Source organism: Zonotrichia leucophrys, chromosome 2 (genome assembly GCF_028769735.1).
Source record: "Zonotrichia leucophrys gambelii isolate GWCS_2022_RI chromosome 2, RI_Zleu_2.0, whole genome shotgun sequence".
NCBI classification, from domain to species: domain Eukaryota; kingdom Metazoa; phylum Chordata; class Aves; order Passeriformes; family Passerellidae; genus Zonotrichia; species Zonotrichia leucophrys.
Window position 1 is genome coordinate 5954590 of NC_088171.1, and position 60948 is coordinate 6015537.

At 39.0% G+C, this 60948-nt stretch overlaps 1 protein-coding gene across 1 annotated transcript; it reads left to right on the top strand.

Moving 5' to 3' along the window:
• The first annotated feature begins 8504 nt into the window (after nucleotides 1-8504).
• LOC135443557 (sodium channel protein type 5 subunit alpha-like) lies at nucleotides 8505-51370 on the top strand. Its single transcript, XM_064703848.1, has 28 exons — nucleotides 8505-8684; nucleotides 17012-17295; nucleotides 18310-18427; nucleotides 20871-20976; nucleotides 22542-22670; nucleotides 23439-23530; nucleotides 24242-24445; nucleotides 27022-27079; nucleotides 27739-27880; nucleotides 28958-29155; nucleotides 30386-30568; nucleotides 31356-31736; nucleotides 32485-32611; nucleotides 34402-34640; nucleotides 34984-35184; nucleotides 35941-36294; nucleotides 37990-38427; nucleotides 39304-39450; nucleotides 40575-40695; nucleotides 42170-42324; nucleotides 42979-43152; nucleotides 43380-43487; nucleotides 44921-45199; nucleotides 45746-45799; nucleotides 46699-46840; nucleotides 47410-47510; nucleotides 47927-48197; nucleotides 49567-51370. The coding sequence occupies exons 2-28, from the start codon at nucleotides 17041-17043 to the stop codon at nucleotides 50763-50765; spliced, it is 5976 nt and encodes a 1991-aa protein (XP_064559918.1). The 5' UTR covers nucleotides 8505-8684; nucleotides 17012-17040; the 3' UTR covers nucleotides 50766-51370.
• The last annotated feature ends 9578 nt before the right edge of the window (nucleotides 51371-60948 follow it).

The window sequence follows — 60948 nt, forward strand, 5'->3', positions numbered from 1 at the left end:
GACTGGATGGTTTCACTGTATATTTGTATTAGTCATTTCTTGCTGTTCCTTAAAGAAAGTTCTTGATCACTGATGTTTAAAAGGTCTTAATTTCCACGTAAGCATAACTTAAAAAAAAAAAAAAAAGACAGGAAACATTCCATATATTTTAAAAGGTAATTAATTATTTTTAATACCATTAATTAAACTTTGTGGCTCAAAGGACATAACAATTTGCAGATACCCAGAGAATTATCCTTTGATTAGGGTGGCTTCTTGTACACAAAACTCTTCTCCTTTCCCAAACCATTTGTGCTGCTGTTCCCAGATTTAATGGTAGATTATGCACAGCAGGAATTTGGGCTCTCATTCAGAGGATTTACACATCCCACCTGGAATGGACCTGCTGAATCCAAACCAGCAGCACTGGCTGGGGCTCTTCAGCTGTTTTGAGACACTAAATTGGAAAGATTTGTGGTAATGAACTGATGCCTTGGCCATGAATTTGGCCTCTTTTCACACTCTCGTTACACAAGAAGTTTAAAGACAGACTGAAAATGTACAAAAATTGGGAAAAAATTCTTTAAAAAATACATACACTCACTTCTGTTGTACCATAGACTACAAGAGCCAGCAAGGTCACAACTGGATGGGAAACCACAAAACCAGAGGTGGAGATGCTGAAACAAAAAGACCTCACAGACACATGCTATAGGTGCAGAATTACAATATCAAGATTACGAAGGAAAAAGTGAAAATTCCTGCAGAAAACTGTTGAAAAGAGCAGGCAGGAAGAAACTCCTCTGTCCCAGGTAAGGTGGAAAGAATAAAGGGTGTGGTTCCCAGTGCATCACCTGGCACACTGATCTGTTGGGGTTTGTGCAGTTTTGATCTTCCTTTACAATTGTTTTGCGTTGTAAAAGAGGACACCTCATTTTCTAGACAGTGCCTGACAGGGTTTTTTTTTTCAGCTCTTCCTGTCTGATAAATAATACAGACTCTAAAAAACCACACTCTGCCAAACAGATGCTTTAGTCAATCATCTTATTATGTATTAAATAGCTCATCCACTGTACTCCGTGTTGAGGTCCTTAAAATCTGCCTCTCCTGAAGGCTGTGGTTTATTCTGACCCATCTGGACCTGGGTGTGATATCTTCAAGTACCTAAAGCTGCCTCTGGTTTACCTCAGATAATGAAATTTTTGTGTTTTGCTTCTTCATTAATTAAAAAAAAAAGGATATATTGGATATAAAATAAAGAAGGATTTTCAACATGTAAATATCCATAAATATACTGTCTGGGACAGTGAGGGAAATTTCCAGATACACCTAATGCTCCTTGATGAAGCAGTATTAGGAATATTAATATTACAGCTTTATTACCTTCACTACTCTAATTCTCTTAGAATTATTCTGATAGGCCACTGAGGAGAGAGAGAGAAGAGCAATCCATATTTTTCCATCTGAGTAGGTGATAAGCAAATTTTTCTGATGGAAACGTGCATCGGACCATTTAGCAAGCTGGAGATTACTGTGTGTAACAGAATGATTTTAATACGTACTTACAGGGAAAGCAATTTCCTGTTACTCTGTAATAACAATTATCCATACAAAAGAGTCTGAATTTTACATCATCATAGTTTTTTTTTTAAATATAATTTCACCCTCTGACAAAAGGAAATGAGATTCCTTTATCCTAGGTCTTTTATTTTGACAAAAATGTCAATTAGCTACTTTATACCATTTAAGACTTCACTATTATGTGGGTCAGAAAATGGGTTCAGCTATTCTTTTAAAGCAAAGTAGCAGTGTAATGTATGATAAAAGCTATTCTAATCTCTGTGCAGTAAACAGCCTCCATAAATCACTGGGAGCTCTCTGCAGCAGCATTCCCTCGGTCTCACACTGGGCCACAAATCCCACATATGTTAATACTCATCCCATAAACGGCAATTTATGGGGAATTCCCCTCTTGGCCAGGAGGTCTCAGTTTCTCTTGTGTTATAAAAAAATCTCAAAACATTGAAAAGTTTCAACATGCAAAGGTGAACATAACTCGTGAGCTGACAGGCAGCATGTGGGAAGTGAGTTTTCGTACCATGATTTCATTAACCAAATAAAATAAACAGTTGATCTCAAAAAAAAAAAAAAAAAAGGAAATTTATTATATAAACCTCATCCTAGTGAGGGAAAAAAGCACAAGGTTCTTTATCTTACCTGTGTAAAACTGTGTCAGTTAAGCAATTCTAAATCTACCATAATTTTTATACTGAAATATTGCTTGCATTAAAGTTGCAAAATAATTCATTCCAGTCTGTGCTGGTTGGCATTGGATATTATAATGCTTTCAATTCAAAAGCTATAATTTATTATTTTAGTTAGAGGGATACTGAATGTGAAAGCTTCCTTTTGATTAAAGACTCTGTAATTCTACTTTGCATATCCCAAATAGACAACAGTGAAGGAAAGACATCAGAACACTTTGTATTTTTCCTCTTCCAGATGAAGAATTCAGATCTGTTTTTACAAACTAGACATTAACACTTCTTATTTGTTTTTCATCTCCTTTCTCCCACATCATGCAGTTGAAATGGTTCTGACTGATGAATCCTTATGCCATGAAAAATGAGGACCAGTTCCCAAACAAAACCCCACACTGTATCTTTAAAAGAAGGGGACTGTGAAATGTAAAAGTATTTTACAGCTGAGATTTCCAAATCATATCTAACTTCTCAGGAAAAGCCAGAAATTAATCTTTACCAAATCTGGTGATGTTGTGAGAGTTCAGAAATATATTTAATATATTTCACTCATGAAACCTATCCTCTTTCTCTCAATTAAAGCTTCCATTGTATTCACCATTGTGTTTCTGTTACTATAGTGATGAAATCTATGTAGGAACCTGGAAAGATACTGATTGCTGCATTTCATATATAATTTTTCACAATCTACCTTCCATTCCTTACTTCCTAAATGACCATGAAATGGCACCATTTATCATAACAGATGAGTGTGTACACACATATCAATTACAGCATCATCAGGAATCACACAGAAATAAGTTGGTAGTTTTTTTACAAGAGACAAGAAATGAAATTACTTTGTATTGGTTTTAAGTAACCATTCCCTACCTCAAAGTTATTGCTAAGATGTGGAGGGTAAAACTGAAGGGTAATTTGACTCTCACTTGAAGCTGAGCAGAGATTATTTATTTTAGATTAAACTGCTTTATACTTAATGAATATTCTTCTTTTCTAATAGCAAACACACATCACATGAATGTTTCACTTGTCTTTAAGTATTAATTTTTCTTAAGTTCAAATATCCATTACTATCAGATATTTGCCCTCTTCCATTAAGCCATTTCTGTATCATTTGTGAATGCAGATATCTCTCAGCTCTTTAAATACCTCTCCATATTTCCCCTCTAAACACCTTAATTTTTAATAATATTTCCATATTTATTCCTCACAAATGGGGAATGCATTTTGATTTTCTTCTTCATTTAGCAAGGTTTAGATTTTCTGATGGCAGCATTCACATTTCTACTTTTTAAAGTTTCTTTCAGCTTGAGATTTATTTCCCTCCAGCTGCTCTCTGGATTTGAATTTGCTAGAGGTGGGGATTCTTCACTTTTCCTATTAATGGGGTAGAGGGGACTCAAACAGATTTGCCCTGAGTCCAGTGGAGAAAAATAAGGATTTAATTTTGGAGAGGGAAGGAAAAGTCAATGCCAAAGGTTCCTCACCCTTCTCTGTCCAGCAGGGATTGTCTTTTTTCTCCCCACACACTTAAGAGGAGATGGGACACATCTAAATCCCAGTTTATTCCCAAGGGAGATTTCATCAGCACAGCCAGGAGAGCTCAGGATGCTGCTTCTCTCACCTTCCACTAAATTTTTTTCAGCTCCTGCAATTCAACAACTCTGCATTTTTCATGCATTTGCTGCCTTTTGCAGGGAGCTGTGACCCAAAGCTACTTTGCCTCATAGAGAACCCGAAACACCTGATTTTCCAAGCAGCCACTGGGATGAACCAGGCTGGCTGCCAGGGAGGATTTAGTGACCTCCTCACCACGAGATTGGATAGCTCAGTGCACACAAGGATGTGCCTGGAAAGAAACCTGTAAAAGAAAGTTCAGTTCAGAAACACCCTGGGATGGTTTTAATTTCTGAGAGCTGATCCTATCTCTGATTCAGTCTGGGCCATCTCCAGATGAGCACAAGGACCTGGGGAGCCAGAGATAAACACAAGATGCCTTCCTGCTTTCTTCACCCATGGGTGACAATAATTATTTATTGTCTCTTGAAAGTGCAGGTTCTATTTCCTCTCAAGTACAGGAGATTGACTCATAGGGAGGAGTATGGTATTTTCAGGGTCCTCAGAAGGAGGAGGAATTGAGAATCTGACTCCATGTTCTTAGAAGGATATATTATATTATATTATATTATATTATATTATATTATATTATATTATATTATATTATATTATATTATATTATATTATATTATATTATATTATATTATATTATATTATATTATATTATATTATAATTATGCTATACTAAACTACACCAAAGAATAAAGGATACTTACTGAAGGTTTAACAAGATACTAATGAATAACCTGTGACTCTCTCCAGAGTCCTGACACAGCTGGACTGTGATTGGTCATTAAGTAAAAACAATTCACATGTTGGATAAACAATCTCCAACCACATTCCAAAGCATCAAAACACAGGAGAAGCAAATGAGGGAATATTGCTTTTCTTTTTCTCTGAGGCTTCTCAGCTTCCCAGGAGAAGAAATCCTGGCAAAGGGATTTTTCCAGAAAATATGACAGTGACAGAGGAGGCCAAGTCCAGCTGCTGCTTCAGGTCTGCTATTAATCTCTAACTTTGGGTGAAATGTAAGGAACTTCAGGTGAAATCTCTGAATTTATTTATCCATACTGGAGATGGATAGGAAAGCTGTCTGTGTAACTGGTGCTAGAGACCCTTCATGGTGTCATTCTTAAGAGTGTTTAGGAGCTTAAGTCACATTGATTGCAATGCCATTCTCACTGAAAATCCAATTTGGCATCTATGTATTTCTTTAGAGGGCATAAATATATTTTAAAATCTACCCTTATTATTTGTCTGTTCTTTTCTTATGAATGGAAAGTGCAGATATTTGTACAATGGAGGTGAACTTTACCCACCTTCATTGATACCTAAGCTTCAAACAGCTCACACTTCAGAAAATTAATGTCAGATGGTTTAAAAGCTATATTGGAGCTATGACAGACAGGTGGCTTGGAGGGAACAAGAGATTACATGACTTTAATTTGTTCTGTACCTGATATCCCACTTTGAAGTGGGATAGTGGTGACAATTCAGAAGTCAGGAGGATTAATAAGTGTTTTATCTCTTTAACCTAACACGAAATTTCCTAATTTCATTTTTGGATGGTCTTCCTCACCATCTCACATGTGCATCTTCCAATGAACTCAAACTTCCTGTGCCCAAAGCCTCCGAGACAGAGTTGAACTTCCTACAGCAACACCAATTACATTTAGAGCCTAATAAAGCAAAGCTTGGGACAAAAGACAGCAATTTTCCACCAGCACATCAGAGGTGGAGATCTGGTGTTCCACCACGAATTCTTTTCCCCCTTCGTCACATCACTGCCTGTTTTGAAAGAAGGTAACTTTAAAGATTTGGCAACAAACCGAAATTCAAGAGAAAAAAAATAGAATTTTTCTCAGGATGTTGCAGGACTACTTCTTCCCTTGAAAGTTTCTCTTCTACCTCAACTTCTACTTAAAAGCTGCCAAGGATTAAACAAGAAAGAATTAACAAATTGTTTTATTGATCCTGAGAGTATTTGTTATAGGGAAGGATCCAGCAGCATGATCTTTTCAGAACTGTGCTCACATTTTTAATGCATTCTCTTGCTGGAGAGGCACCACCTCAAATTCCACCCAGAGGTCAGTTTGCTTTCCTTGGATTCGCCTCATTTTAACCAGTGCTGACATCCTGAAAGTGAAGTATCTGTAGTGATTGTATCATTCTTAGCTTCTCTCTTTAGTGTCTAATAATTAATCTATTGTATTTGCAAGGATCCCTGTGGCAGGGAGGAATGATGAACCTGACTCCATGTTCTCAGATTGCTAATTTATTATGATACTATATTATATAAAAGAATGCTATTCTAAACTACACTAAAGAATACAGAAAGGATATTTACAGAGGCTAAAAAGATAATAATGAAAACCCCTGACTCTTTCCAGAGTCCTGACACAGCCTGGCACTGATTGGCCAAAGAGTGAAAACAACTCACAGCAGAATCCAATGGAACAATCACCTGTGGGTAAACAATCTCCAAACACATTCCATGTGTGAGCACAACACAGGAGAAACAAATGAGATAAGAATTGTTTTCCTTTTTTTCAGAGGCTTTTCAGCTTGCCAGGAGAAAAATCCTGGGCTAAGGGATTTTTTCAGAGAATGTGAATGCCACATTAATCCTTTTCTTGTGCACCCAATGCTTAATGCAGGGACAACATCTTCTTTCTGTCTTAAAAGTTCATCAGCCAGAGTAATTCAGAAATATTGATCCTTTGGACCAGACTAATCATGATATCACACTCTGTGTTCCTAAGAAAACCACATGGAGAAACAAGGGAAGCTCTGGTTCCTCTGCAGGATAGGGAGGACCCTCTAAAATTGCTGGAGTTCCTCCTTAGAGAGGTGGGCTCTTGCTTTCTCTCCCTGTTTTTGAAGGATAAGAAAACTTAGTTTTATGGACAGAAATTTAATACGCTATTAACTTCAAGGTCAGGGAATGAGCCCTATCCCATTTTTCTAGGAGAGCAAGCACAGCCATAAAGACAAAGTTCTCTCCCATCCTACCCAACAGGGGCTTCAGCCAGGGAGGAGTTGCAGGTCTCAGGAGTGAGTGAATTTCCCAGGCTTCTGACTTATTTCTTGTTAAAATCATCATATGTATAAAATTATTATGAATCTCAGAATCCTAGACTGGTTTGGGTTGGAAGGGACCTTAGAGATCACTCGATTCTGTGCCCCTGCCATGGGCAGGGACACATTCTCCTATCCCAGGTTGCTCTGAGCCCCATCCAGCTGGCCTGGAACACTTCCAGGGATGGGGCAGCCACAGCTCCTCTGGATAATCTGTTCCAGTTCCTTATCACCCTCACAATAAAGAATTTCATCCTAATATCTCACCTAAACCTGCCTTTTCTCAGTGTGAAGACATTTCCTCTTGTCCCATCTCTCCATGCCCTTGTCCCAAGTTCCTCTCCTGCTCTCTTTAGGAACTGAGAGAGGCTCTACATCTCCCTGGAGTCTTCTCCAGGCTGAGCAACCCCAGAACAATCATATACACCCTAAATGATATATATATATATATGAATCTTATGCATTCACTGACATTTTGCTGATATATATGTAAATGTTCATGCACACACACATAAATTTACACACACACACACACACACACACACAGAGAAAGATAACAACCACCATGCCTCCAGTCTTACACTCAGCTTCAGTTTTAGTTTTTTAGTTCACTTTATGTGGAAACCCAGGGCACTAGGAATATTTCTGTGTCTGCTCTGGGGTGCCCTGACCCCCAGGGCAGCACTGACTCTGACCCTCACTCATGGAGAAAGTTTCCCAGACTTCAAGATAGACCGGAACCCACAAAAGTGTGAAATAGATTATAGAGAGCAGTGTAGGTGTGTCACTTGGTGAGAAATTGAGGTTTGGGGATTTTTAGTATGTTGTGGATGGAAGCAAGATGGAGGGCACAGGGTGTCGTCCTGGGTTTCTTCTTCATGCTTCTTCTTCCTCCTTCTCCATGGGTTTGGGTGGCATTTTGTAATTGGGCAGAAAAGTCCCCATTGGGACTCTTTGGGATCAGTTATTGGGTTAAAGGGGAAATAATCCAGGTGTCAGTTCTTAATTGGATAGTTTAGTCTTAAAAGCCCTTGGAACAAGAGATTGTTGGCCATTTTGTGCCTTCTAATGAAAAGCTGCTGAACTCATGGTTGTGAGACTGTTTTACTGATAAGAAATAATAAACACCTGAGTCTGAACATGAAACACCATCTCAAGTGCCTTAAATTCAAACCCAGAAAAACTGACAAATGGTACCCCCTCAACATTATAGAGCCACCCTTGTATTTTTTGCACTGTACCAAAGAAGAAAATTGAAACTGAGATAATCAAAGAAAACATAAAGGCCAACACCTTCTTCAGACAATCTGTTGGAGCACAGACATCCCCACTGTGAGGTTGACAAACACATTTTCCTCCCTGTTTCCCACCCCCTTTTTCCACCCTCCCTCCCTGATTTTCTGCGAAAGCCTCTCAGAAACCCAGGGATGAAACAGGATCAGGGAGAAACGCTCAGCTTGGAGCCTCCCCAGCTGAGCCTCTCCCAGGAGATCCTGTGCAATCACTTCAGCTCCTTCCATGGCTCTCACAGACACCTCCCTCAACACCCCCATGTACAAATAGCTCAGTTCCTGGAGGAACAGCATCTCCAGAGTGCTGAGGGATCGCTGCAAGGGGACACAGGGATGCTAAAGGCAGTGGGGAGGTTTTTCCAACTATTTCTGGGGATTCAACTGGGCTGAGATCATGCTCCTCTCGCACAGAAAGAAGTGACTCCTTGAACCTTCACTTAGAGGGATGGAAAATAATGTAAGTCCTGTGGTTTACTGCACTTTCTCTTCTTAGGAAAAAAAAAGGTGGTTTGTGGTAGACTCTTCTATAGGTTTCAGTCACCTTTTATTTGCCTAAAAATCATTAAAAAACCTGAGTAGCAATTTTTTTTCCTGAGTGGCATGAAAAAAAGTGGAACTGGGGAGGAGTGGATATTTATTTATTTCTTTGCACAGGAGTTTCCCCAGTGTTTTTGACTTGTTATTTGGCTGAATTAAGTTAACTAGATCAAAAATAGAATCCTAGAAAGGTGAATAGGCATATGAGGAAGTTTTTTTTCTGAGCATGAAAATTGCAGATATAGATATATATATATACATATACATATATATATATATATATAAAATCTACAAACTTCAGATTTTGTAGTTATAATATTTATTTCAAAGCAAAGACAGAAAAATTTCAATAACCTTAAGCTTTATAACATTGCTCTCTCTTACATAGGTTTATGCTTAGTAATATTGTTCTCATACAGACTCACATTTGGTTTTTGAGACTTTAGAATGGATGTTATTTTAAATAGATTTTTTTGTGTGTGTGTGAATAAGGCAGAATTGCATCTGTTTTATTTGTGGAATATGCTGTACTGTGCCTGGTGAATGCTTTTATCATTATAAACTGAGGGGCAAATAAATCAATAAGTGAAACCTGGGAAAACTAGATGCTCTGGAGGTTCCTCCTGTGGTACAGGAGCTGCTCCTTTTCCATGTCTCAAAGGTTTTAAATTTTTTTGTTGTATTACATTTTGGGTTTCTTTGTAACTATTTGGCTTGATCTGAGATTGTTTTTCATATCTACAAAAAAAAAAGTTTTTTGAAATTTGAGATCTCAAAATTTGAAAAGGGAAAATAGTGAATTTAATAAAGAAAAGTGAGGAACCTAATGACATTATGCATGCCCTTATTAAGTGACACTATTAAGTTACATACCTAATTCAAATGGTTTGTTCAGAAGTAACTTCTGATTAGATACATTTTAATATATTTAGAAAACTGTCAGACAAAAGACCATGTAATTTGAATATTTAATTAAATATTAAACAAATTAATTAAAATATTAAAAATATTTTTAAAATAATTTAAAAAAAACCTACTAAACCTTTGGCAATCCAAGTTAAATTGAGATTGTGGATTCAAAATATTTTTTTTTTAAACTTAAAAGCATTTTTCACTGTGTTTTAGTGACAGATGAGGGGTGTTCTTTCATGGACCAGCTCAACTTTGTAATGGTATTGGGAGAAATATTTCTCTTGCATTTTGTCTTAAGATTTTTTCTCCATATATTTAGCTGCTGAGAGACCTTTTTGTACACAATGTACACAATTTAAGGAATCTTCAAAATGACAAAATGGCAAGTCTGTGATACTTTTGGTGCATTTATTCCTTTCTGTTAATGACAACAGTCCAAAATCCAAACCATGACTATCTACAGCTTTTGTCTGTTGTAATAAAGTCATGTTAATGTGAGTTATAAATTTATAGAACCATTAATCACATTAACCACTTTTGAAACACTGCTTACATGTGGAAAGACAAAAAAATCTGACTTAGCGTGACCTGTAAAAACCTAAATCTCAAACGCAGAAAAACTTCAGTTAACAACTGCAATTCTTACATGGATATCCTTAAGCTCTTGGATGTTAGAGGCAGTGAGAGCATAGCTCTGATTCCTTAGTGGTGAAGACAACTCAGATTCTCCACTTGTTTCAAAGACTGAATATCCATAAAATCTGCAGCTGGTTCAGTACAGCACTGTAGAAAATATATGGTTAAAAATCACAGCTTGCCCTGCTCCTGGCAGCCCAATGTAACCTGCAGCACATTCACCTTCCCTCCACTGTGCTCCTTGGGCAGGACCCTTTCTGGGTGAAATGAATGCATTTCCCTTTCTCCTTTTCCTTCTCCTTTTCCTCCTCCTCCTCCCCACTTCAGAGTGATGAAAGTGAGTGATTCACACTGTCTGGTCACACTTCTTAAATCCCCCTCCCCAGGCCTGCTGATGTTTCTTGGTATGGCACTTGTAAATCAATATATATTCCATTTCTTATTCAAATTAGGAGAGGGCTGGGTCCTGTCCTGTTTCTTCTCTTTGTTCTGTAAAACCTCACACCTGTAGTTTATTTCCCTGCCATCTGACCAGCACCTGATCAGTTTCCGTAATAACAGAGGAAAGAGAGTATCTCAATTAATCCCAATAAGAGATTATATCAATTCTTTGTGCAGTTGCCACCATATAAAGCCATAGTGTGGAGGATCAGTGGATTCAGATATTATCACACTTCAAATACATGCAATTTTATGAGTTAACTTTCCTGTAAAACTGTTCCAACCACAGTCCTGAGCTGTGGAGGTTCCTTGGGGTCTTCTCCACTCCCTGGGCTCCTCAGAGGTTGGAGACATAATTCCAAATCCTGTTCTTGGCTTGTGGAGTTTCCAACCAATCTTTCCTTGTCTTCTGGTTACACCACTCTCCTTAGGGACAGGGATGGCCAGGGAATGCCTGGATGATGATGACTCAGTGCAAACCACACTGCCACATTTGCTGTTGGCTTTTACAATCTTGTTCTGGCCACTTTTGGAGGCTTTTGCTCCTCTTGATGACCAACAGGTTGTCTCCATGCTTTGGCTATTTCCTTGGGGACACCAAAGCTGCCAGTTAAAGTTCATGGACTGATGTTAATGGCCAGGTGGTTACACCAAACTCATCCTAACTCCAGCAGCAATGGGCTCATCCATGGTCATGAGCAGCTTTTGAGCTCTTTTCTCCCAGGTTCACTCCTGTGCTGTCACAGAGTTCCTGTGCTTCCTCAGTGCTTGCAACTGGCCATTTGACAACTTGTCAATTGACTGCTCAAGCACTTACAGAAAGTGATCTCTGCATAGATTTAAATTATTTATGATGGCAAAGTAGCTGAAAATTAGTTCCCCCTTACCAGGCAAAAGAAAATGTGACTTAACGCTTCACTAATTGCTAAGAAGGCTCGTGCTGGAAGTAGCCATTAACGAGACAATTCAGTATTAGGCAATCATGGAATTTTTATGTGTTCACAGTCTGCTGGTGACTAATGATGTTTGCCCAGTCCCCCCACTGACTGTAGAATCACCAATCTTTGGAAGTTTAGCAGGTGTCCATTAGTAGGGGCAGTGAGAAGAGTGGGTGTAATGGGTGCAAAGAGTTGAATTTATCTCGTCTTACTTGAGACATCTCAGGTCATTAATTGTAGTCAACTGGTGTCAGGATCTCTGCTGATCAGAGTGACCCTGAGAAACATTAGAAAGTCTCTTTTCCCAGCCCTGCGCTTGAAGAAGGAGTAAGAGCTCTTAATTTCTCAGTCTCAAGTTTGTTTATTGTTTCTTATCTTTAAAATTTTTTCTCCTGGCTTGCAGAGGTCAGCTCAGCAAGACAGTCCAGGCACTCTGCCTGCCCCCGGGGCAGTTTTATATCTTTACACTATACAATATTTATGTCAATATACTATACAATATAAATATTTGTACAATATTTACAATTACTTTCCAATACCTATCACCTATATTAGACAGTGAGCTTCTACTCTAAACCAATCTAAAAGTGCCAACATCACAGCAGAACTTGGAGGCCAAGAAGAAGAAGGAGAAAGGCAGGACATGCCCAGATTCCTCCATCTTGCCTCCTGAACCCCCATAGCAAAAACCCCAAAATCTACCTTTTTCACTCCATGACAACTTCGCTATTATTCTAGCTAAATTGTCGAGGCTTGCAGATCTTCATCTAACGTTGGTAATTTGCTCCATGGGTCATAATCAAACCCACAGGTGTTTTGGGCTCTGTGCCAGGGTCTCTGAGCCCCCGGGCAGGGGTCTTGGCCGTTCTGGACAGACAAAAGGGATGTCCTGGCACTTCTTTCCTGCAGTAAAAGTGGAAAGGGGTCTCAGCAGGCAATGTGAGAGCTCATGGAGGTGTAACTGTGTAACTCCGAGGCGTCTGCACTGAGGTAAAAGGAATCCCACCTAGAGGGGCATTCTGGATGAATGCTAACTGGTTTTATCAGGTGAATTATTTTGTGAAGCTCCAGACTGTTTGCTACCTTCATTCCCCAGCCCAGAACAGTAAATCCCAGTATAAAGAGTGGGGATTTGTCTCACACTAGTGAGAAAAATTTGTTGCATTTTTTTGGCGCTCTCCATGTGTTTGTGTTAATCTCTGTGTTTACTCATCATTAGCGGCTCTGAATTCACAATTTTGCTGATTTCAAGGAGGATGTAGGGTCTGCCTCCCTTTACAATCTCAGTGGAGCTGCACAGGATGGTGGAAACCAGACCTGGGAGAAGTTCCTTGCAGGCTGCAATGGAGGAGCAACTAAATGGGCTGAAGAAGGGGTAACGTGTGCTCTCCTTATAGAGAGGCATTTTGGGGGCTGCCTTTTACCTTTCAAATAAAAAACAGACTGAGAGAGATGTTCAGCCTGGAGAAGAGAAGGCTCCAGGGAGACCTCAGAGCTCCTTCCAGTGCCTAAAGGGGCTCCAGGAGAGCTGGAGAGGGAATGAAGACAAGAGAATGGAGTGGCAGGACAATGGATTTAAACTGACAGAGATTTGAACTGGATACTAGGGAGAAATTCTTTCCTGTGAGGGTGGTGAGGCCCTGGCACAAGGTGCCCAGAGAAGCTGTGGCTGCCCCATCCCTGGAAGTGTTCAAGGTCAGCTTGGACAGAGCTTGGAGCAATCTGGGATAGTGGAACATGTCCCAGCCCATAGCAGGGGACTGGAACTGGATAATCTTAAGGATCCCTTCCAACCCAAACCGTTCAATTATTCTATGAATGCAATATTTTCTTTCTTTTTTGTTGTGACAGTTTTGTATAGTGGGAAGACAAGAGGCATAAATTAAAAAAAAGGGGGGTCCAAATGGGTTGAGACAGTCAAGTATTGGAACAGGTCACTCAAAGAGGTTGTGCCAACTCAGTTCCTGAAGATTTGTCTGGGTAAAGCCCTGACCTTGTGATTTATCCATTTTGAGGAACCTCCTAAGTTCCCTTTCAACCCAAATTATTCTCTGATTAAAAAGTTACACGTGTTAAGATGCAAGTGTTATTTTAACATGTTAAATATCTTAGAAGACATTAAGAAAATGTCAGTTTGGTTTGATTAAATCATCTGCCTCAAAACACAGAAACATTTTTGTGGAAAGAGTAGAACAGTTCTACAGAAACTTTGACCTACTATTACTTACATTTTTTATTTATTTCTAGAAAAGTTTGACTTCTTATCTGGAAATTCAGGCGTAGAAAGATGTAACACAGCCCAAGTGAAGCACAGTAACAATCTGCCAAGTTAAAAACCCAACCAAACAAAAAGAAATAGGGTAATCCTGGCCACTCTGATCATACTAATTATTTCAGTCATGCTGAACAGAGAAATAATCAACATTTTCCACCTCTTTTTATAACAGGTGACAAAGCCGTAAAAGCAAATAATTGAGAACAAGTTTATTTATTAACTGGGTTTGAATTGGAGTGATCGTTATCACACTTAAAGGAGAGAAAATATCTTTGACAATAACCTTGTTTCCCAGTTTATTTACAAAGAGTATTCTTAAAGAGGAAAATAAATTTGGAAGAAGGCATCCTTACTTACTTTGAAAATATATCCAGCTACACATTTTGGTATTTGAGCAATAATTCATAGAAAGTATGTTTGACAGCTGATAGAAAACATCATAAAAGATTTTTTGTTTGCTTCCTTGTGGTTTTTAATTTAAATAATTATTATTTGGTCATGGTGATTTCATTATTGGTGTTTGGTCTTCAGGAATTCCAAGGATAAGAAAAATATTAATTTTCAAGAGATATTAAATATCTCTTGAAAATTATCACATTTTGTAAGGTATTTCAAGTCTTGAGAAAAGGCCAAAATTGTACTTTGTTTCTTCTGTGACATGAAGGGTAAAAATGGTTTTGCATTAACATTTTTTCTACTTTAGGTCAAATTGCTCCATTGATACCTGCTCACATAAAACCTAAATACATCTCAACTGTCTTTTGTGTGCCACCCTCCCTGAGACTATGAGTAACAGAAGTTATTTTCAAGATATTTTAAAGATGCTTGAAAGAATCAGGGACATTTTGTCCCCAGTTACTCAATTTCTAACAATTGTTAGATTTTATTCAGCATTAGGCTGATTTGTTCAGACTTGCCCATGGATGACAAGTGCAGTTTTAGCCTTTTCCTCCATGGCTTGCAGCTGTTCTCATGGAAATTTTGCTGCTGACACGTGGACAACAAGCTCAAGGCTTGATTTCCTTCCCCTAATGTTTGAAAAATTAATTTTTCCATAACTGTTTGAAGCAATTTATAAAACCACCAGGAAAGATCTCCCTGCCTGCTCTCCAGCTCTGGCAAAGGAATCCAGGCTCTGTGTGCCCTCCTGCTTCCTTCCAATTCCCCATCCTTGGCTTTAGCCAGCAACCTCTTGTTTTCCTAGAATCTCCTCTGCCCTGGAGTAGTCTTGAGGGAAAATAATCAAAGTTTATTTTCTAGAAGGTTACAAGATGGTTTCTTGGAAGGGAAGACATAAAACCGCAATGAAATCTGCAACAAACACAGAATTTTAATGGCGAACTTTTGAGATCAGGTAAACTTTTATGGAAGTGGAGGGATGAGTATGTTTGGAAAATTTGGCACAAAGCCTAATAAAGTAATTACTGTATTCCCTCTGTGCATTGCACAGAAATTGCATCTTTTCATGCATCATTCACAGCTCCCATTACTGATACCACAACATCTGAATTACTCTGAGCATCAACAAAGCAAACACCACTTTGTCCAGATAAAGCTTGAAATCTTGTGAGTGGATGTTGTAGTTTTTGTTTTTGCTTTAACATTGCACACAGCTTCCAGACTATTAACCTTATATTGAAAAGTATGGAATAATGAGTACTCTTGCCTGACTGTCCTATTTCTCTTCCAGAAATGATGTTAATTTGTGCTGGGAGCAAGGGTTACTTCTCGTATTCATAATTTCGTGTGCTGCCTTAATGGGAGAGGCAGGCAGACTGCAAAAATGGAGCAATTTCACTGCAGTTAGTTTGGCACTGGCCTCCAGCTGTTGTTCTCACAGCAATGGTTTCCTACAGCTCAGCAATGTGAGGTCAGCTGAAATCATGCTGTATCTGGGGAGAAATGAAATGGCATTGCATGACAGGGGAAGGTACAGGCAGTCAGCACATACAGAAAAATTGTTTACAAAGTAAAACAAAGCCTCTTGGTTCAGGCTGTGCTTTCCTGGGGTGTTCCATGTAGTGTCTGGAAAAGAAAGGTGGAAGAATAAGTTGTCAGGCAGGAGACTTTAAATTTCAAGATTAAGTTCTCACTGCTGTTGTGGAGTTAAAATTTGAAGCACACTTGAAAGGGTGGTGGCAATTTCTGAATGAAAAATCCTGGCTGAGTGCCTCTAGGTGATCTTCTGTGCCTGCTCAGCACTGATCCACTCCAGGGAGAGCCCTCAGCCAGGTGGGATCATTGCACAGTGGGGCTGCACAGGCTCAGGAGTTCCCTGACCCTTCACTGAATTAACAACGTCCACCCAGAGGTCAGAATCAAAGAAAATATTTTGGAGAAATTTCCTTCAGAGCATGCACTCAGGTTGTGTTTAGTGGATGGATTCTATCCAAAACCTGGCCAGATTTCTTAATAAAAAATGCAAAGTGTTTTTCTAGCCTATTCTCAATATTTTTGTTCTGAGAGGAAGGCATAAAATATAAACTTTGTCAGATCAAGCATTTCTGTGCTCCATCCTCTGTGTGTCACAAATTAAATCCTCTTGGACGCTGCTCATTCCTGTGCTGGCTCCACCAGGATGGACTTTCCATCTGAGTATTCCCATCTGCATTAGTTAATTTAATACTTGATTCTTCTGTTGTTGACAGCTTCCACGCATTTGATGTTGCAGTTGGATGAGTTTTACTGTCCCATTTAGAAATATTGGGCTGAACCAGAGTAGGGTTTTGTTTTTTTGTTCTGAGCAGCTGAAGAGCGTTTAGGATTATGTGTATCTTATATGAGGTCCTCCAAATACACTCTTAAGTTTATAGAGCTTTGCTCACATCCTATCTGTGCAAATAATTCAAAAAAATACTGAGCAGACATCTCACTGAAAAAGGTATTCATCATATATTTTCTTCTTTTCTTTTCCTTTGTAGAACCTGATGGCTTAGAAAGTTGATTTTCTTTACTATGCATGGGCTAACAGTTGTTTCATTTCCATAACTTGCCTGTTTTGGAGTTCCTTGACTTCCTTTTTGCCTGTTTCTATTGTTTGGACAGAATTAGTGACAGGAAGAGGAGCATGAAAAATGGCTGAATTCTTGGGGCCTGGTACCAACAACTTCCGCAGGTTCACTCAGGAATCCTTGGCAGCCATCAAAAAGAGAATTGCTGCCAAAAAGAAATGTCCGAAAAATACCACAGAGCAGAAACCTGAGGAGAAGGATCGTCCTCAGCTTGACCTCAAAGCTTTCCAGAAGTTGCCAGCTCTCTATGGAAATCCTCCTCCAGAGCTCATTGGGGAACCACTGGAGGATGTCGACCCTTACTACAAAGATCATAAGGTTAGAGCCAACCAAGATCCTCGGATTTTATTTTTAATTAATTAAATTTAATTTATTGCATTGCCAAAAGTTTCTGTGGAAAATCTGTCAAAGAGCTCTGCCTACATCCCTTTATACAAATTTGCATCCCATTCTAGGTTAAACAATGCATGCAGTTGGCACAGCTGAGTGATGTGCAGTAATCTTTTTTAAAAAAAGCTGAACTTTAAATTTTTAGAATGAAGTAATATGAAATCAATTAAGTTTTGAATCAGAATAGAAGCAGAAAAAATAAGCTGGATGAAGAAAGAAAAGGGGGTTGGGAAAGAAATTATAATAATTAGGAGTTCTAGTAATTTTGTACATAATTTTGTATATGATTTTGTACATTTTCGTAAATTCCATAGTTTTGAACAATGCATTTCACTCCATCTCAATACTTTTGTTCCACTTACACATACAATAAATGATACTTAAGCATAAAGATTATTTTAAATAATTGCTGATGAATCCTTACAATCTCCTGACTCAAGCTCCATATTCCAGTTGAGACATACTGAAAAATATGATTTTCAATAACAAACTGAGAAATGGAAACTAATCTGTTGGGAATTATGCTTTTTGCTTGAGAGGATGTTAAACACTGAGCTAATTTCTACAGTCCAGGAGCTAGAGGATCACTGTCAACAATAGAAAATAATGAAAAAGGCTGCAGTTCTTCATTGCACCTCTTGTATATCTTGACTCAATGAGTGTTTTGTTCTATTTTAAGAGAATAATCATTAGCAAGATTAGTTTTGTGCACAGCTCTTTGCAAATCACAAGGTTGAAAAAAGAAATTTATGCTAAGGAAAAATTTGCAGCCTGAGAGCTGAAGTTTCTAATGAAAGGTTAGCAAATGTATTCAGCTCTTCCAGTTAACCAGGATAAAGTGAAATTCAAGCTCTTGCTCATGACTGACACAACAGGATATAGCACAAATATAAGTTTTGTGTTCAACTTCCTGACAAATTCTTGTTTATTTATTTTTAAAAGGTTTTCATAGTGCTAAACAAGCAGAAAATAATCTACAGATTTACTGCTACACGTGCCCTGTGGATCTTCAGTCCTTTCCACCCAATACGAAGAAGAGCAATTAAAATTTTAGTACATTCATATCCTTTTATTGGCTTTATTCACTCTTTTTGATTATAAAACCCTACATAATCCTGTGCTTTTGTATTTTACAGCATTGAGTTAATCTGGTCTTTTCCTCACTATAGATAGATTCTAATTATGAATCACCTTAGATAATATTAGGTGATTATTATTAGCTATTATTAGCTATTATTAGGTGATTTTGGTACTTTTGTGATGCACAGAAATAAGCTTTGTGAGTATATGGCTTATTAGGCAAGATTTTCTAGAGATTTGTGTTTTCAGCTCTGATATTGATTTCTTGATGTGTCATAAACAAATATCTCATTCTGAAGCCTTTCCCAGTGAGAAGATTGATAAGATCTCTATCCTCTTTTTCATCTTCTCCTTACCCAAATGTGGGAATTAAATTAAACTCATGTGCCAAAGCTGATCAACCATTGGCCAGTTTTGAGAGAAAAGGTTGAGTTAGGCAAGCACACACAGGAAACAAAACCCATATAAACTTAGTTTCTCTGGGAAATAAGATTGAAAGAGTGTACATGTGGTATATGAAAGTAAAAATTTCCCGAATTCTGTTGCAGGGAAGGCTATGGGAATATAAAGGTAATATAGATCCCACCTCATATATCAAATTTAGGGGGGGAGAATCACAAGTGTATTGCTCCAGTTTGGCATGGGGAAGGACACCTGAGCTGTGGCTTCAGACTGAACCAGACCCAGAGTGGAGTCTGTGATGTCCCTGTGTGGATTTCAGATTTCCAGCCATCTGTGGTGTGAGGTAACCTCAATGGCACGAGGTTGTCATCACAACAGTGTGCACACATCCCTGGAACAGCAGTGCCTCTCATCTGGGGCTTTCTCTGGGTGGAATTTGGCTGATATTTGCATTTCCTTGACTGGCTCAGCTCCTTTTAACTGCTGGACCATGCCTAGAGCTAAAGCCAGGATTTGTTTTTTGGTGAGGATGGAGGGGATGGATAATGGCCAAGATGGATGTCTTTCCATATGGATTGCCCACATGTGTGGTACAACAAGGCATGAGATCCAGCCCCAGATCATGTGTAGCCATGATATTTTCCGAAAAATGCTTTCCTTAGGATTTTTCCTCCTGAGAAGCTGAGAGGCCTCAGGAACAAAATGTAAACAATGATTATCTTCTGCTGTGGAATGCAACAGGTAGATCTGTGATTAATCTCATGTGGTTGTTTCTAATTAATGGCCAATCACAGTCAGCTGGCTCGGACTCTCTGTCCAAAACACAAGCTTTTGTTATTCATTCCTTCTTTTCTATTCTTAGCTAGCCTTCTGATGAAATCCTTTCTTCTACTCTTTTAGTATAGTTTTAATATAATATATATCATAACAGAATAAATCAAACCTTCTGAAACATGGAGTCAGATCCTCATCTCTTCCCTCATCCTAAGACCCCTGTGAACACTGTCACAATCATGTCCTTGAGCTTTGGTGTCCACATATGAGGTCGCTGCCCAAGCTCCTGTTCTCTGGGCCAGCAGGTCCCAGGCAGCACCTGGGGAGACCCTGGAGTTGGCTAAACATGGGCATCACAATATAAAAACCCCATTAATCTATTAGAGAGCATCCAAAGGAGGGCAGGGAAGATGGTGAATGGTCTGGAGGGGAAGCCATGTGAGGAGTGGCTAAGGGCACTTGGTCTGTTCAGCCTGGAGAAGAGGAGATTGAGGGGAGACTCATTCTGGCCTTCAGCTTCCTTGTAAGGGGCAGCGGAGGAGCAGACCCTGATGTTATTGCTTTGGTGAACAGTGACAGGACTTGAGGAAACAGCTGGAGCCAAGTCAGAGGAGGTTTAGGTTGGATATCAGGAACAGGTTCTTCACCCAGGGGTGGCTGGGCACTGAACAGGCTCCCCAAGAGAGTGGTCACAGCACCAGCCTGAAGCAATGCTCTCAAGCACATGATGTGACTCTTGGGATGTCCTGAAAAGGGCCAGGACTTGGCCTTGATGATCCTGATGGGTCCCCTCAAACTCAGCATGTCCTGTGATGCTATGATCTAGAGCTGTTTGAGACTCCTGCAATCACACTGTCAGATTTCATGCTGTCCTTTGGAAGAGAAGAGCTCTGCCAGATCAGAGGTAGGTTTGGGCTCCACCTGTGTGATTTGGGCAAGTGTTTAACTTGTATGCCAACAAATGAAACTAAAATTGCATCCTTCCACCCAGTCCTAAAGTAGTTGAGGGTCCTTTTTCCAGGCTGGAAACGCTTAGAGCAGCAGATCTGTAATCAATACAGAAATCCCTGAATAACAGCAATAGTGTGTTGCCATCTAGCATGGCTCAAAATCACTGAATACCTGTGCATGCTGTTCTTACAAGTGCTTTAAACAAAAAGCCAGATAATATCAGCCAGTGGCTGATGCAATGTTTAGTCACATTTCTGAATCCATGTCATATTCTTTGCCTTCACTCCCATGACTTACATGGTTCACCTGGTTTATCATGTGCACCATCATAACTAATTGTGTATTCATGGCTCGCTCTGAGTCACATAAGTCTTCATCACCTTCATGGAGCACATATGTTGAGTAAGTATCTGTGGGTATGTATGCTTTTTATTTATGTAGCTGTACTGAGTTATTGAGACTTGACACTTTCATTTGAGATAATTTGTGGGAGATTTAAAGGGAAAGTTGCTTGTCTTAAGGGGGTTTTTAAATTTAGACTTTATTTGAGGAAGTAGCTTTCTCTTTAAGCCTACTATATACAATAATTTTGGTGTAATAGGACAGAATAAGTGCTGATTAGGTCCAACTGTTGAACTGGCTTCATGTCTGTTCTTGCTGCTCCAGTTTTCCCACTTTTTGAAGTTACTCAGTAATTATTTTCTCTCTATCAAGATGTATTTCTTGTTGCTACTGATGCTGATTGAGCACAGACAGTTGCTGTCTTTCAAAATTCTGGCTAATTATATTGAAATCCTGAATTTTGCTCTAATAAAATGTTCTGTCAGAAGCACTTGGCCTGCAGAGTGCTGGTAGAATGGAAAGCTTTTATCTTCGGTGCTGCCAACACCTGCAATGTTAAATCACAATGAATCCATGTTTTGCAGTCAGTCTTGAAATGTATAATGCCATGGATTTGTTGGTTTTGGGGCATTTTAGAGACTATTTCAGCTGTCACTTTTTCACTTTGGCAAAAATACTAGAATACAAATACTGATGATTCTAACACCTAACATGAAGGAGAAGATTCCCAAATACTTAGTATTAAAAACATGTTTAAAAGTATTTTTTTACTATATCATGTTAAATGACACTGAAACAGTTTGGAATGGCAAACTGTCATGCAAGCGGGAACAAAACTCTGCATGGTATTAAAACACCAGAAGATGCAGAGGTGCCACTCCACCTATGAGAGAGTTAAAGGTTGGATCAGAGTTGTATCTGCTGTTGACATCAGCTACCATTCAAATGCATTTCAAGAATAATTTCAGAATACTTCTTTCCAAATAAAAAGGGAAGCATTACATCCATATAATTTCTTAGTGCATTTGCTGGCTACCAAATGAAAGCCTTTTGAATTCTGTAGGGATATCAGTGCCTCCTTGAAATTATAAGTGCACTCAGTTAAGTCCAGAAGAGCTTTTACTGATAATTTTCCATTAATAAGAATAATTGCCATCTTAAATTGAAAACCCTCTTCTCTTGTATTCCTCTAAGTGTTTTTAATATTCTACACAGAAATGGTTGCTGTGTGCCCAAAGGAAAAAACACAGCACATCACACGTTCACTTGGCCACTTGAAAGTGGAGGAAGATAGAAATTTGGATCTTTATTTTACCCAGTAACTGGGAGTCTGGTGTTTCTGAAATTATGGAGCTTCACAGGAAGAATTTGGAAAAAACTGTTGAATGCCAAAAAGTGTGTTGTGGGTTGCACATCAATAGTCATGTCCAGGTTGCAGTCAGCTACTGTTTCCAGCTCCATGTGACACAGATACAGATGGAATACACTGAAATCCACCAGAAATCTGTTTGTTCTCTCCAGCATTGTCTCACTTTGCTGGCCCAAACATTAAATAGTCTGACTGTGCCTCTTCTGTTGAATGCTAACACTGCTCTTTCCATTTGGCTCTTTTCTCCCTTCCTTAGATATACTTTCACTGGCATTTACACTTTTGAATCATTGATAAAAATATTGGCAAGAGGATTCTGTCTAAATGAATTCACTTTCCTCCGGGATCCCTGGAACTGGTTGGATTTCTCCGTTATTGTCATGGCGTAAGTGGGAACAAATAAAATATGGATTACCTGCCTCCTCTCTCTGTGCTAGAAATTCTCATTGCTGTGGTGCAAAAGGCTGTCTGTGGTTTAAAAACCAGCCCATGGCTCCTAATTGCACCTGAAACTGTCTAAAACATTGACTTTTCCCCTGGTTTAGCACTCCCTGTATTACAATAATATTTTAGTCTTTCAAGAAGGGAGCAGAGCTGTGCAGAGCAAGATATTCCCAGTGTTGGGTATCTGTGAAGGGATGTGTTGAGACTGGTGAAATGCAGGAGCTGGGTAAAAATACAGACTTGCTGACCCCATGAATGAAAATATAATTTTGCAGTTAAGGTGATGGGTATAGACACCAGGATAGCAGATTAAATTATGGCTCCATCTCCAAAATTCGTAGTTAAAACCCGATTTTCTGGTAATTAGCAAGCTTCTATATCCTGGTTAAATGCAGCTACAGAATGGAGATCAAAACAGCTCAGCCAGCATTTTTAAATTCATAATATTGAGTGGTACCTTTGTATTTTAAATGAATGATGTCTAAAGATGCTCACACAAAAGCAGCTGTGCACAAGCCAGGAGCCACCTCAGAGGGAAACTAATAATGAAGAAAAGCATTTCAGTTTGATAAATAGACAAATCCTTGATATGTAGCTTTTTAAAGCTTAAAACATGCTTGGAAAGATTGACATCCAGGAATGACCACTGTAAATAACTGCCTTGTTAACTCTGTTCAAGCACTTGGTATTTCACATCTGCTCTTTACAGGTATGTGGGAATAGTCAATGTACGGTGGAATGTGTCCGTCCTCCGGACTTTCAGGGTTCTCAGGGCTTTAAAAACCATTTCAATAGTCCCAGGTAAGAAATCTTACTTGCTGAGTAATTTCTCCTATTTACAACTCATTCTTTGCTTCATTCAAAATTTTGGCTTTTGCCTGTATTTTTTTTTCCCTGTGTCTTTCATAAGTTGCAGACACAGCTGAATTTGTGCACACAAAAAGTTTCTCAGTTAATCTGTCCCAGCCAGAATAAATCAAGTGTAAGAAAGAATATCAAATATAGTTTGTTTTCATTATGCTTTTATAGATACTGTTCAGAGTTTATAATGTCAGTTTTACAGAATGTGTGTGCTGTGGTTCCACAGAAATAATTCTGCATACTGGCGACTCTTTACTACTAATTATTTTACATCATCAGTACCTGTCAGGAGAAGTTCAGATTGGATATAATCTTCAGAAATTACCAGTGTTGGAAGTATAATTTGAATTAGGCATATTACTTTTCATGGATAAAGAAAACTGATGATCTCTGGTTCGCTATCTTTGCATGAATATTTTTCAGGGATTAGAGGAACATCTTAAAATTGTAGGGTCAAAGAAAGGAGGAAAAAATATTTCTCTCATATTAGTCACTCTCACCCTAAACATACTTGTATAGCAAATATATTTGCCATATATTATCCTGTAATTCTTATACTTTGGCTTTTATACATTGTTTTAAATCTGATCAAGTATGATATCTGAATCTCAGTTTTTCATCCTGTTTTTCCTTTTTATATTGTTTTTTTAGGGCTTAAGATCATTGTAGGGGCCCTTATCCAGTCTGTTAAGAAGCTTGCTGATGTGATGATCCTGACCGTTTTCTGCCTGAGTGTTTTTGCCCTCATAGGCCTCCAGCTTTTTAAGGGCAATCTCAGGCAAAAGTGTATCAGGAACACTTCAGAGCTTTTTAATAAAACATGGGACAGTTATGAAGAGTTTATGAATGATTCAGGTAATTTTTTCTCCCTAATTCTTCTTTAGATGGTGCTATAGACACCAATGCACACATGTATAATCACTGCTGTGAATAGGATGTTTTGGTTGATGTTTTGATGAGTAACTACCTGATAATGGCCTTCTGATTGCCAGAGCAGCTTACAGGCGTCCAGGAATGCATTCCTTCCCTTCATTATAAGAAAAAAAGCACTCCCAAATTTTCCAGTAACATCCAGATCTGTTTCCCTTAATGATATGACAATAACTGAAACATGCATTAGCTCATTCTCTGTTGTAATTCCCCAAAGTTCACCTTTTACTACAGACTCAAGAGCCAATGCATCTTCATTTTCCTGCTCAGTGAGAACTGCTCCTCAGCTCTAAAACAGAGGAATTAGTTGAAAAGTCAAATTACTTACTTCTTGACATCAAATATATCTTATTTTATGTCTTATATAAGATATATAAGATATCTACAATACATGTGTTTCATGTTCACACCTTGGCTGAGGCTGGTGATGGAACCGTGGAGCAGAGATCTGAAAATGCATCAAAGCATCCCCAGAGGAACACCTGTAAGATGCAATTCAGAATAGCAAAGCAAAGCCTTGTGTTAAAGGAGAAAACTCAGTATATGTGAAAAAAACAGACTGAAAATAATCAATGTCTGTGCCAGAAATATGAAGAAAGCTTCATCACTGAAGATCTCTCCCAGTGAGTTCAGACACAGCAGCAAATGTACAGGAAGAAAAAAATTTTCCCAGGAGAACTCTGGAAATACATGAAAAGTCACCCAGAATTGCTGTTTGTTCACACTCTCTGTGGGAGATTTGTTCAGACAGGATTTTTTCAATAACTTCACAATCCATGAGAAAAAAGTGTAGAAAAGATTTTTGAGGAAAACCAATTTTTTTCCTTGTTCCTACCAAAAGACCACACATAAAAACCAAGTAATTTACATGTACAGAATGCTGTAAAAATCATAATTGAAAGCAAACTTGAACAGGAATCAATCAGTGACTAGAACACCACAGCAGAGACCATGGATGAGACAAAGTTTGTGCTGAAGAACAAGAAGCAAAAATATCTATTTTTTAGTATATGCAGAACATTGAAGCTGTATAAACACAATGATATGGAGAAAACAGCTCGAAAAATATAAAATCTGTGTTGCTTCACAACCTTTGTGTTGTACAAATCCTATGCCAAAAGGAATAGGAGAGCCCAGACAGGTTTAATGCTTGGTAGATGCCTTTTTTACAGGATTTAGGATGCACAGTCCTATAAGCCAAATTTTCTATAAAACTATTTTTATATTTTTTTATGGACTGCCTTCTTCCTGGTTTTGTAGGAAGTTCCCATCTCCTACATGGAGAACTAAATGTTATTGTGATTCAATCACTGAATCTTTTTTAAAAAACTTCTTTTTCAGTTTGCAGGAGTGGAGCTGAGCAAAATTCCAGTAAAAAGTAGCCCAAATAGGGATTAATTCCTTTATGGGGTATTTACATGGTATGGGCAGAGCTGATATCAAAGGTTCCTGGTGGCTCTGAATCATGCTGGCTTATCTGATGTGCATAGGAGAGGCTTGAGAAGCACCAGGGACATGTGAAACCTCCCTTACGTCTGGGATAATAAATCCACACCTTAATGGATATAATTGGCTATTAGCTAAAGCTTTTACTTTCATTCTGCTGATAACAGAGTAACTAATGCTAAGAGAAAGAGGGGAAGAGTTCAAAAAGGGCACAGCTCCAACATCCTAATGGATAAATCTACATTTCTCTGCTAAGCAGGGCTAGGAGCTGCCTTTTGGCTCTGCAGTTGTGGATATTCACACAACCAAACACTCTTTCTTCCCCCTCAGAACTGGGCTTTTTTGCTGCTCATTGGAAACAGAACTGGTCTATTCTACTCCTAGCAATGTTTGCACATGCTCTTGGAGAAGGGTAATTGCTACAGGCCAGAACTCTGCCAGTTTGTGCCAACATTTAAAAATACTGGAAAATATTTTAGCAAAATATCGGCAAATATTTTAGCAAATATTGGATGGGTTTAACATTTCTATTAGATGTTTGGGAGAAATTCTTTATTGAGAGAGTGGTGAGGTCCTGGCACAGGGTGCCCAGTGAAGCTGTGGCTGCCCCTGGATCCCTGAAGTGTCCCAGACCAGGCTGGACAGAGCTTGGAGCAGCCTGGGACACTGGAAGGTGTCCCTGCCCATGGCAGGGATTGGAATGAGATGAGTTTTACAGTCCCTTCCAACCTGAACCACTCCTGGATTCTGTGACTGCATTTGAGCCTATGTCTTCCAATTCTTCATTTTCTTTATACAGACATAGCCGAAGTGATAATAACTGTAAAAATTCTACATTAAAGGAGTACCTTCAGTCTGAAATTCATGCATACACATATTCATGTGTATAAATGAGGCCAGGGCATCCTGCAATCTGGTGCAGTTAATGTGAGCATGGGAAACCTGTGCTCTCACTCTTACAGGTCACTGGTTACTCATCACTACTAATATTAAATGATAGACTATTCAGGCTAGAAAGTACCCTGAGTTTAATTTTTTTCCCTTTTTTTTAATAGCTGACTTTGCTAGGAAAAATGGTTCTTTGGATATTTTGCTGTGTGGTCCTGGTGGTGGGTGAGTGACTTAAGATTATTTCTTCCTTGGAAGTTTTCTCTGCCTCAGTGCTCCTATATTTGCTCAGTCATGTGAGACAAAAGCAGAAATTCCAAGCTTTCCTTGAATGCAGAAACAGGAACACAGAAAATAAAGTATAGCAGTCAGATAATTTAATTCTTGTAGGGAATGAAGTATGAACTTGCATTCAGATCTAATTAGTCTTTTAGACGTTCCTGAAGTGTTGTCTTCCTTTTTCCCATGGATGTGTGAGAGAACTGAAAATGTGAAAGATCTGGGGTATAGCACAGGACAGACACTCCTCTCTGTGAAGGCTCATGAGCATTAAACTGGAAAAACAAAAAAAGAATTTTGGAGGGCAGGTTTGGGCAAGGAGGGAGAGTGGTTGCTTTGCAGTGAGGGGCAGGGGATGAGGACTGGTGATGGGGGGCCTGTCCTGGGTTGGTGGTCTACTCCAGCCTGTCTTCTTCCTTTGTTTCTGGATTGTGGGTGCTGATTTTTCCATCCCTCCTTCCAGCCAATACTACCTGGAGTAGAGAAGTGTTTTGCACTCTAGTGAACTGCAGAGCTGAAACATAATCGGAACTCTTGCATAAAGCTGAGGTTTTCCTTGAAATCTGCACATTTACAAGAACTCCACTTTTTGTTATTAATTCCAGGGACTGTCCTCCTGGCTATAAATGCTGTAAAATTGGGCCAAATCCTGATTATGGTTTCACCAGTTTTGATACATTTGGCTGGGCTTTTCTCTCCTTATTCCGCCTGATGACCCAGGACTACTGGGAGCGTCTGTACCAACAGGTACCAGTTTTGTGCATGGCTTAGAACTGATATTCATTGGTTGAAGCAGAAAATGTGTAGAGAGGACAAGAAACCTCAAATAAAAGCAATAGCTGCAGGTCATTGAGCCCACACCTTCCCTTCTGCCTGTGACTCCTGGAAAAGGGATGCTGAAGTGCTTGCCAGCTCTTTCACTCTGCTTTTGGAAAAAAGTCCTATAAAGAGTTCTGTACTGTCCTTCAAAAATGTAAAAATGCCTCCTTGGTTGTCTCAATGGGATGTAAAATCAATGATTCATCTGTGAGGGTGTTGCTGGATGAACCCTCATTGCTGATTTTGGGTGCAACCCCAGGACAGGGTCAGGTGGGAGTGTGGCAGTAACTAAAATAGGGACAGGTACAACAGGAGTGCTCAAAAATCAAAGTTTAATAAAGGAAAATAAAAGGGGCACCAGCAATAAATGCACAACAAAAACATAAACTGTACACTGTAGGGAGCTACTCCAGAAAACCGTGAAAACAGGCATACACGAACTTTATATATAGAGGGCAGGGAACCAAAGAACAAAGAGGAACAGAAACCATACCTTATGTAGAACACAAGACTAACCAGTCAGAAAGCAGGGTTCATAACATCACCTTATATGGAATAAGTTAATCTGCATAACTGTTCCCATCATTCCTTTCTTGTCACCCTAACTTGGGGAGAATGGCGAGAGCCTATGGTGTGCTCTTCCAGGGCATGGCCCTGGTAGGCTCATGGTCCTTCCTTCTGCCTGTGACTCCTGGAAAAGAGATGTTGAAGTGCTTCCCAACTCTTTCACCCTACTCTTGGAAAAAAAGTCCTAAAAGGATTCTGTACTGTCCTTCAAAAATGTAAAAGTGCTTCCTTCATCGTCTTCATGCAATTTACAATGGGAGGGTATTGGAGGAGGAAGGAAGGCAGGGAAGAGCAGCAAAGAAATTTATGATTCCATTTAAGCTTCCTGAGGCATTGTGTCTAGGAAGCTCAGTGCTTTTGAAGAATTTCAGAGACACGTTGAAAGCCTACCTGGTGCTTTTTGTGGTAATGTTTATCTCTGGGGTGTGTTGCTTGCAGACCCTCAGAGCTTCTGGGAAGGTGTATGTAGTCTTCTTCATGATGGTCATCTTTCTGGGCTCATTTTATCTAGTCAACTTGATTCTGGCTGTAGTAACAATGGCATATGAGGACCAGAACAAGGCCACCATTGCTGAAACTGAGGCAAAGGAAAGGAAATTTCGGGAAGCTATGGAATTACTGCAGAAGGAGCAAGAGGTATGTAAATTACTCACTTGCAAGTGTTTGTCTCATTGTTCAATTTTGGTCAGGTTTTGGTTGGAAGGGCAGGTTTAGGTTTGGAGGACACAGTCTCAAGCTGCACCAGGGAAAATATAGGTTGGATATCAGGAAAATGTTTTTCACAGAAAGGGTGATAAAGTTCTGGAATGGCTGCCCAGGGAGGTGGTGGAGTCACCATCCCTGAGTTTAATTGAGGTGTTGGGTCTGGGTATGATCTTGAAGGTCTCTTCCAACCTGGGAATTCTGGAAGGGATCTTAAAGATCATCTCACTCCAAGCCCCTACCATGGGCAGGGACACCTTCCACTAGACCAAATTGCTCAGAGCCCCATCCAAGCATAAGAAAAAGCATCACTCCCTGTGTACAGCTGTATATAAAAACACTCATGGAAACAGGAGCAAGTGATAACTTATTGAAATTAGTGATTCCTGGAGCTGCAGAACATCTCCTCCTTCAGCTGTGTATGTTTCCTCTGAATCAATGACTTTATTCTGGATAAAATGCACTAAAGGTTGATGTTACTTTAAGTATTTAATTCCATCAACCAGCAGCTTCCATCAAAAATTTAGCTTTTTAAAAATGATTTTTTATTCTATTTTGTCATTTGAGCTGCTGAGCAAAGAAACGTACAATAATTCTGCTGCATTAACATCTGAGCCAAAACCTATTGTAGTTGAATGAAAAGTCTCTTGGTAACTTAAATAGCACAGAAGCTTCTGGAACAAGATACTCCTGTGTTTTAAAAACATCACCCTAAATTCAACATTGGAAGGAAAATCATCCACACTGTGAATATAGTCCCAAGGATCCCCAATGAAAAGAAAGACTTTTATTACAGATTGGACATTTATTTTGGGGAAAGGATATATTCTACTGCATTATTTTCAAACTGAGAATTTTTATTGTAAGCAAGTTTGCCATATGGAGGAGCAGGAGCTATAATGTGATTATTTTGCCTCTGGCAGGCCCAGTAGTTGTAATGGTATAACACACTGCAAATACCAAATTGTTCAGTGCTCCATATGTTGGGGAAATTCTCTCCTCTTTCTTTTAGCATTATCACATATTTGAAGATTTTTAACGATCTTTGTGAAACAAAAATTGTTATCAGGAAATAATAATGTAGAGCACTGAAGTGTTTTCTTTCTGCTTTTACTCCAAGCACCCAGCAATAATATCATCCACGTTTGATTTTTTTAATTTCAGTCACTGGGTATTAAAGGGATTGATATCCTGTCACTTAGCTCCTTTGAAGCCTCTTCTCTGTCGTCCAAAGAAATCAAGGAAAGGAGCAATAGGCAAAAGAGAAATAAGACACTGGGGAGAGAAGAAAATGAAGAAGAAGAAGAACTTCCCAAGTCACAGCTCCCAGACAGTCAACGAAAGTTGGTAATCTATTATCTGCATCTGAGATCCTTACAGCTATTCTAATTTTAATTTAAAATTAATGGCTTGAAAGCATAAACAAAATCCCATTACAAACACAGATCACTCTTAATTCCTTAAAATGAGCAAATATTGGGATAAAGAAGAATTAGATGAAAAAAATAATTTGAAAAGGAAGTATTATAAATGGAGCATGAAAGCACAGTTAAAATAGTTAAATAAATTTTCTATAACAAAGAGAAATAAAAAAAAGTGAACTACTACCAGAACTTAGCTTTTATATTGTCATTCTCTGTGAAAAATTTTATACTTAAAATATAAGTATAAAACTTCATACTTAAAACATAAGTATAAAATGTAGGTATAAAATGTAAGTATTATCTCAAAAATGGCTGGTACAGCTCATAAAATTTTATTATCTGCTGTTGAGAATATAAACACAATCCTTCCCAAAAAATCTAAATCAGATAAGAGTTTTGGACTTGCAGTGGTTGACAGCAAACGTTTCGAAGCTCGAACAATTTACAGCTTCCCCAGATTTTCTCCGTGATGTTACACTGCTCTCTCTGTTTTGCTTTTCCTGGCCTTCCAGTCTCTCCCAGGCCAAAGTTTTATTATTTGCCATTGAGAATCCAAACATAATCCTTCCAAAAAAATCTAAATCAAATAAGAGCTTTGGACTTGCATCGGTTGAGAGTAAACATTACGAACCTCTAACAATTTACAATTCCCCAAATTTTCTCTGTGATGTTACGCTGCTCTCTCTGTTTTGCTTTTCCCGGCCTTCCAGTCTCTAGTGGGCCTGGTGTACGGCCCCAGCTCCAAGCGCCGGCTGAGCCACGGGAGCGTCTTCAACTTCCAAATCCCCGCCGTGGAGGGTGACTCGGGAGCGGATCTGGGTGACGAGGACACGGCGGGCGCCGGGGGACACCAACCCCGCTGCCGCTCGCTGTCGGGCCCGCGGATGGGACGGCGCCCCAGCCTGCAGGGCCAGCGGGGCCACAGCTCCCACCCCACCACCCCGAACTGCGCTCGGAGCAGCAAGGGGGGCGGCCTGGATGCGCACCCCGGGCTGGGTTTGGGGAGCAGCGGGGTGCACAGCCAAGATCCCGTGTCCTCTGAAGGAGCCGTGCTCCCACCGGTCATGGAAGACGCAGGAAAGGGGGATCTGGTGAGGAAAAATATAATATTTTATATATATGCTTTATATTGTGGTTTATCGGTCAGTGGCAGGGTTGGGTTGTTGGTTTTTTGTTTGTTTGTTTGTTTTGTTGTTGTTTTAAGAGTTTCACCTTAATGGCAAACAGCGATGTGAACTCAAGCATGCTGATGTGGGAATTTTTCAGTTGTCTGTAGAAACTGGTTTTTAATAAGTCTGATGCTTCCTGAAAATTAGATTTTGGCCGCCTTCTTGTAAACCTTATGTTTCCGCTGCTCATTAATTGCACTAAGGTAGTTTGAAAGATTCCTAGTGCTGAAATTACAAGTCACCCTTTTCATCCCAAATGCTGCTCAGGGGTATGATTTTGAATAATACCTGTGAATTTTTAATTTTTTTTGTTCATAGCCCCTTTAGCATCATGCAGCAGCTTTGCCTGTAAGTTCCCAAATTTCCCCTATTTATCCTTCACCTCTCTCCTATTCCATTAGTTTCTTGATTAATTCCTAGGTCCATTTCCCCTCATACACTGATTTCCAAGGCTGTGCTTGCCCCGTGTTACGTGCTTGCAGGATCCATTCACTGCAGCCCCACAAGAGAGTAGGACCTTCAATCTCACCATCTATTACATCTTGTAGAAAAGTACATTTATTTGGCTGCCTGTCATTGTTCCTATTAACTCTCACAGTTACCCATCATCACATCCTGGCTCATTTCACTCCCGTGGTATCTCCCTAATCTTGTTTACTTCTCTGAGCAGCCAGCTGTGCGTGATGAGAGCAGCATGATGCATTTACCTCCTCATCTGTCAGTGGAGTACTTTAATGAGGCTCTTCAGAGACAAAGGGCAGCAAGTGTAGTCAGCATAATTACCAGTGTCTTGGAGGGTAAGTGGTTCCTCATTAAGTTTATTTCAACCCTAAAGTAATGCCGCCGTGAAAGAACAAAACATAGTTCTTAAAGGTTAGCAGAGATTTGTAGGCGTGTAATTAGGAATTTCCTTGTTCATTTGGATTTCTTTTAGAAAAAAATGGTGTCAAACAGTCTCTGTGTACTGGAACACATTCTTTGCCTATTGTAAAAGCTCCTTTTGTAGGGCAGAGAGTGAAGGGGATTGGAGTGAGAATGGGCAATCATCTGACCTGCAGAACTGGGACACTTTTCTTCTCCTGATCCTCTGATTTCTGTTGTGTCAGTGGCAGAATTCAGAGGATTCACAGGCACACAGAATTCAACAATTAACAAGATTATGCAAGTAAAATTAGTTATGACAATTCTTGCATATTGAATATTTAGCGTCACAATTTTATTCCTTTAATTTACCTTCCCAAGTGAATTTTTGGTGGGAGTTAATCAGTAACAGTCATTTTGATGACTGATAGTTTTGTTGCAGATCTTGCTGAAAAATTTCAGTCCAGGTTATTCAGGATGAGGAACTTTTGTTTTCTTTTGGCCCATTTGAGGAACTCTACCACCAATTCTTGGACCACAAATATGGGATTGAATGGGGAGGTACCTGTGGTAGGAAGGTCCCTTTTCTAAAGTTTTAAAAGATTTTTTTTTTCCTGGGAGAATTATGGTTGCAACACATCTGTCAAGCTTTGCCTTGCAGTGTAATTCATCAAAGATCTGGGTTTAGTTGCACAGTTTTAGCTGTGAGCTGGAGTGAAACAGGACTTGTAGCTCTAGAGGAAGACAAGAGCTAGACCTGGAGTGAGGATTGAGTCAAAGTGATCACTCTGCAATAAGTGGTGTAGGGTGCAGATGTAGGTATTGAGCCTGGGGGAGAAGAAATGAAAATGAAACAGAAAGAAGAAATAAGGACAGGGCCAATTAAGAAAAGGATATGAGTCAGACCCAGCTCATCTATTTCTGAAAAGCTTCCAGGTCTCTGAAAACCAGCTGAGTAATTCCTACTGTGCTTGTACTTAAAGCTAGTTCCAGTCAGTCAATGAATTTGCACAGGGCTTAAGCTGGGTCAAAAGTATTTTGAAGGGCTAATTAATATTAATGGAGAAGAAAGAAAAGCTATGAGATTTAGATTTGATTAAAAAGATGAAAATGACAAAATTGAAACAGCTTCTGTCCCAAGTTCTGCTTGAGGAAAATGGAGATCTGTTCGGCTTGCATCAGCTGGAAATTGTGGGTGTGACCTTTCCCATAGAAAATGCCAAAGACCAAATTTCAGGCAATGTGGATTTGCAGAGTCAGAATTCCCATGTCTACCACTGATTCTTTAAGCTGCCTCGAGGGTCAAGGGAGACAAAAAGTTGTTGGGTGTGACACAGTTGTTGTCCCAGACACCCTGTGAGGACAAGGTGGGAAGAGCTTCTCATGCTCTGTTGTCCTGCAGGAGCATGAGAAGCTGTGGTGAGGGCCCTGCATCACAAATATCTGCATTGCCAGATGGTTGTAGTACCAGTAAGAAACAAAGAAAACCCTTTCCAAAGGCTTTGGAAGGAAGTGCTCACAAAAGAAATTGGCATTTTCTTTGAATTTTTATTTTCCTGTTTATCAGCTGATGTAAGAATCACATAAATGGTAAAAAATTCAGGGAGGCTCTGTGAGAGATGAGACATTTCCTTTTCCTTCTCTGTTCTTTTGAATGCTTGAAGTTGTTATATCACCATCTTGCTCAGTGATAAATAATGATAGAAGGATTTTCTTTTTCATTTAGAACGTGAAGAAGCTCAGCAGAAATGCCCACCACGCCTGAAGAACTTTGCTTTAAAGTATCTAATTTGGGATTGTTGCCCATTTTGGTTGAGAATCAAGGAAAAAGTGGCTGCTTTTATAAAGGATCCTTTCTTTGATCTCACCATCACGGTTTGCATTGTGATGAACACTTTGTTCATGGCACTGGAGCACAATAATATGTCACTTACTTTTAAATACATGCTTAAAATAGGAAACTTGGTAAGCAAATTCTCAGCTATGTGGCTTTTTATAGAATTAATTAATTGGCTGATATGTGTTTTCACTTGAAACATAAAAAGTGAAAGTAAAAATTGAAAATTAGCAAACCCAGCATTAATAAACTTTGTTTCTAATACAGACAATTCACAGATTTTTTATGCAGTTTGTCGTGCCCCTGAGAAGGCAGAAAAAAAATCCTCCCATTTTAATTAAAAGTGCATTAGAACTTCATAAACGTGGGTTTTATTAACCTGTCCATGAATATTATTTGAGGGAAGGTGACCTAGAGATAAGATAAATTCATGGCTACTTTCAGGCTGATGCTACTGTTTCCTTGTCACAGGTTTTTACAGGAATCTTCACTGCAGAAATGATCTTAAAAATCATCGCTCTAGATCCCTATTACTATTTTCAGCAGCCCTGGAATATTTTTGACAGTATCATTGTCACACTGAGTTTAATTGAATTGAGTTTCCCCAAACACAAAAGCAAGAAAGAAAGGAGAAAAGGAGGAACCCTGTCAGTTTTACGATCCTTCAGACTGGTAATGCTTCACGCATGCTCAGTTGTATAAAACTTTATCTTGTGAATTTAATACAGAATACTTCTGCAGTTAGGAGGCAAAAAATTATTAATTTTTTTAATCCTCATTATTTTTACTTTCTCGACTTGGCTTTAGGAAACACACTCAAACTCCTTGTGACGTTAGAGTCGGAGTTTAAAAAGTATATTTCTTTTGAATTCACTGAGAAATATTCAAAGGAAAAAATATTCCAGAATGGATGTGTTATAACACTGACACAACTAATTAAATACTAGCCCAGGAAATTAGGAGAAAAGTGTCAGAGTACAAACAGAAATAAACAATGTTTAAAGTGAGATGTGAAATTATGTTAAGGTATCCACTTCATATACCAGGGACTGATTTAAATTCCTTGATCAAAATATAGACTCTTTTCAAAGTGCTACAGCAGCAGTCCCTGAGCTTTTGGTCCTTTGTTTTACATGTAAATTAAGCACCATAATCTACATCAAGAGAATTGCATGGACACCTGCCTGCATTTATCAGGGTCTCAGGTTAGTTTGGTCTTTTACGAGATGATTAGTTTATGTTTGCAGTGTTGCCCAGCCAAGAGAAAAAAATATCTATAAATACTTTTTATAAGTATTAATGTACCACAAATGTTGCATTGCTGGAATAGTTCAGAATATCAGTAAGTTGGTCGTTGTAGGATTTGCATGGTGCAAAGATAAGTTATCTCTACCGATGTCTAACTCTATGTTTTATGTTGCTACGCAGCTGAGGGTCTTCAAACTGGCAAAGTCCTGGCCAACTTTAAACACTCTAATTAAAATAATTTGTAACTCCCTGGGAGCACTGAGTAATCTGACCCTCGTCCTGGGAATCATCATTTTCATTTTTGCTGTAGTAGGGGTGCAACTTTTTGGGAAAAGTTATGCGAAAAACTGCAATAAAATAAGCAAAGACGGCAGGCCACGCTGGCACATGATGGACTTTTTCCATTCATTCCTCGTCGTTTTCCGAATTCTGTGTGGAGAATGGATTGAGACCATGTGGGACTGCATGGTGGTTGCTGAACCATCAGTGTGTCTTGTTCTCTTTCTGCTGGTCATGGTGATAGGAAATTTAGTGGTAAGTTTTGCAATGTATTCTTCTCTTCATCCTGTCTGTGGTGGACTCCAGTTAATGGTTGTTCTAAAAAAAAAAAAAGGTAGCTTCCCTAAAAACTGGTGGAAAAGTTACTTATGTATGTTATAGTCTGTGAAATCCTCTTTTTCCTTTCACCTTTGGGCCACTGTCTGTATTTTCCCATTTTGTGAGCTTTGCTCACAGCACCACTTGACCTTTCCATGTGGCAATTGACAAGAAACACCTTTGCAGTAAATACACCACAGACAGCTAAGTTCCTCCCTGTCTTGGGATTTGGATGTAAATAATCAGTGAGGCTTATGGCTCACCTGCTTGAATTAATTAGGCCAAGTGCTTAAGTCCCTCTCTAAATCAATTTTATTTATTTTATTAAGACCTCATGCAAGTACTGAATGCTTTATCAGCAAATGGCAGAATCTACAGTGCTACCACAGAAATCAGGATTATTTTTAGGCATTGCAAGATACGTTTATATCCAAGAGCTAGATCTTGCAATGGCATAACCTACACAGCCTCAACCCACTATGCTGGGACACAAGGGACAGCCTGCCTTCCTTGGTCCTAAGCTGTCCTTTCTTGATGCCCAAATTGTAAATATCTTCTTTTGGTAATTTTGTTCCTCATGTCCTTTATCCATATGCCAAGCTTTTAATTGTAAAAAGAATTCTGAACATATTTAACTCCAGGCAGACCTTTGTGGGAAATCTTTGCTCTGTGGCTGAATCCTAAATATGTATTTAATGTCCTGTCTGTTTCACAGTGCAAGGATTGATGTCAGTGATGAAATGCTGTGAGTGAGATTTATATCACAATTTAATGTTAACTGTCAAGCAATGAAGCATTTAGCCCCCACTTTTTGTCCAGGCTTTCTTATGGTCCAAGGAAGCAGAGAGAGATATATGGGACTGAGATTTATTCCAGCCTAAAGTCAATAAGTAAGACAGATGAGATGAACTGATCTCTGGAGAGCTGGTATTCTCTACTGCCTGTGGTCCTTGGATGGCTCAGGGGTGTTATCTGCCCAGTTCTGCCATGACAAAAATTAAGATACACAGATCCCATTAGTAACCAAAATATTAGTGAAAAAATTAAATTCTCACATTCCCTTAAAAGCAAACAACCAAAAAAAAAAAACCCAAAACAAATGGAGGTTTAAAAATTCCTTTATATGAAGGTCCTTAAAAATGAAAAATTTGAGCTTCTCTTGATTTTGATTTTTGTGATAATGTGGCAGATTTGAGGAAATTTCTGGGCCTGAATCTGGTCTTACAGAATTTTGGAAGTAACTCCACAAGGGCCTTATTTAATTCTAATTTGAAGAATCAAGAGACTATTACTAAACTGACAGGACATGAGTCAATGTTACTGCTTTAACCTTTGAAAAGCTGCTTTCACCAAATAATGCATTTGGTACACAGATTTGTTTTCTCTTGTAGTTTAAATTACATTTTTTTGAGAAGAGAGGAATGGGAACATTGAAAATTCAGATAGATATATTGATTTCATCAATCACAATGTGATCAGTTGCTGCCAGTTCCTTATCACCTTGTCTTGGTTTGCTCAGGAGAGACAGAACTTTGGTAGCGTCTGTGTTCTTCAAAGTTAAAATTCAGATTTTCCAATGCTAATCTCCAGACTTTGATTTTTTTTTATTATTATTATCTCAATTGCTTTCAGGTTCTCAACCTTTTCATTGCACTGCTGCTGAGTTCTTTCAGTGCTGACAGTCTCCAGACAACAGAGGATGATGGAGAGATGAACAATCTTCGGATCGCTTTCGCTCGGATCCGCAAGGCATTCCACCTTGTCAAGAGTGCGACGTGGGATGCCTGCTGCAGGAAGCTCAGGCACATAAAGAAAGTGCACAAGAAGAAAATCAAATTGACTGCACAGAACTCACTGGGGTTCAAGAGGGAAGAGCCAAAGAGTTGTAAGGAGAATTACAATAATGAATGGATTGAGAAAAACAGGGACAAATGCCCAGGTCTTGAAGATTTTGTTAGGAACCCCAACGTGTTTGTTTGTGTCCCTATTGCTGAGGCAGAGAATACAAGTGAAGGTTTTGAAGATGATGATAAACTGAGCACATTTACTGACACAGAATGCAGCAAGCAGGTAATGGGTGTCTTCATTTGTGTTGGAACAGCAGAAATGTGGAGAGAGATGAAGGGAGGGATGGGCGGGAGAAGAGTCTCTAGCAGAACAGGGTGGGAGATGTTGATCCATTTCCAGAAAACTATAAAGTTCTGAACTAGAATCAAAAATAAAAATATTTACAGCAAGGGTAAATCATCACTTGGAGCCTTTTTAAATCAAGATTCTTTCCTGGTTTTAAGTAAACATTTTTCAGGAATTCTAGCTGACGTGCTGTGGTGCACACAGGTAATTATGGCAGTCCTTGGTGAACTTGTATTTTTTAATGTAAATATTTATGCATAATGTCAACTGTTTTGGTATTATTTGCATGAAAGAGCCAAAATACATCTTCTGCATACAGAATATTATCATGGATTCAGAATATGAATTGATAGTTCTGATCCTTACTTTGTATTTTTCCTTGCTGTGTGTAATATCTAGTAATTATTAGAAGTGGATGGGACTAAGTACGGAGTGGCTCTACTAAGGACAAATTTTTGATACTACATCATATATTTACCCTATTTCTTTGTGCTCCATGAATTTTTCAGATCTCTTTCAATCACAGTTGCCATTCTGGTATCATAATTTCCCATATTAAATTTCCCTCGTAATTCCTATGTAAGAATTCTCATTTAAGTTTTGAATAGGTCACTAAAATGCCTTCATTTGTTCTGTTGGGGAAAAGTTCTATCCTCAGGTAAAATCAGAGACTCAAAATGATCCTTTCTTATAACTCTTCTCTGGAAATTCCCACTTTAAATGAAATTTATAGCTTATTGTTTTTTCCCCTCTGATTTGTGCACTCCCTAAAAAGGCAAAAGAAAGCCCCTCTAATCCACAGTTTAATTTCAGGATGAAAATCACCTGAGGCAAAGGGGAGACAGAGCAAAAAATTCAGGCAGCTCAAGCAAAGGATCAGGATTTTCCTCTGAAGATTTCAGTGTGCTTTATCTAGGAAAGGACAGGAAGAGTGAACTTTCATCACCAGAAGATAAAGAGGTAACAATTTTTTTTTTTTCAGTGATGTTAATTTTCCAATACTGGTCAAACACAGGCATATTTCAGTTCAGGGATTTACCAGAGAGACGTTTAGTGCCAGAAGCAGCTCTGAACTTGCAGTACCTGGTCTGGCAGGATAAGAGGCAATACAGGAGCTGGAATTCTGTGAGCAAAATCAAAGGTTTTCTAGGTATTTATTTTAAAGAAAAAAAACCCCATATATAGTATAGGAAAGAGAGCATGTAGAAATGGGAAAACTATGATGTAACTTTGGTAGTAATTATGAATAATTTATAAAATACTCTCTGATACCTTCCATTCATTAAATTTTGACTCCACAAAAAAGGAGTATTAAAAAAAAAAAAAAGAAGAATTCAAGAGAGATAAATTTTCATGTGGGAAATTCCATCAAGTCTGCCTATGTCCTAAGTATCTTGGATTCAAGAACCATAATGCTTGAAATGAGTTTCGCTCTGTGTCATTAAAGATCATTGTTACCAGTTTACAGTGATTTAAAATACTTTTGAATGTAGAATGCATTCAAAGAAGTAAAAACCAGCATTATGGAAACGTGAAAGAATAAAAGCATAAAGTAAACAATTGCTAGCAAACTGCTGACTCATAATATTGTTTTTGGTTTAATGGGCTGGCAAAAAGCCTACTGAAGAATACAGGGTGTGATTCCAATTTCTGCTTCCTAAATATTATCATGGGTGCTCAGTTCCTGGCATGGTAACTGATTTATTTATCTGGGTCTCCTGTGTGAAGGCATCTTTCCATGATTTCATGGTTTTAACCCAGGTAATTTCTCCTCTTTTGAGAACTACATTCACTAATATGCAATTTAAAAGCTCTTCAGTGTCCCAGCTGATTTTAGGCAATTACATCTGGTTCATGTAGATAGATATTGTAATGATAGAGCTTGGGCCTCTATTTGAGTGCACCTGTTGGCACTTCTAAGCTTATATATTTTAAAATCAAAAAGTTTATTCCATTACCAACAATATTTGTAATATTAGTACACACCAAAACTTTAATTTTGAGTTTTATTTGTACATGGATTAATTTATTAATTTGGACCCGAATTAGAAAGAATCAATAACTGATATTACTGTGCTTGGTAGTTGGACGGTGTCAGCTCTTCTGAAGTCAGCACAGTGGATCTGACAAATCCTGAAGATCTTTTAAAACAGATTCCAGAATTTTATGAAGACTTCAAGACTCCAGAACAATGTTTTCCGGAAGGTAAGACTCTCATAGTTTCACTAGAGTTTGAGTGAAAACTCGACTTGTTTCCCTAGTGATGCTGAGCCAATAGGATCAGATTATTTTCAGTTAATTTTAGTTATCTGTAAAAAAGCTAAATAGTTGTCCCTATCTAGTCAACACAGAAAAATAAAACCCTTTCCTCTAAAAGCCAATTTCTTTTGAGTGGGACGTGGGCAATGGTATAGACCCCATTTTGAAAAATGGGATTGTGAAGTGAAATGCATTTCGCTCAGCTCGACACAACCAAGTCACTCTGGGGGTTTGGCATAAGAGAAGTGTGTGGGATCAGGTCTCAGGGGGCAATGGTCACCTGGCACATCAGGTTTATAATACATTGCAGCAGTAAAAGTATTCCTCAAATAATATTTCATGAGCAATCTCAAACAAAGAAGTGAAATAAGCAAAAGAAGCTGCTAAGACGAATTGAATTTCTATAGGGTGATGATTAGAGAATCACAGAATGACTTGGGTTGGAAAGGACCTTAAATATCATCCAATAATCTGAGGACTCTTTTCGAATCATCAGAGAACATCTAGCTTTGCAAGTCATTCTAGGATGTGTTCAGTGCTTTTATGATTTCTTCCTACTCTAATATGTAACAACGCTGGCTTTCACAACAATCCTGACAAATTTGGTGGCTTTCTATGCTGGGGTTGCAGCATCTCATCTCTGCTTTTCAAAGAGTGTGCAGAAACCGAGAAGGACTTTTGTAACATCAAGACTTTTCCCATGGCCTTGAAGTTTTGTGTGCCCCAACAGCAGGTCAGTGAGAGCCTGTCCAGTGTCTCAGAAATGTCTTGAAATGTGGCATTCACATTCTCTGAAAAAATTCCTTCACTCAGGATTTTTCTCCTGGGAAGCTGAGAAGCCTCAGAGAAAAGGAAAACAATTCTTATCTCATTTGCTTCTCCTGTGTTGTGCTTATGTGGAATGTGCTTGGAGATTGTTTATCCAAAGGTGATTGGATTCTAGTGTGAGTTGTTTTGACTCTCTGGCCAATTGGGGCCAAGCTGTGTCGGGACTCTGGAAAGAGTCAGGAGTTTTCATCATTATCTTTTTAGCCTTCTGTAAGTATCTTTTCTGTATTCTTTAGTATAGTTTCGTATAGCATTCATTAATATAATATAGTGTCAAAAAGTAATAAATTCGCCTTCTGAGAACATGGAGTCAGATGCATCATTCCTGCCTTCGTTGGGGCGCTCCCTGCAAATACAATATTGAAATAATGAAAAGTTGTCCAATGGGGCTCTACCTACTGTATAGGAGCTACAAGGCAAATTAAACTAGATGTATCCCAATTTTTTTTCTCTTGGTAAAAGAGGGAAAACCAACAACAAGGACACAGTAACTGTGACCATTGCCTTTGTCCTATCCCCAGAAGTTTCCTGGCCATGCCTTCACATTCACCCGCTTTCCTTCCATGCACTCATTGCTGTCTCTCACTTTCAGGTTGTGCTCGGTACTTCCATTGTTGCCTGGATAGGGCTGCAAAGTTTGGAGGAGAAACCTGGTTGAATCTGAGAAAAACCTGCTACCAGATTGTGGAACATTCTTGGTTTGAGTCCTTTATCGTGTTCATGATTCTTCTGAGCAGTGGAGCCCTGGTTGGTGTAGCGCAGTTTCATGTATTCATGAAGGGGTTTTTGCTTTAATTTGCACCCAGAGAAGTTGTTTTTACCAACAAACAAACTGAATTTTTTTGAACTCATAAAGAGGGAAGAGTCTTCAAATAGCATTCATTGATAATTTTAACTATTGCAAATCTATTATTGATGTTATTAAAAATTATAAGAGAGCATGAGCTAAGTTAAGAATACATGAATCTCAAAAGCTATTTCTGTTCTGGCTGTATGCTGGATTTTTCTAAGGAAGTTATGTCACAATTGTGAAATATTAAGGAGATTTTATACCATTAAAACAAACAAGTGACTCTTAATACTTGGGGGAAAAAAGCTTAGTTCTCTTCAATATATAAATTTTATTATATAAATTTCTAAAAATATGTATATATTTTTATCCTGTCCTCCCAGGATTTCATTGTGCAGGAGGGATGCATCCACAGGGCTGTTTTATATAGAGAAAAAGGAAGAGAAGGCACAGAGAGAATTACACTTTTATCAGATGGCATAGATTTGAGTAACAAATGGTGTTCAGATGTGTATTAAAACAAACTGAATGATAAAAGGGTCTCACTGTTGCTTGACTTTAAATGTTAATTTCTGATTTTTGTAACTTACCTATATATATTATGATTTCAGGCATTTGAAGACATCCATGTAAATAAGAGAAAAAGAATTAAAGATATACTGGAATTTCTTGACAAACTGTTCACTTTCATCTTCATTCTGGAGATGCTCCTGAAGTGGGTGGCTTATGGCTTCAAGAAATATTTCACCAATGCCTGGTGCTGGCTGGATTTCCTTATTGTAGATGTGAGTTCTGCCCTTGCTGTTCCTACGCAGCTTTAGCAGCAGAATCCCTGAATATTTTCTTGATGTAAATTTCAGACCTTAACCCCTGTATCAATGGTGTCAGGATATTGTAGTCCAGGCACCGAAAACATGGTTTTGTTTGTTGGTTGGGTTTTTTTTTTTTAACGGAAATAAAGGAAATAGATGACAGGATGTTGTTAATGCATTTCCTTTTTCTTCCCACTCAGGTCTCTTTGATAAACCTCTTTGCCAGTAACTTTGGGCCCATGAAATCTCTCCGGACTCTGCGAGCTCTGAGACCCCTGAGAGCACTGTCTCGGTTTGAGGGAATGAGGGTAAGACTGATTGCAAACCAAAGGTTTTGCACATAACAGGTTTGTGACTCATCCTCATCACTGTGTCTTTCTCAAGTTCACATGCTCACCCTGAGCTCAGCTTAGGAACTATAAACTACATTTTTTAAGAGACCCTTTGTTGTGCTCTTCTGTACTTGGGCATTCCTTATAGACTTTCCTGGAGTGATTGATCCAAGTGCTGTTTAAATTAAAACCGGCCTAGGTGGAACTTTGTTCCATTGCTGCCCAGACATTCTTGTGTTCCTGTCTTACTGAGATAGGCAAAAATAAAATAGAGAATAAGAACTGTGAGCACAATTATAATTTTTGAAATCTGATAGCAAGCTAACGCAGAGGAAAGAGTTGCTTCAATTTTGAAAGATTTTACTGGATTGATTTACAAAAACTGTAGCCTATTAAAAAGTACTTTGCTCAAATTATTGTTTCAAATAGAGTTCTTTCAGAAAACAAAAGTGTTTTCCTGTAGAACATTAGATTTTCTTTTCCCATCACCAGAGCGCATTTATTTATTATTTTTTATTCTGGAAGAATAAAACTGAAAACTCTGTGGTTGCAGTCTTGACATTGTGAAAACAGAGAGAAATGTCATTAAATTAATTGGCAAAATGTATCCAAATTTCCATGTATGGAGTAAATTTTGATATTGAAACAGATAATGTCATACTTTATGTTTGCTATGAAGAATGTGCGTGGCACAGTCTCCAAAAACCCTTTACGAAGCTTTTGAATTTTTCTGCTGGTCCATCAAGCTTTCTTTGCTACCTCACAGATGAGTTCACTGCCTTCACTGTGAAACTCAAAGAAATATTCCCACCATTTCCTTACCCAATTTTTTCTAAGCCATCTGTTATGTTTTAGCATACATTTAAAATCTGCATGGACGCTTTTCTGTGGCTGTACAGCACCTAGCACAGGAAATGTACCTGGCTTATGCTTATAAACCCCAAACACAACCATAATCCACTAAAAATAAATGAAGCAAATTACTCGTGGAGAATTATTACTGGTCCTTTTAGGAACTACTTTTGACAGTCTTAAATATAGTCCTCTGCACAAGTGCTTATGGATGAATACTTCAGAAGTTTTATGTCAATAAAGTCTAAAACAAAGAGTCAAATGGACCATGTCCAATTCCAAAAACAAGGGGAAAAAAAATAAAGGGTGGACTTACATTTTAGTAGTGGTAAGACCTCACAGCAGACCAAGAAACATCAACTATTTTTTTGAAAACCTAATAGATACTAAAGATATTGTTCAGGGTCCCCCTGACAGCTGTGACCACAGTGTGATTGAGACTATTTACATAGGAAACATCAGGTTTCTGTTTGCAGAGATGACTAAGTGACTGCTTACAGATACCTGGGCTTATCTATTTTTCTGAAGCATATTTTTCCTCTCCCTTTTCATCCAAGGTTGTGGTCAATGCCCTCCTGGGAGCCATCCCTTCCATCATGAATGTTCTGCTTGTCTGCCTCATCTTCTGGCTCATCTTCAGCATCATGGGAGTGAACCTCTTTGCTGGGAAGTTTGGGAAATGTATCAATATGACAGATGAAAATTCCAAATTTGTGGTCAACATCACAAACAAAACAGACTGTTTGATGTATAACGGCACTGGGGAAATATTCTGGGTCAATGTTAAAGTCAATTTTGATAATGTTGGCTCTGGCTACCTGGCTCTTCTTCAGGTGGTAAGTGCTGCTTGTCCTCAGTAGCCAGCCCTTGTCAGATGGGCTTGACCTTTTGTTAATTCCTAATTCATCTCTGAGGTTGATGCAGGGAGTGGGATGTCCTGCAGCTTGCTCCCCCTTGTAGCTGGCAGTTCATGCACACAAATGGGAAAAGGGGAACAGATAAGACCCTGCCCTGACTTTCCAGGTGATAAAGGAACATCTGGTGGGCAAGTCCTCTTGCAGCCTCCAGCAGTTTCATGATCCTGGAGTCCATCTCAGAAGGAATTCTGGGGCAAATAGTGACCTTTTCTGTCAAAATGTGGGTTTATTCAGCCATGAGGGTTGCATGGCCTTTAGTGGCATGCTGATGAAGGTTTGCTCTGCCAGAATCCTAGGATAGTGTTCTGTCTCCCCAATGACACTCACAGCAGCCAGAGCTGGGTGCTTTGTGCCTGTGAACATAGCAAAGGCTCTTGCTGCAGTCAGTGTCATTCTGATAATGCAAATTATGTGAAGAGTTTCAAGGTCAAAGTTCAACACATTTTCCATAATCTCTCATTCCAGGCAACATTTAAGGGTTGGATGGACATCATGTATGCAGCAGTAGATTCACGAGAGGTCAGTTGTTTCATTCAAACCATATTTTTTGAAAATGTTGCTGCTTTCTGCAAATGCAGTATTCATTTTGCACTTCCACATCTGCTGTTTGTCAGTGCTAAATACTACCAGTAATTATTTTTTGTCAGGTGATGTAAACATTTAATCTGCAAATGACTTATCATTCCCTAAAGCTCCTCTGTTGCAACAGGGAAAGGGTTTCAGCTCTAGATCCACCCACTTAAACAGAAACAAAGTGGTATGACTTAGTAAGGAAAGAAATTGAAATGTAGAGGATGCCTTAATTTAATCTGGAGTTCAAAGGAATAAAAGAATTTTTAAAGTATTTTCATATTATATAATTAGCAATATTATATATGAAAATATAATATATAAAATATGAAAATACTAATAATAGTATTTTCATATATTGATAAGTTTTTGTGTGTTTAAATGTTTTTCTTCTTTGTTCTTCAATTTGAAAAGTTATTTTTTCTTCTCCCAATTTTGTTTTTATTAATAATAGGCATCACAGAATTTTTTTGCTAAGAAGATAAAAAAGAGCAACAACATATCTAGGCCAAGAATTTTAATGGCAAGAGCTTGGAATTTGACTTCTAAATTGTTTGTTTGATTTTTCATGTACTGAAAAATTTACGGCTCCTGTTCTTATTGGAAGGAACTGCAATGGTGCTTCTGCAATGCCTGTGGAAATCATGTCAAAATATTCAAACAAAATTTTGTGTTATGCACTATTGGTATTTTTAAATTATACCACTTTTGTTACAATTAGCAGAAAGTCCATAAATCTTAGTTTCTCCTGGAATCAATTTTTGAGAGGAGCTTCAATATGAAGATTATTCTCAATTGGGCCCATGTTGCTGTATTGTTATTTCTCAAGTTGCTTCTCATTCTTGCAGAAAAATGATCAGCCAGAAATGGAGTACAATCTCTATATGTATCTCTACTTTGTGAACTTCATCATCTTTGGATCTTTTTTCACCCTGAACCTCTTTGTTGGTGTAATCATTGACAACTTCAACCAGCAAAAGAAAAAGATAAGTGTATTGGTTGTGCTTTACAGAACAAGGTCCTATACACGGAATCTAAAACTTCTATTGGCATTTACCAGAGCATTAATAATTAAATTACAAGAAATAACTTTCTCCTTTCTTATTCCTTGTAACCTGAACACCTAGATCTTCCCCAAACATTTAAAAGCTTCTTAAAATTTCACTCCTTTTGGGGAACTCAACATGACCAGAGACTCATTATTTAGAATGTGGTCTGCTACAGATGCTCTGATGAGTGATTTGGATATTCAGCAAGCCCAGCATGAAAGCCCAGAGAAAAATTTGGATTTTCAGCAAGCCCAGGAAAAGATTTCATCCTGTCCATATTTTTTGTTTGCATGCCTTTTGGGTGAGCTCAGTTTCACACCAAGACTTCTACGCCGTGAATGGCTGGTTTGTGCCACTGATTTTTTGGACACAGTTACATGATATGAAATAAGAGCCAGTAACAGCAAGATGTGAAAAAGGAAGGAATGTCAGTTTCCAGAATTTTAGACATTTTAAGTACAGTAGTTTTGCTCTTCACCAGATAACAGTGACATTTCTTTGTATACTTAGGTGGGGAAGATATCTTCATGACAGAAGAACAGAAAAAATACTACAATGCAATGAAAAAGTTGGGATCCAAGAAGCCTCAAAAACCCATTCCAAGACCCTTGGTAAACAGAATTCTTCACTGGGAAAATGCATTGCAAAAATGCAATTTAATTCACTGGAAAGTGCAATATATTTACATATTACATATAAAATATTCTTATTGTCTTTACATTGATACTCGGACAGTTCTCTAAAGTCAGTTCCACACCAATAAGTGGACTGACTTATTTTACAGATTAAATATTTATTAAGTTGTCTGCATAAATATTATTGGGTTTTATATTCTTGGAAGTGATAAAACTTCAGGATGGGAAGGGATTTTTAATGTCATTGTAATACTCTGCCTTTCTCCAATTTCTCCAACTTCATTGCAGCTGAGTGACTTTCTGACATAAAAATTGGTAATGTTGGAAACGTGTATGGATGGGTACTCCTTATTTTCATAACTGATGTCAGAAGTATTCTTTTTGCCTTCTAGAACAGATACCAAGGCTTCCTTTTCAACATTGTAACATCCCAGATGTTTGATGTTGTCATCATGGGTCTCATCTGCCTCAATATGGTCACAATGATGGTGGAAACGTATGAGCAAAGTGAAACAAAGACAAATGTCCTCAGCAAAATCAATATACTCTTTGTTACCATCTTCACTGCAGAATGTGTGCTGAAACTGCTGGCTCTGAGGCAGTACTATTTCTCAAATGCCTGGAACATATTTGATTTAGTTGTTGTTATTATGTCACTTGTTGGTAAGTAAAACTGTCTTGAAAAATCTTTATTATGTAAATTATTATTATTTTTAGAAAGAAAAAAATAGTTAAAATTTATTAACTGCAAATAATCATTGAAATGTAAGTCATAATACTATAAGGTCTTAAGGAAAAAATAAGCAAGCCCTCTCAAGATTATATTAAATAATATTCAATGAGATTCAAAACAATTCCTTTAGTAAAAGTGTGTATATATTTTATAATGATTCTTTAGTTTTATTTTTTTCTCATCTGAAATACAGAATGAATAACTCATCATAGCAGTATCATATTACATGGTAATTTCAATTGTCACAGATTTAGTACCAGCTAAGAAATACTCAGATCAATTATTGGGTTTTGTCATCTGTGTTTTTGACAGATGACTGAAATATATAGAAAAATGGGAATACTAGAATATGTAGAGTGGGAAGACTGGAATTAGATTATAGCCTGTAGAATTCAGGCATTGCTGACTGACAATAAGGGTTCTCACTTTGTAACACAATAGAAAAGATCACAAAAAATATATTAGTTTTTACATGCACAGATTGCAATGGAAGAATGGGATAAAAAGCTCGGTTGCAAATTTGAGCTTCTTGCCAATTTAACTATTCCCAGGGCTAGTACTGCCCTAGTAAGAGGCATTTAGGGCAAGAAGAATATTTCAGTTTTTTACTATGACTCGTGTCTAGGGTAAATAAGAGTCCAGTAAGACTATGGCTCTTCCTTGAGAAATTAAGTTTCTGGATTGTAAATACAGAAAAAAACATCCTAAACAGCTGCACTTAGAAAAGACAAGCCTCTTCTAATATTATTAGGTGTCATTTATTTCATTCAAACAAAGAAAAAATAACATCCATGTGTAGCTCTGTCCCTGAATAAACCAAAAGCCATTCTAGAGTGCCATGCACATCTGTGTTCATCACTGTTTGCTTCTACATATCATGCCTATATTTAAATTACTTTGACATTGCATTATATCTTGTTTTCTTAGTTTAGCTTTGTAGTGTCAGTATTTGAAGACAAATGTAGAAGGTAACTTGAATCTGCTGAAGTATTCATGCAACCAGAGTCAAAGAAAACCATCTCAAGTGTCAACTGATACAGATATTTGAAGTTGTGCACAGAAAGTTTCTTGTCATCTTCTGTGCAACAGGGACTATTCTCTGATGGCTGAAGAATGTAGCTCATAATTGCTGATTTCAACAACTGTTAATTCAATTCAGCTTCTCCTAAAAGTTATTCTGGTGGGGCTTAGCAAACACACATCAGATATTTTTGAGCTGTGAATATATTATCATCCCAGCCTCTTTACAAGTTAAGGAAAAATATTATATTCTAATGAGTTGTTATCTTCTCCTTTCAGCCTTACTGCTTTCCAACATTGGCAAAGCGTTTGAACATTTCTTACCACCCACACTCTTCAGAGTCATTCGTTTGGCCCGGATTGGCCGGATCCTGCGACTCATCCGGGGAGCCAAAGGAATTCGAACTCTCCTGTTTGCCTTAATGATGTCCCTTCCTGCTCTGTTCAACATTGGCCTCTTGCTGTTCCTGGTCATGTTCATTTATGCCATTTTTGGCATGGCTAACTTTGGCTATGTGAAGATGGAAGGTGGCATTGATGACATGTTCAACTTCCAAACCTTTGCTAACAGCATGCTCTGTCTCTTCCAAATCACCACTTCAGCTGGCTGGGATGGTCTTCTCAGCCCCATTTTAAACACTGGGCCACCGTACTGTGATCCAGCCATAAAGGAAGAAGTGGGTGAATGTGGTAAACCTGCCATAGGTATTATTTATTTTGTAAGTTACATCATTATATCATTTCTCATTGTTGTAAACATGTACATAGCCGTTATTATGGAGAACTTCAATGCTGCCACTGAGGAAAGTGCAGAGCCTTTAGGGGAAGATGACTTTGATATCTTTTATGAAATCTGGGAGAAGTTTGATCCTGAGGTAACTCAGTTCATAACTTTCTCTGCACTTTCAGACTTTGCAGATGCTCTGCCCAAGCCCTTGCGTGTACCAAAACCAAACAAAGTTGAACTCACAGCAATGGACCTGCCTGTGGTCAGTGGGGACAAGATACACTGCTTGGATATCTTGTTTGCTTTCACCAAGAGGGTGTTGGGAGATTCTGGAGAGCTGGATACTCTGAAAGTACATATGGAGGAGAAATTCATGGCTGCCAATCCATCAAAACAATCCTATGAGCCAATATGCACTACGCTCAGCCACAGGCAAGAGGAAGCGTCGGCCACGGTGATCCAGCGTGCCTACAGGAGCCACCTGCTCCAGCGCTCCCTCAAACAGGCTTCCTACCTGTACCAGCACAGAACTGGCAGCTCTGACACTCTGGGAGATGATGCTCCAGAAAAAGAAGGACTCATTGCCTCTATGCTGCGTGCGAATTATGGTAGGGGTCCTAACAGGTCTGAAACGTCGTCCTCAGTGTCCATCCCTCCGTCGTATGACAGTGTCACAAGAGAGAGTAGTGGCAATCTCGTGGTGGAGAATGGAGAAATAATGGGCAATCAACAATCTCCAGACTTTAAGTAGTTAATTGGTGACAAAGCTGTTAAGAATATTTTTAAATTTTCACAGATGATGATATTATAAATGCATGGCAGCAGAGGCAGCCTCCCTATGAAACCAGGCCTGTTGATTATGGCAGCTGAGAATCGTGGCCTTTGGCTCTGGTGTGTTCAGTTTTCTTCAATATTTTCCTATTCAGAGAAAGGTTTTGGATCTGTTTGATCGATGGCATCTCACTGCAAAGTGTGTCCCACAGCACCTGGGTGCTGTGACATGTTCACAGCAGTGACAGGCAACCTCAGCTGATATTTCCCCTGTACAGGAAGCAGAGAAAAGTCCAAGCACCAGTGGATCTACTGGAGAACAGAAAATGAATGTCAATATGAGTATAAATTGAGGAATGAAAAGGAGCTAAAATTTATTCCATTCCTAATTGCTATTATCATTATAAACCTGTTTAGCAAATTGCTGATGATTTTTAAAATCTTTTTTTTATGTTTGGGGACAGATGTGCCACAAACACAGACCCTGCATGATCCACAGATATTCCACAGTGTAGTGGACTTCCCATATGATCGATTTACAGAATAAACCATGGCATGTATGTTATCATAGTTATGTTACTGAAGTTTAAGGAAATAATAAATACAACTCGTAGTCTTACAGAAGTCATACTGAACAGAGAAAAACGTTGTTTATGTTTTGCCTGTGAGGATTATTTTTTTTAACCCGGATTCCTCTGGCAGTGAGGTGAAGGCAGCTTACCGTCAATCAGTCCATAAAAATTTGTGTTAATTGCATACTTTCCTCAAAATTCTCCTAACAGTTGAGTTTTGTGTTCGAGTTCATTCTTGACAATGTGGCAGAGAAGAGAAATACAAATAACCCTGGCTGGAAATTGGTAATATCACTTCAGCAACTCCTTAAACACCAGAAACCAAGGCCAGGGAGCTCCACATGGGACCCATCAGAGGTGTCCTTGGTCGTGGTGATGAACATCATCCATGGCCATGGACGTGTCTCTTTGCAGGTAGGAGCCTTTCTCCCTCCTCCCTGTGTTTTTCTGGTGGGAGAACCAGCCTTCTCTCTCCTGCAAAGGTTAGGAGAAACCAAATTATGAGTAATGTAGGTAATTAGGAAATCTGGGTTGAAATACTTGGGTCTGGGGTTAATATAAACCTGAGGATGTAATACAAATTCTAAAATTCTACTTCTCATAGAGCTACATGTGCAGATGGGCTCTTGTGGTTTCTCATCTCACCACATTTTCCTTATGAAGTCCTTTATCTTCATGTCCTTATACTTCTCAGAAAAACACATGCCCAAACACTACTTACCCATTTGTCCTGTGTACATTTACTTTGTAGATCCAGCTGATGGACTTTGCTGTCTAAGGACCATTGTGTTCCCCTTTGTCACATACTAGGTGTAGTCACAAAGTACACCTGACATTTTAATTTCTTATGTACATTAACATCTTTAAGATGCGTTCTTAGTTGCAAGGTTGCAGCTCTGTGATCACTGTTGGGTTTGGCAGCCTCTGGCAAGGTTCAGGTGAGCTTTTCCCTCCACACTAATTTCAGCCAGAAAAGAACCCTGTGATTGAGTGGGACCTGCTGTGCACTTGTTTGCAACCTGCAGCAAGTTTTCTTCTCTCTTCAATGCCCCTTCTCCCTGGTTGCGGTTATATTCTTGTGTTTTATGTTGCTTTCTTCTCCTGTCTTTTCCATCTCTTCAGATTGTGAGCTTTTTGGACAGAATTTCTCTTTTACTATGAATGGTAAATTACACCTAATAACAAGACTTTGTTTTCAGTTAATATTGTCTGAAGACTGATGCAAATAAATAATATTTATAGTAACTTCTAGTTTCATCTGTGGTATTCCCTTAACTTCTCCCTAGCCATTCCTGAAATGGTAGCACCTTTAATTAGTTTTGACTAATACTCCCTCAGATTTTAATGTAGATGCACAGTGAATCTGTGTTATACCAGAAAAGTCAACAGCTCTGTGCCTTTAGAACCCAGAGGCTCTATTCTTTCAAATAAAAAAATAAATCTAACAACTGTAAAAGAATTAATGAAAATAAATGGATTCATTTGGCTAAAATTATTTTTAACCACTTTCACAGCATATGAACCACCCCAGCTGAGGACCTGGCTACATGGCACTGGTGGGATGGTGTTTCCCAGCTCCAGCCTGTTCAGTGTCAGCTTCCCGAGATGTGCAGGATGCATTGTGAGGAGCAGTAATGAGCCACATGCATCATTCTCAACGATTTGGGGATCCAATGAACTGAATTTGTGAATCCTGGTATCACATCCTCCCAGGAGATTGATTTAAACACATTCATACCTAAATGTGGTGTGACTCATCTTTGCCAGTTTGTATGTCAGGAAGAAGTATTTGTTTATTGTAAGAGCAGTTAATTGTTGGTCAGAATATATACAAGCATCACTGACATCCTTCTCTCTGGAAAGGCCACCCTGAAACGGAGCCAGAGCTCCACCAATGCAGGAGATCATCTGCCAAAGTTCATTTGATACTAAGTGAATTGTTTGTTGGTGTAGGAGACATGAGAAATACCCTCTAGGAGGAATTTTATCTTCTGCAGAAACTCTGAGTAAAGGTGATACTATTTTAGGGAAGATTGTTCCCTTGCCATGTACAGAATCAAAGAATGGGTTGGGTTGGTTTGGGTTGGGTTGGGTTGGGTTGCAAGGGACTTTAAAGACCATCCAGTTCCACCCCCTGCCATGTCAGGGACACCTTCCACTATCCCAGGTTACTCCAAACTCCTTCTAACCTGGCCTTGGATATTTCCAGGCATCCAGAGGCAGCCACAGCTTCTCTGGGTACCCTGTGCCAGAGCATCACCATCCTTTTAGAAAAATATCTAATGGCTATCTAAAAAATAAATAAAATATCTAAAATATATAATAATGTATAAAATTAAATAAATATAATAATAAATAAATATAATAATAAATAAAAATTAAAATATCTAAAGATGAACCTACCCTCTTTCAGTCTAAAACCCTCATAAAAAGTCTCCCTCCATCTTTCTTATAAAACCTCTTTATGTAATGAAAGGCCACAAGAAAATCTTCTAAGGACGCCCCAGTCACTTGGGAGATAAAATTCTGAATATAAGCATGGGAGTTAGAACATGTGCCCTTAGAAATAAATAATCTTCCAAATCCTTCTGGTTCACCTCTGAGCCTCTTAATTTTGGTTTCAGCAATATTCTTAAAAACATCATTCTTTCCTATTGTGGCAGTATGATATACATCCTTATTTCCGGATAATTGCTTTCCTATTTTGGTCATTCAGAGCAATATTTCATGTGATTTTAGTCATTTAATCCAGGCTGCATTAACAGCCTGGTCTCTTCAACAGTTACATGTTCCATAAACTATAAATCACTTAAAATTTTACTCCAAATTATTGCATTTTTAAAGAGGTTATTAATACAGACAAAAAAAAATTGAGGCCTGTGAGCTTTTCCCTTTGACAGCCCACGAGAAACGCAAGCTCAACAACATGATGTATCAGTTTGTTCGTTTGATAGTGGTGTGGAACAATAAATATATGAATGAATGACCTGAGAACTCAAGAACATCTGTACCTCTCTGTAGTGGGCTCCATTTTACCACCTAAAGCACAGATATTTTTTGTAGGAAATCAAAGTAATGGAAAATCCTTGAATAATTACAAACCAGTCAACAGTGTTAAAGGGGGTGGGGAAAAAAAAAGAAATTAATTGACAAAAAGCTATTTTCTTCAACAATATTTTCTTCAGGACCTGAAGGCTAAACCTGAAGGCTAAACTGACTTTAGCATTGAGACTATCATTAATTGAACCATGTGAATAATTTAGTTCAGTGTTTCTCAGCTCTTGGGCAAATTGATGGAACTGCATGAAACTCCACTTGTGCTTGAAAGAAAAGCAACATTTTTTCCTCCTGTTCGCCAGAGATCTTTGCAATTCAACAGTTGTGAATTAAAACTATATCATGTGCTGGGAAGCAATGCTAGGATGAATAATAACGTGTGATATGAGAAGTTTAGTGTTTTCAGCCTAGAAATAACAGCTGAGAGGAGGCATCGTGACTCTCAGTAAATAAAGCAGGTGGGAAAATAAGAGGAAGGGAGACAAACGTTTAAAAGACAAATAGAATAGGGAAAAATTAACTTGTAAATTAGAGGTGGTTTCTGTTCTTCAGAGCATGGAGTCACAAAACTGATTTTAGCAGAAGCAGAGAAGCCAGTTTGACTGGAAGGTAAATAGTTACAAGGTGTTTCAAGGTGTTGTGGGCCACAGCACTTTCAAGGGGATCTGTGATCCAGCAGTCCCCTTAGTTCCTGCTCAAAACCATCTGAATTTAATGAAATGAAGACTGGGATCTACATCTGGACAGGGAAACTTGTTGACTGCTTCCTCCTAGTGGTTTTCGATCAAAATGACATTTTCAATGTGAAAAAAAAAAAAAAAAAGTGGGGCCTCTGTCTAAGGTATAGAGAGTGAAACCTGAACAGATAAATAACTATTAATACTGAAAAAGTATTAGCAGGAAGCAGAGAGCTTACAGGGAGAGGGGGGAGAGAGTTATGCTTAAGGAAAGCTACAGTTTAAAGTTCAGAAAACAAAATGATTGAGAATTTCCATTGTAAAAGAGAATGAGACCATGAATAAGAAGCTGAAACAGTGATAAGTAAATCATTGGCTAAATAAGAAAGAAGAAAAAGTAAAGAAGATGTGAGTTTGGTGTAAAATGAGGCAGGGATGAGGGTTTGATTTACTTTAAAGTTTATCTGTCTATATATATTATAAATATCAGGTACATAATCTCCTTAAATTTTGGTGAAGACTATTGTCAATCTAGGATTATATTTTATTTGGCAAACAAGAAGTGTTTGAATGGAAATGTGAGTAAATCCATGGATGGACACAGAAGGGAATTAAAACAATGGAGCTGGGGTCCAGAACGACCCCTTTGCAAAAATCCTGTTGAGAACTGGCACATGAAGCTGCAGATCTCTCTCTCTAAGGATTTTGTGAGAATCCATCAAATCAGGAAAGGTTGTGGGAGAGAAAAAAATCCACAAAATCCAACCTAAATGTAACACTTGCATTAGAAAAGGAGGTAACAAGCAGCTCAAGCAGAGACTTGATGGTCTGAACTTAGGGATGTTGCAGGGCTGTGGGGCACATTTTGGAGAGGAAACAATCAAAGATTTGAAGGAAAGTGGAAAATTGAATTAAAAAAGGTTTGAAATGTATTTTCTAAGAAATAAGAATGCGGCAAATCTTATCCCCTGGTATCCTGAGAGAATGTAAGGGGACAGAGCATGAAGGGCTCTACTGGGGGCCAAATGGGGATGTGCTTTCAGGGGATGGGAACAGCAGATCCTTGTGTGTGGGAGTACCGATCATTGGTTTCTCTGGCTCTAGATTGAAGGTACTTGAGACAATATTTCATGTTCAGACTCGGATGTTTATTATTTCTTATCAGTAAAACAGTCTCACTACTGGGAGTCCAGCAGCTTTTCATTAGAAGGCACAAAATGGCCAACAATCTCTTGGTACAAGGTCTTTTAAGACTAAACTAGCCAATTAAGAACTGACACCTGGATTATTTCCCTTTTAACCCAATAACTGATCCCACAGAGCCCACAATGAGGAATTTCTGCCCAATTACAAACTGCCACCCAAACCCATGAAGAAGGAAGAAGAAGCATGAAGAAGAAATCCAGGATGACACCCTGTGCCCTCCATCTTGCTTCCATCCACAACACACTAAAAATCCCAAACCCCCAATTTCTCACCAAGTGACACATCTACACTGCTCTCTATAATCTATTTCACACTTCTATGGATTCCAGTCTATCTTGAAGTCTGGGAAACTTTCTCCATGAATGAGGATCAGAGTCAGTGCTGCCCTAGGGGTCAGGGCACCCCAGAGCAGACACAGAAATATTCCCAGTTTCCACACCTGTGGAGACTTCGGTCAGCTACTGGAACAGAAGGGCTGGGATGTGTAATGTGATGCAATTCTGAAACACAGAAATTAAATGAGGCTCTTCAGCTCAGACACAGCCCATGGGGGGCAGGTGGTGCTGAGGCAGAGGAGGCACTGGTGAGGCTGCACCTCTGCACACGCTGGTATGAGATGCTCGAGGAAGATTCATATGAACCAAACAAGATTTAAAGGGTTTCTACAACAGACAAGAAGTTAGAGAGGCTGTTGAAAGAAAATTAGAGTCCTGGTTTCTTCAGTCCTGCAAAATAAAAGTTAAGAAACGTGATTGTTCCTGAGAGAGAAATAAATGTGAGGGTTAAAGCAAAGTATTGAGCAAGGCTTATTTCGAACAGTTTGCATCAACCACCCTCCCTCCAAAGCTTATAAGAGGGTGCAATTTGCAGTTTTCCTGTGGTGAGTTTTCCCTGTGGAAGCTTGCCATGATCCTATGGCTATGGACCAGGCCTCTTGTGCACAGGAAGATCCACATGGAAAATTTGTCATTTGGACCCTGTTGGTTGCAAAGCACAAGTTTCCCCACAACAGCAAGATCCAATAATCCAATATGTGTTTTCTTATCCCATCAAGTTGATTGAGATGGTCCCTGAGTCTTCAAATATATATATATTTTTTGGGAGAGTAACACCAGAAAGTGGAAGGGTATTTTCCATGTTTTCACTCAAAGGAACTGGAAAGGCAGGTCAGTGCAGACAAATATCTTAAAGGTGGGCTTGGTTTTATTTGACTAAAGTAATTTGTTCTGCTGGAGTTCCAGCTCTTGACCTGAGGACATCAAGGAATTTGTTTCTCAGTTAATAAGCCTCACAGTTAAAGCTTACCTCTTCATTTAAATTAGCTTGACTTTAGTCACTGGTTCTTGATACACCTTTAATGCTACAACAAAATTTTATTTAGTATCTTCAATAAAAATGTTCCTCACTATCACCTCTGTATTTAGTATTTTCATGTGAATGGAAGGAGCTCTTAAAACCTCTCACACAGGCATTTTCTCAACAATCAAGCAACGTTTTGGCTCTTGCCAACATCTTCCTAATCTGGCAAACCAATAACACAGCTGAGTTTGGCATGGTTGTTATAGGCAGGATGGTATGCAGCCAATATTCACCTCCTTGGGTGGAGCTGAAGAGCAGGATCCAACAGCTGGGAGCTTAATTGGATGTGCCAAGGAAAGGGTTAACATGTTCATCCATCAGGCAACAGCTGAAAGGGATAAACAATCAGGAAGCAAACTATTTATAAGGCAGGAGAGGAGTGGGCAGGTTGGGTGTATTTGAGTAGTGATTTGTTTTATTTTTTATTGGTTTTGAGGGTTTTTGTTTGGTTTTTTTTTGGGGGGGGATGTTGGGTTTTTGTTTGTTGTTGGTGGGATTTTTAGGGGTGTTTTTGTGGGGTGTTTTAGGGTTTTTTGTTGTTTTGTTTTATGGGCTGGTTTGTTTTTTGTTTTTTTTTCTTGATGTTTGCTTGTTTTTAAATTTTTTGGGGAGAGAAGATTGGTGTGTTTTGTTTGTTTGGTGGTTCTTGTTGTTGGAGTAAGGATTAGAGTTTGTTGGTACCTGTGCTCTGAACCACCAATAGCATTCATATCTAACAAGATAGCAGTGCAGATATAGGAATATTTCTCTATTTTTAGAGACATTTTTGCTGTGTTTGTTGAAAGCCAGGCTTTCTGTGTATGTGGACTTGATGAGTTTATCCTTGATTCTTTATTTTTTTTCTAAAGGAATGGCTGCATCTGTTTGCCTATTTTATGAGATGGGTTTTGTTGTTGTACTTTTCCTTGTCTTTAGTACTCTGTCTGAGGTGTGAAAAGACACATTTGGAGTTGTGGTATGTTTTTGGGGTGGGTCTGACAGAAGTGATTTTCCTGTTTCCATTTTTACTAGAAAAGTAGTTAAATAGTGTAAAAGAAAATGGGGTCCGTTGTCACTGCATTCAGAAGTTCCTGCCTGTGTCTCACCTATGTTTGCTCTTCAACTTTTCTTTTACTTTAAACAATGCGGAAATTAGCTTTTGTTTGTCCTTTTTGTTTTTTTCTATATGAACATGAGTACAGAAAGGGCTAAGTAGTGAAAAACAGTTAGGAGAAGCAGTATGTGAGAATTAAAAGGTGGTGGGAGTCCTTTTCCAGCTTCCATTCTTGCTGTTGGACTTCACAATGCTCTGAAAAGAGAAGGCTGTTGCAGTCTCCCAACTCTTTTGGAGACCAGAGTCAAATGTTAGGATTTTGTGTTATTTTCTGTGGATGGCTGTGTTTGTGCTGAGTAGAGCAATTCCCCCAAATATCTGGCAGAAGCCCCAGTCCTATCCCTTCTGCAGCCACTCCCAAATCAATGCTTGAAAATAGATGAAAGAGTAAATAAAATAAACTCTCTCTCTGAGAGAGCGCTCAAATATTGCAGAGTAGGAAAAAAATTGGACTTTGCTTGATGCTGAGGAGCATATTCAATACTTAGTCAGGGTCTGACCCTGCACTCAGAGGGCTCAGCTTGGAAAAGCAAGATGTGGTGGCTCAGTGTGGCATTGATGTGCTTTAATGGGACATTTCCAGTCAAGGGCATCTGGCTCTTTAAGGGCTCTCTTTGTCAGAGGAAGGATATCACATTAAAGATGAAATATGAAGAGCTGATGGCCTTGAGTACTTATAGGTTTGTATAAAATCCTCTCCAATGAGGTAAAACAAATATTTGAAAGACTCCTCCATTTTTAATAGGCTGAATTTCTGGATGATTGGAGAACCTGATGACTTCAGTGTAACTTTTCTCAGGAGGTAGCTGGACCTGCTGCATTAGCTACCACTTCTAGCCTAGTCTAAAACTACTTTCTACATAGAGATGAGGGAGAAATTGATGGTGGGATGTTATGGAAATATAAAAATAGGAGTTGGGAGCAAGGAGAGGGTGAGGAGTTTGCAGGCTGCAAACAGACCAAAGGGAGAAGCAGAAAGCCCAAAGATGTGATGGTTTATGTGTGACTTTTCACCTCTCAGACAGAAGATGTAGCTGGTGAATTGTGCTGATTTTTGCTTGGGGAGAGTTAATTTTCTTTACAGTAAAGGTGTATAGGGCTAAGTTCTAGGTTTGTGCTGAACACAGTGAATCAAGAGATGCTTTGGATATTGCTGAGCAGCACCTGCACAGCACCAAGGCCTTCTCTGCCTGTACTGTCACACTGCTGAGGGGTTTGGGGGTGCATGACAAGCTGGGAGGAGACACAGCTGGGACATCTGACCCCCACTGACCAAAGAGATATTCCACACCACATGCTCACTAAATAAAATGGGGGGATGTTTGGGGTGATGGCATTTGTCTTCCCAATTCATCACTATGTGTGATTGGGCCCTGCTCTCCTGAAGATGGCTGAATGCCTGCCAGTGGAAGTGTTGAATGAATTCCTTATTTTGCTTTGTTTATGTGTGTGGCTTTTGCTTTATCTTTTAAACTGTCTTTATATCCACCCATGAGTTTTCTCATTTTTTCTCTTTTGATTCTCTCCCTGATCCTGCTGGTGGGAGAGTGACTGAGTGGCTGCCTGGGATTAAACCACAACAGACTTTTTGTCATGCTCAATGTGCAGCTCAAAGGGTTAGAGACAATGAGAGATTTGATTGAAATGTGCTAGATTGATTTAATAGCTGCTATTAATTGGCAGGCTCCTATGCTTGCCATGGGGCTCACTTGTCTGGGTGTGCGTTAGAGCCTCATTAGTGGCTCTTTTTTACAATTGCTGGTCAAGGTACTCTGCTGTGCCTGGGCACGTATTGATAAGAGCCCTGGTGATGATAACAGGCCTGCCTGGGCTGGCAGATGGCCAGGGCACCACTGGTGTGTCTGTGCTGCTGAGCTGGACAGGCTGGGACTCCAAGTGTGAACTCCAGCCAAGGGGACTGTGAACTGTGGATGAGCCCATGCTGGAGTAGGTTAATGCCTGAAGGAGGCTGTGATCCTGTGGAGATCATCACACCTGTGAAGAACTGCAGCCTGTGGGCAGGATCTCTGCTGGAGAAGTTGTGGGGAGCTGTTTCCCATGGGTGGAACACCACTCTGGAGGAGGAGAAGCAGAGATGCCCCTGAAACCTGTGGTGAAGATGATGGTGAGGAGCAGCTCCCTGCAGCTGTGGAGGGCTATGCACATTACAGGAATCACTGTACAGGAGCCACATGGACC

Coding starts and splice junctions, on each gene's coding strand:
- LOC135443557 (XM_064703848.1), top strand. CDS start 17,041: ATGGCTGAATTCTTGGGGCCTGGTACCAACAACTTCCGCAGGTTCACT. Junction 27,881..28,957: donor GGGAGCGTCTGTACCAACAG/GTACCAGTTTTG, acceptor TGTTGCTTGCAG/ACCCTCAGAGCTTCTGGGAA. Junction 31,737..32,484: donor ACGCAGGAAAGGGGGATCTG/GTGAGGAAAAAT, acceptor TTCTCTGAGCAG/CCAGCTGTGCGTGATGAGAG.